At 42.0% G+C, this 72,089-nt stretch overlaps 3 protein-coding genes and 1 long non-coding RNA gene across 5 annotated transcripts; 3 read left to right on the top strand and 1 right to left on the bottom strand.

The window, feature by feature from the left end:
• The first annotated feature begins 24,427 nt into the window (after nucleotides 1-24,427).
• Nucleotides 24,428-26,163, top strand: LOC113016778 (E3 ubiquitin-protein ligase TRIM39-like). The gene has a single exon (XM_026159903.2). It carries the CDS (start codon nucleotides 24,428-24,430, stop codon nucleotides 26,087-26,089), a length of 1,662 nt encoding a protein of 553 aa, XP_026015688.2. The 3' UTR covers nucleotides 26,090-26,163.
• Nucleotides 26,164-31,282: 5,119 nt separating this feature from the next.
• LOC113016351 (E3 ubiquitin-protein ligase TRIM39-like) lies at nucleotides 31,283-37,092 on the top strand. Of its 2 annotated transcripts, XR_013905552.1 has the most exons (3): nucleotides 31,283-31,439; nucleotides 33,154-34,979; nucleotides 35,082-37,092. XR_013905552.1 is itself a non-coding variant. In XM_026159120.2 (2 exons), exon 2 carries the CDS (start codon nucleotides 33,163-33,165, stop codon nucleotides 34,816-34,818), a length of 1,656 nt encoding a protein of 551 aa, XP_026014905.2. In that variant the 5' UTR covers nucleotides 31,283-31,439; nucleotides 33,154-33,162; the 3' UTR covers nucleotides 34,819-37,092. The 2 variants fall into 2 exon arrangements, 1 of the variants encoding a protein (XP_026014905.2); XM_026159120.2 differs by having other exon boundaries at nucleotides 33,154-37,092.
• A 5,876-nt stretch (nucleotides 37,093-42,968) lies between these two features.
• Nucleotides 42,969-47,989, bottom strand: LOC113019452 (uncharacterized). The gene is made up of 2 exons (XR_013905553.1): nucleotides 47,642-47,989; nucleotides 42,969-44,745 (listed from the first exon to the last, which is right to left on the bottom strand). It is a non-coding gene; the product is annotated as an uncharacterized LOC113019452 (long non-coding RNA).
• A 1,795-nt stretch (nucleotides 47,990-49,784) lies between these two features.
• On the top strand, nucleotides 49,785-71,866 carry LOC113016445 (uncharacterized). The gene is made up of 6 exons (XM_080297207.1): nucleotides 49,785-57,383; nucleotides 57,593-57,692; nucleotides 58,090-58,205; nucleotides 58,284-59,209; nucleotides 69,483-69,572; nucleotides 69,794-71,866. The coding sequence occupies exons 3-6, from the start codon at nucleotides 58,163-58,165 to the stop codon at nucleotides 71,582-71,584; spliced, it is 2,850 nt and encodes a 949-aa protein (XP_080153333.1). The 5' UTR covers nucleotides 49,785-57,383; nucleotides 57,593-57,692; nucleotides 58,090-58,162; the 3' UTR covers nucleotides 71,585-71,866.
• Nucleotides 71,867-72,089: the final 223 nt, after the last annotated feature.

The following is a 72,089-nucleotide window of genomic DNA, read 5'->3' as shown; positions in this document are numbered from 1 at the left end:
TGGTCTGATGAATTTGTGAGACCCCCCCCCCCCCCCCCCCCAAAAAAAAACAAACAAAAACAAAAACTGCTCAACATAACTGAACTACCAAAGAAACACATAAAATCAGATCTGTAGGGAGAGGCAGAAACTCACATGCGTAAGAAAACACCTGACTTGTTCCTCGCTGATAATCACATTAAAAGTCTCTGCTTAGCCACCAGCTCTCACCTGCTGACAGAGTGTTGAAAACACGCAGTTCTTTGAATCTTTGGGCTGAAGGAAGGACAATACTCGGTGTATCAATGCTCAATCAACAATCATTTATTTGCATACAATTCAACAATAAGAGCATTAGAACGTCCGGACGGGAGAGATGCTACCAGAGGGTCAGGCACATGTCTCAAAATGGTGACGGGTTGCTCAGCTTTTTATAGTCTCTAGTGGCCCCCAGCTAGTCGTAAAAGCCAAAACATCACATTTTTTCTCTGTTACAGCGCCTAAGTTATGACCTCGGCAGTTGTTTCTCTGCTTTCTGTAAGGTGGGGGTGTGGAATGTGGTCTGTCTATCTCCCCTGTCTTTAGACACAGAGTCTCCTGCTTACAACCTTCTCTTCATGATTCAACAATTAAGCATGTCAAGAAAACAGTGTAACACATTCCCAGCAGATCAAGGATACAGAGTGATGCACATTTATCTAATGAACTAATATGTGAATATGTTCTGTTAACTCAAACGTATAATGAGAACTAAACTACATACAGATCACACACTCTATATTAAAGGGTATAATATGATCTACAGCAGTATTCTAATTCAACTACTTTGATTACATATATAAGGTAACATATAATAACAGAATAATATCACAATACCCTCTTTTGATCTCTCATTAAAGAGATCACTAATAACAAGCACTTCAGCGTTGCAAGGTCCAGGTTTTCTTGATCCTGAGGCCCTCTGTCCCCCTTTAACGGGTGGACCATATGTGGGATGACCTCTGTGTTCACGCAGTTCAGATGCAAGCAAAGTTAGATTTACAACCATAACAGCAGTTACAGATGACTCTCCCATCACTCCCCATTTTCCCACAGCTTTATTTTGGTGCTCTAGTTTTCCACTCCCATTTTAATGCCCCCTTATACCTTTCAAATGTACTTAGACTAGAACCTCTGTCTAAGGAGCTTTTAACCTTTATTTTTATTGCTGCAGCTACCCGTGTCTTCCAGTTGGGTGATTCTCAGCTTCTTTCTTCGTCCTCCGGGGTTAGACCACCCTTTAGTCATTGCACAGTTCTGGGGATTATTGCGATTTCAAACAAGGATCTGTGTGTTTTGGGGTCACCGCCGTGTCCCCCTTTTTGCCAAGAGCCTCTCGAACCTCGTTGGTCTGGTGTTCCTGGTTTTCGCCAACCCCTTCATGGTTATTGCTGTGTCCGTGGGATCCATCTTCTCCAGGAGCCCAAACGTCATGACACTTGACCCCAGTTGCTGTCTCGGCAGTCCCTACATCTGTCTCTGCTGTGAAGGGTCCTCACATCTCCGTGTCCCCGTCTGGTGTCTGTTCCTTTCTCTGCAAGAGACAGAAAGCCAAAACACCTCTCTCCCTAGCCTTGATAATCTAATATTGTTATCCATTGTTGTTCTAATGATTCAAAATTTGGTTTAAAATATTATGTTCAGGACCTATTCTAATCATAATCTATGTGTGTGTAAGCATGTTTGCATTTCGCCCTCCGCACTCAAGGCATTTCTTACACTTTATCAGTCCGGACAGTCACGCCGAACGAAGCTTCTGACCTTCAAAAGGCCGAGTGCCAACTCGTTATAAGCACATTTGCAAGGTGTGTCTGAAAATTATTGAAACCCCTCTTTTTAACAAAAGACAAAAAATTAACAAATCTTCTAAACGCTATTCAGTTCATTTCAATGAGTAATGATTAAACATGAAAGTGATAGTTTATGCTTTTTCACTGATTCTCTAAAAGGTCCGTCTTCTCGGACCGCTATTAGCTTAAGCTTTACCATTCCTAAATTATTAAAGACACAAATGAAGTTATAAAATGTTCAAATAATCCTGGTTTGATGTTAAAGCTCAACCTTCCCCCCCTTTTTTGACACATTCCAATGTGTCAAATCAACGGAGCTAGAACATTCAAAAAAAAAAAAGTTAGGCAGCTACAAAGTTTCCCAGACTCTTAAGGTGATCCGCGTGTAACGTTCTGACTCAGGTATTTAATATTTTAATAAATCTCGTTTAATTAACTGCCACTATTTAAACTAACCTTAAAGACATAATTTAAGAAAAGATCACAAAGAATAACATGATATCAGTGTTTTGTAAGCGCGTGCGGCCCTCCATGCTCGAAGCCTTTCCCCTCAATAGATCAGTCAGACATTCGCGCTGACTGTAGCTTTTAACCCTTATTAACTTGAGCACAACTCTACAATGAGCAACAAGTTGCAATATGTATAAAAACGATCATGGTTACACCTGCAATGAAAACCATCACTGGCGTCTGACAGGGTGGTGCTGCATACTCTTCCTTTAATGTCACTATTTTCACCCTGTTAATTAGAGTGTTTAAACCTGAAGTCGACTACGTCCACAACAAGTCAATACAGCTGTAAATGTGGCCAATTATCAATCTATTACCAATCAATAACAACAGATAACTTCTATTTTATGCATACTTTTAATCAACCACTCACCCAGAGGATCTCCAATCCCAGGAAATGCCTTCTCCTCCTTTAATGAGTCTGTCCTCCTTCCATGCCCTGGTAACTGGTCCATCCAGAGCCATATGATCTCAAATATACATACAACAAGCCAAACCACACCTTGGTCACACCAACCCCCTTTCCACCCCCAAGATGTCCAATGCCATCCTAGTATGGACTGTCAAAAGTGGCTTTAACGCTGACTGTTCTGACAATCCATTTTATAACGTTTCCTGGTCAGATTTGCCAATCTCTGCACCAGGGTTTTAAACTTTTCGCCATTTCCATTAGTTGTTATTTTTATTTAGTTTCGACTCCAGATTTTCAATTTTTACCAGTTGTAATTAGTTTTTACCAATTCTTTTCTAGTTTAGTGTAGTTTTTATTTTCTGAAAATCCTTAGTTTCAATTTAGTTTTATTTGTGTTTTGCAAAAATTAAGTGTAACAAAATCTCAGTTGCATCATATCAGTCATGCTCTTCTAATTATCCTTGGGTGTTGAGACTAATAACTATTAACTCTTGCCGCACCGAGTGTTTTGTTGTCTTTAATAATAATAATCTCCTCTGCACCCTTGAATAAACACCATTAACATGATCAACCTTTTGCTGCTTGTTACTTCACCATCTTATTGAATCAAATACTTCATGCTTATGTGGTTTACGACATTATATTTATCTAAATCTCCACTTTGTGTCTAAATGTTTGAAGAATTTTTGAGGGTCAAATTTTAAGAATTTGACCATAGTGAAAGTTATGGCATTATCACCCCCTTTGGGGATTACCTGTTTCCAGTTTTGATGATATTCCTCCCCGTTCTTTATTATTATTTTTTTTTCAAGTACCCCTCTTCGGTGGCGAGAAACTGTTGGTGTGATCAAGCGGGTGCTGTAAAAACAAAAGCTCAGGACAGAACAGTCACCAGTCATGTACTTCATTCAAAATTAACAAATATTAAGCTTCATATTGATCCTCTGAGTGTAATGGTACATTTTAATTTGCACTTCTAAAAACAATATTTTCTTTATTTTACTCTTGTTCTTGTGCAGCACCACATCCTATCAAATGTCCCTGTCGATTATATTCTACATTTAATAACTTACTATTTCAAGTGAGAACCTAAATCATGTGGACCAATGTTTATTATTGCATATCTCTATTCTGAATGTGGCCAGTCATTCATAGGTATTGTTCCATTTTGGCGATTTTCCTCTATAAAATTTAATTGACTTTTTTACAGTGGCCTGCTGTGGTTAATAATAACATATTCCAGTCATGAGTGATATCAATAGTTATCTCCACTGTAGCATTTGGCATTCCCAATAATATAACATGATACCTTAATCAAAACACAGCTAATATAGCACAGTTTTCTTAATGCAAACATCAGTAACTCAAAATCAGCTACCACAGTGTTAAGTCTGCAGTTCATACTTATGTGAAGCTAGAGTCTCCTCCTCCAATCTCTCTTATCCTCCTGCTCCTGAAAAAACAAAACAAAACAAAGCGAAGCATCCACCCTTCTCTTGTCGGCTGGGTGAATTGTTTATGAATTGTTTATTGGCATTTACTAATCCTAAAGTTGGTGCAGTCATTGTCTCAGTATCAAGTCAGTCAAAACTTTTAGTTGTCAGTCCATCACAGTCCATTCACATGCATACCTCCACACACATTCATACCAGATGTTGCTGATAATGGAGTCTCACGTGCAACCTATTCGAGCATCCATCACCAGCAAGATGACGTCATCATTTTAAAGGAAAACAATTCCTTGTTGTTTTTTGGGCCGGATTGACTCGGTGCAATCCTTTTAGATCAGTGTTCCCTATAAGTGAATTTCTCCCAAGCCAATTACAATCATGGAGAAGCACACTTTGCAACTGTTTACAGTAATAATATTTTATAGCGCTTTAAATTTCAATCTTTCAGGCCTTGTTTAAAGAGCTGATTGTTAAATCATGAACTCACAAAATATCAACATATCACCACCGGTGGATCACACCTCTCAGATGTTTTTTCTCCAGTGCACTGTAACAAAAACGAAAACAGACATAACCAACAAAATACTACTAAAATAACACAAACTAGGGCCCGTTGCAGACATGTCCAAGCATAAAACTATCCCTCTCTCGCTTACGAGAAAGAACACAAGCCAAAGCTCACTGATAAAATCAAGCTAGCGCTAAACAAAACCAAACAATCAACCAGAAATTCACAGGAACATTTTGCTTCCTGCCGGGACAATATTGTGTGGGAATGAGAAGCTCAGGTGCCGTAACACCTTTTGTTCCTCCTTGAATTAAAACTCAATCACAGAAAATGCCGTACTCCAACCTAAACTTACACTATTAATTCATCAATTTCACTCTGTGCCACTGTTCCTCATCAGGGCTGTGTGAAGCACAGCAAAGAATTCAGTCAAGGCCTTGAGCCATAAACAGACATCACGCACAGACATTGTTTTCATAACCAAACCGTTTTAGAGCTTATTCCTAAAATCTACATAAATGCCTTCTAGGTGACATATAACACATTCTAAGTTTTTAATGGTAATCAATGGCTCCTCATAAAAATTATGCATTGGGATGTTTGTGTGCAGCATTTTGCATATCAGCATAAGCAAAGCCTTCTTCATTGCATCAGCGTGTGCATGTGTATGTGTGTGCATCACTTCTCAGTGAATCAACATTCCCGTGTGTGTGTGTGTGTGTGTGTGTGTGTGTGTGTGTGTGTGTGTGTGTGTGTTTCTCTTCATTCTGAGTCAGTGCATGTAGGTGTGTGTGTTTGTGTGGGTGTTTGTGTTCATCACTTTCCTGTTCTGGTGTTCTGGGTAAACCACGGCCTGAAGCGTGCCCTGGGGTCCTGCCCCCCTCCTTTTTCAGTTTGTTTGCGACCATTGCTGCTGCTGCTGCTCAAAATTCAGTCCATCCTGGTTCTGACCCCAATTGGGGCAGTCCTTTCTCCAGTGTCGATGTTCACCGCAGGTGAAACCTGCATCTTCTTCTGTGTTTTTGTCCATTCTGAGGTGCCTCCTGACCTCAGTTACTCCTCCTGTCTCGGTCACGCCCTTTTTCGCCACCCGATCATCCGTGTTGGTCCATCACTGTCCTGCACAGTGTGAATGCAAAGTTATCAAGGTCAGCATTCTTTCGCTCGGCCTTACTTTTCATTCGGGCTTGGCGGGCGTCTCGTCACAGCTCTGTCAGCTGACGCAGTCTGGGAATTTTTCCCCCGTGTAGTGAAACGGGCCTTAGGTTTAGTGCTCTCCGTCTCGGCTGCATGAGATCACATTCCTGCAGGTCTGTTGACATTCTCAGGTCGTTGTTGTGGGTCCAGCTGTTGCAGCATTTGGTCAGTGTCACGTATGGGGGAGAGCAGGAGTCCAGTCAGCCTCGGCTTTCAGGGCCGGCAAAGCAGCCTGTAATTAAATATGTATAGAAAAAACAAAAACAAAACAAAACAAAAACAAAACAAAAAACAAAAACAAACGAACAGGAAAATGTTGTTGTGTTGGCTGTGTTATTCAGAGGGGAGGCAACGGGGCCAGGCCCTATGTCAGCCTTCTCTCCCCCTTTTTTGTTTTTTGTCTCCCGATATAATCAACTCCTAACCCACCAAGTTGACAGGACAACACCGGTATATATTAAAATTCTTAAGATCATGTTTAAAAGCCCAAAAAAGGAACTTTCTTTCATTCAGTAATCACTTTTATTAATCAATCAACAGAAAACATGTCACAATTTGAATCTTTTAACCACTAAATTTGTTGTGTCTTGCCTGGTTGGTTAGACCAGTGTTCCTTTTTTTTTTGTTAAATTGTTGTCCTGCAACCCAGAGGGTTTCTTTGTCAGTAATGTATAGACTTCATCATTTGAGTATGTTAATTTTTCTTTAACCTTGCTGGAAAATCTTCACGTGTTCATGAGTGTAAGCTGTTTCTTCATTGCGTGTATGTGCATTTGTATAAAAGCAGGTTAATTTTATCTTTTCTCAAACTAGGCGTTACCTTAACAGGAGCCTGTCTCTCAGATTTCTCTGCTTGTGTGTGTTTTTGTTTCACCTTTTTGTTGTGATGCTCCGGACGCCTTCCCAACCTCCACAAGTCCGTTGGCCCCAATTTTATGTGTTAAAACTTCTCTTAATTTCTCCTCTAATTCTCTCCTCGCTGCTGTCTTTTTCACAGCTGCTGATTCGTGCTGGGTGTGGTTCCCATTACCTATAATTTTGCTTCGGCCGCTGTGCTTGTGGGGGCAGTTGGTCCAGGTCCGCAGCTTCCTGTATTAACACACTAAGAGATTTATTTAATTTCATTTTCATCACTGTTAAACAGATAAGCAGGCAACACGCCTACCTTGACAGCGTAAACTGTACGCCAGTCTCCCAACACATTCCTCTCTGTACTCCTCCATAATTCTCCACTGCACACCTCTTACTATCTCTCCTTTTTATTTTTATTACACCACAGAGTAATACACCCAATTATGCCCGTCTATCTCTATGTGGCTCCAAATTCCCTCTTTATTCTAATTTCACACTCGTCAGGGGACAGGCACACAACAATTTCAACCACTGAAACGAGGAATTCAACCTTTTTATATTTCTTTACTAAATCTAGACTCAACGTTTGTTCGCAAAAATGTGTCTTGTTCTAGTCCGGAATAAATGTGAACCCGTGATTACACGGCCGTTCCAGTGTTATATCCGTAGCTATGCGGGGGCCCTCACCTCCCCAAGTCACCACCTCGGCACCCGGACGCCGCCGGTCCTGGCCAAGCGTCCCTGGACAGGAGGGTCGCCACTCCTAGGGCAAAGGTCCACAGGTACACTAGGCATCAACCTTTGATCCTAAAATGTGTCTTTGCTCTAATGTCCTCCTAATCAAACACATTAACCGTCACTGTCACTGTGTTCACGCTTCACACTCCACACAAAACACACTCAGAGCGCGCCTCAGTCACACTCTCCCTCAGTGCGCGCTTCACCCACAAGACAGCACCCAGAGCGCGCCTCGCAGCTTCACACACACTCTCACCCAGAGCGCGCTTTGACACTCACACACAACACTTTTCCTCAGCGGGAATTTTACACAGAAACCTCTGAGCTCAACTATTAGATCTTCTTAAAGCACACTGCACCATAGACCAAAATACCCTTTTCTCTGCGCTTATGACCGCCACAACGGAGCAAAGTCGCATCATAAAAGTGATGCTTGCATCCCCGAAGTTATACCAGACATCATAAACCAGGTTTTGCTCTATGTACTTCTTGGCAAGTAAAATTTTACTTTGTTTTATGACCGCAGCCCTTAAAAAAAAAAACTCGACTGACGCCACAAACCACCGTCAAACCTCTGTTCAATGTACTAAAATTAGCACCAACCACTACTGCACTTCACGGCCGCATATCACCGGAACACGCCGTATCATAAACCAAACCTACGGACGTGTTTCGCTCTCGCGTTGCCAGTGTTTAACCGCACCGTGAAGCCAGCATCTGCTTTTCCTTAAATCAACTTCTATTTCATAGCCGGCAAGAGCCAGGACGTAACCGACACCATAAACAAACTTCAAACCTCGACTTCAATGTACTGAGCTAATGGCCGCGTCTTCAGAATAAATTCTAACGTATTATTGCTACAGAAGCCAGTATTAGACAAAATTAAATGTGGAAGGTAAAGTGGCTGCACTCTAGTCCAACGTAGTATGTTATTAGTATCTCGGTAGAGGCAGATTACTGCAATCTAGACCAACGTAGTATGTTATTAGTATCTCGGTAGAAGCAGTTTATTTAACACCCTGGAATTCAGCCTCAACTTATGTTGTTAGTATCTTGCGCCAAAAACCAGACACCGACAAATTTACTGTGAAAATACATGTGACTCAGCGAACAGATTAATTTGGAAAGCCCAATATGCACATTTGGTATTTATAATACAACAGGCTGTGCTTACCTTTTTATTTTTGGACCGGTCCTCTGTTCACCTCGCCTCACGATCTCACCAAAGGTCAAATCTGCACCTCCTCAGCACACCAAAGATCCGGGTCACACGGCACCAAGTTGTTGAAAACACGCAGTTCTTTGAATCTTTGGGCTGAAGGAAGGACAATACTCGGTGTATCAATGCTCAATCAACAATCATTTATTTGCATACAATTCAACAATAAGAGCATTAGAACGTCCGGACGGGAGAGATGCTACCAGAGGGTCAGGCACATGTCTCAAAATGGTGACGGGTTGCTCAGCTTTTTATAGTCTCTAGTGGCCCCCAGCTAGTCGTAAAAGCCAAAACATCACATTTTTTCTCTGTTACAGCGCCTAAGTTATGACCTCGGCAGTTGTTTCTCTGCTTTCTGTAAGGTGGGGGTGTGGAATGTGGTCTGTCTATCTCCCCTGTCTTTAGACACAGAGTCTCCTGCTTACAACCTTCTCTTCATGATTCAACAATTAAGCATGTCAAGAAAACAGTGTAACACATTCCCAGCAGATCAAGGATACAGAGTGATGCACATTTATCTAATGAACTAATATGTGAATATGTTCTGTTAACTCAAACGTATAATGAGAACTAAACTACATACAGATCACACACTCTATTTTAAAGGGTATAATATGATCTACAGCAGTATTCTAATTCAACTACTTTGATTACATATATAAGGTAACATATAATAACAGAATAATATCACAAGAGGCAGAACGAAACCTGAAAAAAACTGAACTTTAGGGTCAGAATTCAAAAAGTGAAACTGAAAGAAATTTAAAATCTTTCTTTTAAACAAGAATCAAACTGAGCTCATCCAGCCGTTCTCAACAGCACGTCCAAATGTTCAGTTGTTGGGTATTTTTTAAATGACATATATACCTGTACACACTGGACATATACTCACATATATAATATAATCATATATACTCGTAACCATTATATATATACCTACACTGGAGAGGTTTTTTCTTTTAAATAGAATCACTGTGATAAGCAGCTAACCTACATGTTCAAAATCACAAGACCCACAAATATTATCCACAAATCTTATTCACAATTATATTAATGAAGTTTGTGCCCCTGTTGTACGAGCAGATGTTGATCAGTACTGTTTGAAATGTAATAATTAGGATCAATAAGTAACCTCTGATTGTGTTATGACCAACGGTGACAAGTCCAAACATATAGGGTTAATTCAGCTTGGCACAGCTACGTGTGCACCTGGGACTCTTTCTCTCTCTGCGCTCATTTTCATTTCCTGTCTGTCATTTTGTGTGTCTCTGCTGTGTGTGTGTTGTGCCCTTAAACAGGGGAAATAGTGAGGAGAGGTGAAAGAACGGCACAGACACGCAGCTCTCACTCTCACTCGTCTGTATTGAGTTTCAGAAGCAATACAACCAAAACAATATTCTTATGGATGCACTCAGTCTCAGGACAACTGTATCCAAACTAAGTCACTATTGTTCGCTGCATTAGCTGATGAGAATACTTTAGGTAACATGAACTGTAGCATTAGGCAAAAACATCTTTTTAACTCGCACATGTTAGCTGACACAGTCACTAACTTTCCACAGCAATGAAATAATACTTTAAGTACTGCATGTCTTCCAGTAGTTAACTTATACAGATAATAACAGAAAAATCTTCACACAATATGGCGGAGCAATAGCGAAAACTAGCATACGCAGCAACAGAGATTAACTGGAACTTCTCAGCAAAATAGTCCGCAATTCACATCTTCCGCTACAATGAACAATGATAACAATGTAATAATCAACAGTAACACACATTTATACAGATTTGTGCATGACAGTTACCTTAAACAGGGGAAATAGTGAGGAGAGGTGAAAGAACGGCACAGACACGCAGCTCTCACTCTCACTCGTCTGTATTGAGTGAAGGAGGCAGCGCGCGAACCCACCTACTGGAGCCCTGAGGCATTAACAATGGATCGACGCACAATCCACCCAGGCAAAACTTTCACTGCTTATCTCCCTCTATATTCCCACTGCATATTCTATTCGAAAACAGTCAAAGCAACAAATAAAACATTAATAAGGGCATGACATGAAATGTAAGGAACAGAGATGTACAACTTCAAAACTAATCAAATTTATGATCCACCACATACTCCCCCTCAGAATAGATGTTGTCCTCAACATCCAAATGTTTAACATTTAGCACAAACGTGGAGTTATGACCATTAATATCACCAAAACCACATACAATAAACCATTGCATACTATAACTGTTTCTTGTACCTTATATGTACTCTACAAAAATAGTTTCACAAGCTGGAACTCTTTTCATACATTCTTTAGTGTGGGTTATTACCCAAAGTCTTTCAGTGTTCTCATACAGTCTGTATGAATTACAGTGTCCATGCAGTTACATTAACACAGTCTGCTGCTGGCTTGAGAACAAAGTCATTTTAGTGCAGCTTGTCAAAGCAGTCACTCTCTCCTTTGACAAATGTCCATGAGAGTGATACAAGTGGCCGTAGCCATGTGGTGTGCTTTGGATGTGTCTGTTAAGCTGCAAGCACAATATGAATCAGTTCAACGTCCAAAAGTCACTTTGAATATGAATTCTGTGTTAAACAGTCCATTTCCTTGTGGTTGGTGTGGAGTGTAAGTACATTGTCTCTGTTCAGTAATGTGTTTCGTGTGTGATCACAATGTTTCTTTTCACTCAAGTCCATACAGTTATCAGTGGCAGTATGCCTGAACAGTCCGTGGAACCATGAAGTGTGTATGATGTGATGGTGTTCTCAGGTTATAACAAGCTGGTGAACCAAGCCGATCATATGTGAAGATCTTTGGTGGCTTGCGCTCTCTACTCGGTCGCTGATGCTCTTGCTCACAGGTCCTGCTGTGTTTGTCTGGAACAGGTGGAGGAACAGGTTCCTCCACTGATGGTTCCTCGACATAATTTTCCTCTTGGTCAGGTAGTTGTTCACATTGGTTCAGTACTTCATGTTCATTCTCTGGCCCAGATGACATGCTTTCCACTGTTTCAAGATGTTTGGCTGGTTCATCAGTGCTCATAGGATTCAGTGTCTGAGGATAAAGTGGCTCAAATGGCTGCTGAGATGACACTGGATAGTACTCATCATCGTCATCCTCTTCCTCAGCTTGTTCCACTTCCTCACTTGTCTCCACGGCTCTTTTTCTTGTTCGTGGTCGCACTTCAGTTTCAACAGGCAGATGGTCACATGGCAGAAGAAGATTGCGATGCAATATCCTTGATCTCCCTTTTGCTTTCTCAGGTCTGAGTTCATAAATTGGGATATCTCTGCTGACCTGACGAACGACTGTGTGAACCACATCCTCCCAGTGGTTCCTCAGCTTGCCTGGACCTCCTCGAGGTGTCATGTTCCTTATTAAAACACGATCGCCTGGCTGTAATACTGAGCTCTTCACCTTGCTGTCATAATGTCTTTTACTTCTTGCAGCTGCTTTATGAGCATTTTCTCTCGTGATCTCATATGCTTCTTCCATGCCTTGCTTCCATTTTACCATGTAGTCATGATGATTGTCATCTCCTTGTTCTGAGGTCAAGCTGAACAGCATGTCGATTGGCAATCGTGGGGAGCGTCCATATAACAAGTAAAAAGGGGAAAATCCAGTTACCTCGCTGCAGGTACAATTATAGGCATAAATCAGTTTGTTAAGCGAGTCCTTCCAGTTAGTTTTCTGACTCTCTGAGAGTGTTTTCAGCATCTGGAGTAGTGTCCTATTAAATCGCTCCACTTGTCCATTCCCTTGGGGATGGTAGGGAGTAGTCCTGGACCCAGCAACTCCACAGTAGTTTTTCAGTTGTGTAAACAGATGATTTTCAAATTCAGCACCTTGATCATGATGTATTCGTGCTGGAAAGCCAAATCTTAAAGCATAGTCATTAAAGATTTTGTCTGCAGCTGTTTTACCTGATTTGGAAGTTGTGGCATACGCTTGGGCGAAGCGTGTGAAATGGTCAATGACTACAAGGATGTATTCATAACCCCCTTTGCACTTGTCAAGGTGCAGGAAATCAATTGAGACAAGTTCAAATGGGTGAGTAGTGACAATATTAGTCAGTGGTGCTCTGCTCTCATGACACGGCTTCTTCTGTTTTATGCAAACACACCTTCTGGTCACATATTCCTCTACTTCCCGTTGCATATAGGGCCAGTAAAACCGGTCCCGTATCAGTGACAATGTTCTCTCTACACCTTGATGGCCCATTTCATCATGTAGCTCCTTTAGTACAGTACTTTTGTGTATTTCTGGTAGGACCAACTGTTTTCTGTTTGCTGTTTTTCTGTGCAAGATCCCATTCTCATCCATCTCCAATTTGTTCCACTCCCTCAGGAGACATATGACCTGTGGGCTGAGTTTTCTTAGCTCTGAATGTGATGGTTTTTCCTGTGTTAATTTACACTGAATTACAGGTCCAATAGTCGGATCACTTCTCTGGTCCTGTTTGATCTGGCCTTTTGTCAGTGGAATGATGGAAACATCTGTGGCCATGGCTGAACACCTGACTGAGACACCCATGGACCATGACACATTGGAGTCATCCTGCCTTTCCACTGCCTGTGTGGTTGCTCCAATTGCATCGTATGCCATTTCCTCTGTGCATTCATTCATAAACGTTTCCATGTCTACCGGCATCCTGGAGAGGCTGTCTGCATCCACATTTTCTTTACCAGGGCGATATTTAATTGTGAAGTGAAAATCTGCCAGTTCTGCTACCCATCGACATCCTGTTGCATTCAGTTTGGCAGTGGACAGTACATAGGTAAGTGGATTATTGTCGGTGTACACGGTGAAGAATGGTGCATAATATAGATAATCACGGAATTTTCCTGTGATAGCCCACTTGAGAGCAAGAAACTCTAACTTGCCTGAATGCAGATGGTAATTCTTCTCAGCTGCAGTTAAAGTGCGGGAACCATAAGCAATCACACGAAGCTTTCCATTCTGCTTTTGGTACAACACGGCACCTAATCCCTGGTTTGACGCATCAGTGTGAAGGGTGAATGGCTGTGAAAATTCTGGAAAGCCTAGAACAGGGGGCTGAGTTAGACAGTCTATCAGCTGCTCTAGTGCTAACTGGTGCATGTCGGTCCACTCAATAGGTGTACTCGAAGGGACACTACACCTGTTTCGCTTTGTTTTCCACTTTAATCTTGTGTTTCGCTGGGTTTCAGCATCTGCAGGTCCCTTGAGCAAGTCATACAGAGGATTTGCAATTCTGGCAAAATCCTTGATGTATTGTCTGTAATAACTTAGTAGGCCCAACATTGCTCTTAGTTCACCAACAGTACCTGGCCGTTTGTTTTTCAAAGCTGTTACAGCAGCAGTGTCTGCGGAGTCTATCCTGCTTCCCTCTGCTGACACAATCCTGCCAAGGTACCTCACTTCTGTCCTAAACAGGTCACACTTCCTTGGTTTGAGTTTGATTCTGTACTCCCTGAGTCGGCGCAGCACTTTCCTGACATCCTCAACATGATCCTCAAACGTTCTGCTAAAGACAAGGACATCATCGAGGTAAGGCACACATATTTCATCCCTTAACCCTTCTAAGCACTCCTCCATGCAGCGTTGAAATGCTGCCGGAGCATTCATCAGTCCAAATGGGATTCTGACCCACTCATACAGGCCCCAGGGGGTCACAAAAGCTGTTAGGTGTTTACTGTCTTTGCCCATGAACCCCTGGTGGTATGCTTTACCCTGGTCCAGTAGAGAAAAGAGAGTGTTGCCACCTAAGTTGTCCATGATGTCTTGTACTCTGGGAATGGGGTGGCGGTCTGGGTGAGTCTTCCTATTCAGCTCTCGGTAGTCAATACACAAGCGCAGTGTACCGTCTTTTTTTCTTACACAGACTACCGGAGAGGAGTAAGATGAGTTTGATTTTTCCACCCACCCCTGAGCTATTAGGTCCTGTAGGTAGTTTTTCATTTCTTGATACAAGGGTTTTGGTACAGAGAGATAAGTCCGTGTGACTGGCTCATTATCTTTCAACGAAATGTTCATTTGCAAGTTTTCAACACAGCCTATGTCATCATCAGATTTAGAGAATGACTCTGACTCTTCTCTTAGCATCTGACTAACAGCTTGTCTCTGGTGGTCATTCAGGTGAGTCAAGTCGACAGGTGGGTCCCATTGTTCACTTTTAGGTGTGTTCTCACCTGAGCTCTTAGCCTGGATGGGACGGACCGATGCAGTAGGGAGGCAGTCAGTTTTGAATACATTAGCAGGATATATTGATGCAACAGACTGCACATTTCCGATAACAGTCCTACTTGGCAGTGTGATGTCATGGCTGGTGGGATTTTGTACACTAATGACAATTTTTGGTGTCATACCAGCCTTTTTAAAACAAGGGTATCACAGAACTCGAGTCCTTCAGGCCACTGTGGGTTCTCATGAGGCTCGAAGATCAGGGTTCTATCTTCTTTGAAAGGCGGGGCTTGCACACGACACTCTATTTGGATGGAACTCTGTTTAGGCACTTCAACTCTCTCATTTGTTGTTCTTACACTGTGCTCACATGGCTGTCCCACTGTCACTGCATTAACAAAAGCTCTTGCCCTACTCTTTCTGAGGTGAGGAAAAGCTACTTTTACTGTTTTCATGAGTTTCTCTTTATTCTTATTGTTTGTCTTATCCTGTACTCTGTTTGCAACTAGGTGTGAAATCACATTGAAGCCAATTATGGGGCATGACTGTTGGTTGCCTTTTAACACTAACACAGGTATTAGCAGATCTTTATCATTAGCAGTAAGTCTGAAGCTTACCTCGAGCCAACCAATATATGGTATTTCCGTCCCATTGGCTGCTTCAAGTTGCAGTGGTTCAAGTGGGTCTACTAGTTCTGCTATATCTCTTAGTTGGACATCAGGCAAATGGGTCTGTTTCCAGGCCGCATCTACAGCACAAATTTGTGAACCTGTGTCCCAAAGTGCCTGGATTCTTTGGTTGTGCAGAAAGCACTGAATGAGACATTTCTCTCCTACAAGCTCTTTTACAGTAGGCATCTTCACTGGATTACTTCTTTTCCTACACTTTGGTTTGCAACTTGACTGTGTTTCCTGTTTCTTAATAGATGAACATGTATGTGGCTTACAGTACCTTCTGTGCACAGACCAGTGTGTCTCTTGACAGTCTTTTGAGCAGTACAATGTTATTTTACAAACAGAACAACATTTTAACTTCATACTCTCTTCCTTTCCCTCACAGTTAGCACAATATTGGGACTTTTCAATGCTGTCGGTTGCCCCATGTCCCGTGGGAGCAACCTCCCTTAGTTTAAAGGGCTCCCTTTATCTGATTTTGTCAGTCTAGGTGCTTTACAACCTGCACGGAAATGCTCACTACTCCCACACCTAAAACAATGCTGGCAATATGCCTCACCTGCCTGCACACATGCAAAACATCTGGGACGGTGACTTGGTGAGGGATAATATCGCTGTGGTGCGAATCTTTGTTGAAACTGTGCTGTCCCATACACATGCCCAGGTCCATATGCTGAGTGGTGTTCCTGTGCTGCTGCAGGAGGGTGCTGGTGGTAAAATGGCATGCAGTTTTGTTCAGCCTTAATGGGGAAAGGCTGCTGAGGTGCTGGGGTTGTCTTTTGAATGGTTTCTCTGATTTGGGAAACTTCAGCCCTCAAGTCTTTCAGCAGCACCATGTCAGCACGCATTTCCTTTATTTCTGTTAGAAGATCAGGGGGTAGAGGAGCTGGTTTCTCTTGAGCTGTGCTTCTCTTTCCCACTGGGGAATCATTAGACTGGACAGTATTTACAGCTGTTACTCGTGATGGAGCGGCATGTTTCTTTTTGTCCTGTCTTTCCTTTTCATTTGCGACTGCAATATTTACCTTCTCGAGCAACAACTCATCTGAAGTATTTGTTTGCAGGAGGTAAGGTTGCAGGTCACTTTTAATATTGTCATTCTGAAGACCAGTCAGGACAGTATGCATAAAAAGGCTCTGGACTAGTGCTGGATCATACTTTAGACTGGACTCAACTTCCTGAGAAGCAAACAGGATTTTCTGTCTCAAGTCCATTGTCCTGATCAAGAAATTTTGGGGTGTCTCTTTACTACTCTGAACCTCAGAGGTAAGTTGTTTGTATAACTCTGTGGCACCTTTCTCCTGGTAATGAGACCTGAGGATTCTCCTAAGAGCAGGTAATGTGAGGTTTTCTTTTCCTTCAAGATAACTCCTTAGCTGCAAGCCTGGCGTGATAGCACGAATTACAGCATCAGTGATTTCTGATTCTGGGTAGCCTCTATTGATCCCGCTTTCAATTTGTCTCGCCAGACTGGAGAATGTCAGCCTGTCTTTTTGCCCCGGCTCTCCTATTTGGCCTGATATCTTAAAATCTTTGCGCCACATGGAACTGTTTGGTGCTGTTGGAACAATGTTTCTCACTGGGATGCGAGGACTTAAGGCAGGATTCATGCTATTCCTCATCAAGTCATGCATTTCACCCTCTTTTTGTTGTAAGAGCAGTCTTAATGTCTCTATCTCCTCCTGGCTACTTTCCTGGTCCTGAACAGCTGGATCCACTGTTTCATTCACACCTTGTTTTTTATCCATTTGTATGTCACTTATAATGTCCTGGACATTAAGAAGTTCTGACATACCTTCGTCCTCACGGGTAGCCAGCTCTGTGCGTTCAAGGTGCTTAACTAAATGCGAGACTAGCTGACTGCGCGTTCTATTAATCACAAACTCTTTTCCTGGTCCTGAGATTTGAAGTACATCACATAATTTAGTCAGCTGCTCTAAAGTCAGTTGATACAGTGTTCCTTTAATCTCCAGCTGTAGCTTTTCTAATTCAGACTCCATGTTGTCAGAGGAGTTAGCACAAGCAGTCAGTTGAGAAATGATCAGACTTAGTTGGCTTTTACTGCCCCCTAGTGGCCACTTTTTCACTTCAGGATACAGATACCAACGTAGGTCTAGCGATGTCTCTGCTGCTTTACTATGCTCCTTTCTGATACCTGGGTCGTCTGGGGGGGATGATCAACGAGAGGATTTCTCTTACAGGTCAGGGATGGTCCTCGAATCAATCATCCCAGCGGTGCCTCCAAATGTTGTGCCCTTAAACAGGGGAAATAGTGAGGAGAGGTGAAAGAACGGCACAGACACGCAGCTCTCACTCTCACTCGTCTGTATTGAGTTTCAGAAGCAATACAACCAAAACAATATTCTTATGGATGCACTCAGTCTCAGGACAACTGTATCCAAACTAAGTCACTATTGTTCGCTGCATTAGCTGATGAGAATACTTTAGGTAACATGAACTGTAGCATTAGGCAAAAACATCTTTTTAACTCGCACATGTTAGCTGACACAGTCACTAACTTTCCACAGCAATGAAATAATACTTTAAGTACTGCATGTCTTCCAGTAGTTAACTTATACAGATAATAACAGAAAAATCTTCACACAATATGGCGGAGCAATAGCGAAAACTAGCATACGCAGCAACAGAGATTAACTGGAACTTCTCAGCAAAATAGTCCGCAATTCACATCTTCCGCTACAATGAACAATGATAACAATGTAATAATCAACAGTAACACACATTTATACAGATTTGTGCATGACAGTTACCTTAAACAGGGGAAATAGTGAGGAGAGGTGAAAGAACGGCACAGACACGCAGCTCTCACTCCCACTCGTCTGTATTGAGTGAAGGAGGCAGCGCGCGAACCCACCTACTGGAGCCCTGAGGCATTAACAATGGATCGACGCACAATCCACCCAGGCAAAACTTTCACTGCTTATCTCCCTCTATATTCCCACTGCATATTCTATTCGAAAACAGTCAAAGCAACAAATAAAACATTAATAAGGGCATGACATGAAATGTAAGGAACAGAGATGTACAACTTCAAAACTAATCAAATTTATGATCCACCACATGTGCTTAAAGTTATCTACACCCTGGGGTTACCTTTGCTTCACTTCGCTTGCTTTCTATGTGTTGTTTTATTGTAAATGCACAGGGCATGTTCATATGACACTGTTTAATCAACTCAGTTCCAAGAATTCTACTCTTTTCCAGAGAACCTTTTTCAGTGATTTAATTTTAATTGAATCTGAAAAGCTGGACTTCCACAGCGTTGGTGGGATAAGGTTATCATATTGACTTCAAAGTTCGCGACCCCACACAGTCTCATCTCTTTATGACGTGGATTACTTCTACATGAACACTGGATTACAGACTAGGAGTAAAAACAAACAAACATAAAGGCTAACCACAATTTGCTGCTTTGACAACTGTGACTCTTCTAATTAAAAAAAAAAAAGAATTAAGATTTAATAAAAAAATAAGAGTTTCTTATTTTTTCTGGAGCTTTGATTGGGAGAAAAAACATCTTCTGTTCTTTGGCTGTTGAACCCTTTAAGACATGATGCAGTGCATGCTAAATGTTGGACTGAAGTTCTGAATCTCTTATTTTAACTTTTGCATTAAAATAAAACTCCAACTGTTTCTGAGAAGGAATCCAACCTGACAACAAAGAAGCAGAACAAAAGTCTGGATGGATCGCATTCCAGCATTTATCAGATGAAACTTTTTGTTTCACAGCTGATTCAGTGGGGAAAAAATCAGTCTGTCCTCAAAGGAACCTTAAACTGAGCTCATCCAGCCTTTTTCAACAGCACAGCAGAGCTTCTATCCAACACTGGTGAGTTCAAAGCATCACAGTCACTCTGTTTTAAATTTAAACTCTCTCTGTGTCAGGAAACATAATTATAACACTGCTGAAGCTGGTGTGTTTTCCTATCACCACTCTCTCCCACTGGGGACACTCTCTGCTATTTCATCCAAGTTACTCCAGACTTCCTCTTTCTCTTCTAACTGACATCCAACCTGTGAGGCATTCACACTGACAACATTCAACATCACTCCTTTGATTTCTAGTTTCAAACTCATGATGCCGTCTAACACAAGATGGCTGGTATTGTCATCATACTTGGAGTAAATAACCTGTGAAACAGTGTTCAGAGCACACTGAAATGTGAACTTTGGGCTCACAAGGACTACTTTCACATACACTGACCTACTTATGAGTATGAATGTGTATGAATATTAGATAGAAAGCACTTAAACAGAAAGAGCATCGAAAAAATACTTGTATGAATGGGGGAATGAGGCAAGTTGTGTAGTGCTTTAATTACTATATGAGTACTATCTGGTTGTTAAGTGATGACGTGATTATCTCAGTTGTTCTCCTGATTGAAGTTTGGTCTGTTTACAGCGTCCTGCAATGCAGTTGCATTTGTCCCTAACCACTGGGAACCCTTGCGTTAACTTTTATTGAGTGGAAAAACGTTTGCGTTCATCCTTCTTCTTCATGTGTTTACATTATGCTTGTCACGGTCAGTGGGAGCTGACTGTATGTAGAGTGAATAGTGGGACCCAATTGCAGACATGGAAGGAGACGTAACTTATGTTAAACACAAGGCGAGCCATTTATTGAGGCTGAAAAACATGAAACAGAAAACAAGGCTCAACCAGGGGAAAACTAAACTGAAACCTAGACAGGGAGAAACTATGGTTAACTATGACACGGTGACATGAACACGAGTATGCGAGAAACTATGAGGAGGTAACAAGAACAAGAAACATGAAACCTGAGCTGAGTCGTGAAAGACTTAATCCTGACATGACGTGGTGGGAGGTAACACAGACGACCAGACAAAGACTGAACAAAAACATGTAGACTAAATACACACAGGAGGTGATTAGGGGAAGTGGAAACACAACCATTCCCAACCATTTGGAGCCACGGCACATATTTCACATTAGAAAAATTACAGGGCACACCACCAAACAAAAATGTCACAAAAAGGCTATTGATAATTTCCCCCCACGCACCAGATATAGTGGGATTGGCTCAGTTTGTCCCCAGTATACCGTTTTTTGCTTTCTTCTGACCACTACTCATGCTAGGGCCTTCATCTGGATTGGAATTTTCATAATCATAATCTTAATTCTAACCAATATAGAAATTATCTATTAGATTACATTAGTCTTGATACAGCCTCTGCCACCACATCAGATCAATTGCTCTGGGCTACTTTGATCAGCTCCATCACCTAGTGGGGGTGGGGGGTCATAGTTTGGTCCCGCCTTCACTGTTGTGATTGGTGTGGGGGTAGGGACAGGCTTAGGGCGTCGGGGGGTTCCCCGGAGGCATTTTCCTTGGGGGGCTCAACCCGGGGTAGCGGTCATGTCCGGTTAGGGGCTCTGTTGGCTCTCAGGTGACTGTTTCCTCGCGGCTGCGTGCAGCGGGACTAGGGGAGGGTCTGTGCTGACGGACGTGGGTTACTGACCTGGTAACCTGGCTGCCCCTGGGTGGGTCCGGGATGGGCGTGAGGTTCTGGGGGCGCTCTGTCTCTGGGCTGGGGCCCGGGCCGGGCCTCGGGGGCTTGGGTCCTGGTTGGTGTGTTGCTGGGGTTGTGGGCGGGTGGGTGCATGGGGGCCCAGCCCTGGAGCAGGGTGCCGCCGGTGCATCGAGCCACCTGGGGGGCTCTTCAACTGGTGGGGAAGATTGTCACATCTTGCAGGAGCTTTCCTCTCCTCAGGGGCTCTCTCTACAGGAGGGGGAGATACAGGAGAGGTGGAGGAAGATCTCAGCCTGGGTGTTTATTGTCTTATGTAGTCTGGAAGAAGAGTGGATGGTGGGGTGGGTGCAGTTTTCTCTGTGGTGGGGTTGGGTGGACTGTCCTGGGCTCTGTGGGGCCGGGAGGCGCTGCTGCGCTGGGCCCCGGTCTGGATGGGCCTGGGCCCCCTTTCCCTGGTGGGTCGCGGGGTATGGGGGTGCCTGCTGGGGTCAGCGGGGGAGCTGGCCCCAGGGAGGGGTCACTTGCCCCTCCCTTCCTTCCCTCCCCATCTCCAGCTGCCTCCCTCTTCCCGCTCCACCACAACCACCCACACATGCAGGACCTTGGAGTAGGGGTATGTCACCAGGGTGCAGAGGAGGCCACCCCCCCGTCCCCGTCCCCTTCTGGCTGCCTCTGCCTCAATTTTATCCCACAACTTAGACATTCACATTACTCACACTCTCATTACACATACATATAGGATCTTGGGGGTGGGCACGATACACGGAATCCAAAGTACCATCAGGGTGTACACCCCACCCCTGGCGTCGTTGCCCACCTCTCAATGTTAAATACACGTAGACATTGAGGGCCAGCAGGAGGGACCATGCGCTTACCTGCTGCTCTCTGGCAGGTAGCTCCATGCCCTCCTGGATTTTAAATGCACCTTAGAACACACATGCATCAACACTACAATGAGCGGGTGGAGGGAGGTTTGGAGTCTTCTCTCACCCCCATTCTCTGCGACCTGCTGGAGCGGGGGGGCTAGGACTAGGAGGAGGAGTTGGCCGCCCTCATCTGGGACTCTCCTCAGCTCTTTCTGGGACAGTGGCGCGGCTGCCCCTCTGTTGGTCTTCCTTGGTCTCTTGTGTTCTGGGGGCCTCTGGATGTCTGGAGTTTTGATCCCCTACACACCTGCTGTGGCCCCCCCACACCCTCTAGCAGATCATTACATGAAGGAACCTTTTAAAAAACAAAAAACAAACGCGTCCATGCTCACAGGTGTACACACGGGTGATCACACCCACAAACTACACCCTTTTTGGCTCCTACCTCAAAGCACACTGTGTTCTGTTGATCTTATGTGCTGCACAATAATGTTTAATATTTAGTATTTACTGTCATATTCCCATATATCATTGTGATGTTGTTTATTCTATTACTCTTGTTCTCTTCTGCTTGTTTTCTGTTTTCTTTCTCAGCAGGTGACCCAGGTGATTGATATATGCATTTTCTTTCTTCTTTTTTTTCTTTTTCTGCTCATTCTGTTGGTTTTTGTCTTTTGCCCTTCTCCCCCGTCCCTCTTCTCAGCTGTTTCTCTTTCCCTCTTTCTTTCTCCCCTTCTTTCCCCCAGTCAAGTCTGTCCCATATTCAGTAAGTGAAAATAAAATAAACAATAAAAGGTGAATCAAATGGACCATTATGGCAAGGCTGGGATGGTCAATTTGGTAAAGTAAATCCGTTGGGCATCTTTCTTTGCCTTTAGACAACAATTCTGATGGCAAAAGAGCCAAACGGGACAGGCAAAAAAATAAAAAATAAAATAAAAAATGGATTGGAATTTTCTCCAGGACCCCGGTCAGGATGGCTACTTTTTCTTTTCAAATATTTATCTATTGCTATTACACGCTGTGTTGTCTGACTCGAAGAAAGACTATTATGTAATTTCTTCTTCATCTTCTTCTGTTTCACTGGCAGGTGGCAGCTCATTTAATTAGAGCAGGTAGTTACTGCCCCCTAGTGGAGAATGTAATTGTTTTCCCAGTTACTCATGCCTGTCACTTAGAGCAGCGGTCCCCAACCCCTGGGCCTCGGACTGGTACTGGTCCGTGAGTCGTTTGGTACCGGGCCACGAGAGTTGAGGTTCAGGTGTGAAATTTATGGTTTTCAGGGTTTTTATCGGTTTTCAGCGTTATTTTGTTATCGTTTTTATCGTTAACTCGGTTTTCCTGGGTCTTTTCACATGTGTTATGAATAAATCTTCTTTTTTTCAGTACCGGTACTAGTTTTATTTTGTTGTATTTATCCGTGACACCTTAAAGGCCGGTCCGTGAAAATATTGTCGGGCATAAACTGGTCCATGGCGCAAAAAAGGTTGGGGACCGCTGACTTAGAGTGCTAATCAAACGGAACCAGATAATCTTCCAAGACACAGCTGATCATTTCTTACAGCACACCAGGTCGCAGTGGTTGGAAAACACTGACAAAGGGAAACAGCTGACACAAATGAACCTCATGATACCACAGAGAAAAGTAACAGGAAACATGGAAAGACGTAGACATAACATCACTGGCTTGACAACATGAAACACACAGACAAGAAATACCTGACATACTGACACAGGAGACAAGAACAGATTTACACATGAAAACCTAAACTGCAATAAAAATTCAACTAAATCCTAACCAATAATACCAACACAAGAACTTTTCATACTTTCAATATAATATAAGAAATTAGAAATACAAAATGAACTCAAAATGCTCAGTCATAGACCCAGCCCATGACAATACTAACCATAGCTGTGTAGCTAGCCACATTTCTATATACCAGCTAGCCCAACTTCAGTAACCCTACAAACGTCACTACTGTTTAGTTTTCTGTCTTCATTTATGTCGGAAGTGGTAGCAGAGCTGTACGTTTTAATTTTTCAGAAATCCCTCAGTCAGAACATGCTATATTATGTTTAGGTGTAAGCTAGCGAGCAAACTCTCTACTGACTTTGAAGTCCATTAAACTTCATAAATTCTGTTTTCATGGATGCCTGGATGTTAAACTTATTAGTTACACCTGGTAGAGCAGCCACACTAATCACTTTATTTAAGATGAAAGAATTTAGACAGTTCATAGCTCTCAGTGATGTTGCAGTGTTCTTTTGACTTTGGGACCTGAAGTGGAGTTTGAACCCGGAAACAGCTAACGACATCAGACTTAAAGACCGGATATATAGCTGTATAAAAACAGGTACATTTACAATTATTTGAAACTCTGGTCATTTTTAGCGCGAAAATCCACCACTGGAAAGGGAGATATGTGACAGAAGAGAAAGAAAAGCAAAATAGGTTCATTTTAAATGTGACTGCGATTTAAAATAAAATCATTTTCTTTTCTTTCTCACTCAGGGTGCAGACATGTCTGCTGCCAGCTATCTTCTATCGAAAGATCGGTTTCTGTGCTTCATCTGTCTGAATGTCTTCACTGATCCAGTCTCCACACCATGTGGACACAACTTCTGCAAAAACTGCATCAGTCAACACTGGGATATCAGTGAGAGGTGTCAGTGTCCTTTGTGTAAAAAGGCATTTGAAGTCAGACCTGAGCTGCACATCAACACTTTCATCTCTGAGATGGTTTCTCAGTTCAGACATGAAGCTCAGCAGAAAGTCAGCAGCAGCAGCTCAGAGCAACAAGCTGCCAAACCAGGAGAAGTTCCCTGTGACATCTGCACTGGAACCAAACTGAAGGCCCTGAAGTCCTGCCTGGTGTGTCTGGCCTCCTACTGTCAGACTCACCTGGAGCCTCATCTGACAGCTTCACGGCTGAAAAGACATCAGCTGATTGATCCTGAGGAGAACCTGGAAAGCAGGATGTGTATGAAGCATGATAAACCTCTGGAGCTGTTCTGTAAGACCGATCAGACATGTGTCTGCATGCTCTGCTGTGTTTTTGACCACAATACTCATGAGTTTGTTCCTCTGAGAGAAGAATATGAAGGAAAGAAGGCAGAACTGGGGAAGACTGAGGCTGAAATTGAACAGATGATCCAGAAGAGACGACTGAAGATTCAGGAGATCAAAGAGTCAGTGAAGATGAGTAAAGATGCTGCAGACAGAGAGAAAGCAGAAGGTGTTCAGGTCTTCACTGCTCTGAGGAAGACTCTCAGGAGATGTTTGAAAAAGTTCATAAAGGAGATTGCAGATAAACAGGAAACAACAGAGAAACAGGCTGAAGGTTTCATCACAGATCTGGAACAGGAAATCTCTGAGCTGATGAAGAGAAGCTCTGAGGTGGAGCAGCTCTCACGCTCTAAAGATCACCTCCACCTCCTCCAAAGCTTCTCATCCCTGAAAGCTGCTCCAACCACCAAGCACTGGACAGAGGTCAGTATCCATCCACCATCATATGAGGGGACTGTGGTGAGAGCTGTGGGTCGGCTGAAGGAGACTCTCAGTAAAGACATGAAGAAGCTGTTTGAGGCTGAGCTGAAGAGGGTCCAGCAGTATGCAGTGGATATGACTCTCGATCCTGATACAGCACATCCTTATCTCATCCTGTCTGATGATGGAAAACAAGTACACTGTGGTGAAGAGGAGAATGATCTTCCAGACAACCCAGAGAGATTTTCTGTGGAGCGTCTTGTTTTAGGAAAGCAGAGTTTCTCTTCAGGCAGATTTTACTTTGAGGTTCAGGTTAAAGAAAAGCCTGACTGGGTTTTAGGAGTGGTCAGAGAGTCAGTCAACAGGAAGGAAGTCATCACACCGAGTCCTGCGAATGGTCTCTGGACAGTAGGAGCATATGAAAACATTTGTGGAGCTCTTGAAGATCCCACAGTCCCACTCTCTCTTCAGCGTGGTTCTGAGAAGGTGGGGGTGTTTGTGGATTATGAGGAGGGTCTGGTCTCCTTTTATGATGTAGATGATGTAGATGTGATCTACTCCTTTACTGGCTGGTCCTTCACTGAGAAACTCTACCCATTGTTCTGTCCCAAAGTTAATGTTGATAATGATGATGATAACAGTTGTGGTAAAAAAATTAAACCTCTGATCATCTGTCCTGTCAATCAGTCAGTCTGATAGTTTACCATGTGGAAACTGGACCATATACAGAATCATCTCAACCTTTCAGCTGACACAGAAAAGAAGTCATAAAAAACATAACTGAGAAAACTGCAGCTGCTGATCATGATCATGATATACAGTTAGAAGCTGCAGATTCGAGTCAGTTGAGTTTTTGTTAAACTGTTTTCAAGTTGAAAAAAAGATTACAACATAACAAAATAGAAACTCTCCTTTTCTTTTGCTTTCAGTGTTCAAAGGCACAGACATTAAAGCATATACTGTACACACGTTTGAGGAAACATGTTAATATTTTATTATTTTCATTCACCTTTTCTTAAATATCAAAATCAGGGTTTCTGAAAATATTTTTTTAATATGTACACCATGCTTTTTCAGAATACAATAAATACAATTCTAAACTTTTATTTCTTCTTTGATGATTGTTAAGGTTCACATATTGAGGAAGGAGAGTACAAACAACTATGGTCCAGAGCTTGGTCAAACAATTGATTTTAATGAATGCACGCGTGGGAAAACCAGTCTGTACGCAGACAGGGATTGATCTTCGACTTAATCAAAGCATACACAGATTTTTATAGCATCAGGGTTTGAATTAATGACGCCCATTCATACGTCACAGACAGAATATATACATACGTCCAATTAAAACCACAATGCCTTTTAACACGGTTTAAAAGAACATCGTCTGGAACATGAGCCCCACATCCTGCCAGACGCTGTTCCTCTTTCCAGAGACAAACATGACCAACTTCTCACCTATAAATGAGTCTAACTAATGTATGTGTGTGTATGTGTTGACCTTACATGCTCTCTCATCTCACCCGTTGCACTTCTGACCTTTCACCAGAACAGAGGCTCATCCTTATGTGTAACAACCTAACTGAAACTATATGTACTATATTGAATAAATGTTTTAATCAAGAACCTCTACTAAAAGCTTAATAAAAGAATATAAACGTATAACAGACAGTTTGAATAACCCAGTAATTCAAATAGCCTCGTCTAACCTGCTCCTCAGAATAACTTAGACTCTGCTTTCACTTCTGCAAACTCTCTGCAACTTCCTGTCAACTCCTGCCTGCAACTTAGTCTTTCTGAAAGACACACACTGTTCAAACCTCTGAATGCAATATCAATGAAAGACATCATTTTACAAACTATAGACCAGTGTCAATACTCTCCCAGTTCTCTAAGATACTGGAAAAACTCTTCATAAAAAGATTTGACAGTTTTGTGGAAAAATATGAATTAATGACAGATAGTCAGTATGGGTTCAGAAACAACAGATCAACAGCTTTGGCACTGATAGATTTAATGGAAAAGATAACGGAATGTATGGATAATAAGAGGTATGCGCTCGGAGTTTTCTTAGATCTAAAGAAGGCGTTTGATACTGTTAATCATGAAATTCTATTAAAAAAACTGGAAAAGTACGGGTTTAGGGGAGTGGTTTTGGAATGGTTAAAAAGCTATGTAGGGAATAGGCAACAATATGTACAAATAAATGAATATAAATCTAATTTGATGGATATAGCTTGTGGAGTACCTCAAGGTTCAGTACTGGGTCCAAAAATGTTTATTATGTACTTAAATGATATCTGCAGAGTATCGGAGATTTTAAAGTTTGTAATATTTGCAGATGACACAAATATACTGTGTTCAGGTGTGGAGTTGCCACAGGTTTTGGAAATGATCACACAGGAATTAACGATATTAAAGAAGTGGTTTGATATAAATAAATTATCATTGAATCTAGATAAAACCAAATTTATGTTGTTTGGAAACCAAAAGAAAAATATCGAAGTAGAAATATGTGTTGACAATGTATATTTAGAAAGAGTAAATGAAATAAAATTTCTTGGGGTGATCATTGACCACAAGCTCTGTTGGAAGCCACACATTACTTATGTTCGGGGGAAATTGGCACGGGGCATTGCCGTCCTGGGGAAAGCAAAGCATATGTTGGATCAGAAAGCACTGCACATTTTATACTGTGCTTTACTACTGCCATATATGAGCTACTGTGTAGAGGTCTGGGGAAACACATACAAAAGTAACACACAAACAATAACTATAATACAGAAAAGGGCCATTAGATTAATAAATAATGTAGGGTACAGGGACCATACAAATGCACTCTTTGTCAAAATGCAAGCTATCAAATTCCAAGACTTGGTGAAGCTTAAAACAGCGCAGATAATGTATAAAGTAAGAAATAAACTGCTTCCCAAAGAAATCTGTAAATTGTTCATAGAAAGAGAAGGTGGGTATAACTTAAGAGGGACATGGAATTTAAAAATACAAAGTGCTAGAACAACTTTAAGAACTATGTCAATCTCAATTGCAGGAGTTAAATTATGGAACAGTCTAACAGAAGAAATAAAAGACAGTCAAAACATAAAACAGTTTAAAGTAAAATATAAAAACCTCATTTTAAATAAGTATAAGAATGAAGAAAACGGGGTTAACCCAGGACGGTAATGTTGCTGGAAATGGTGTTGCGGTTCTTTTTTGTTTTTTTTTTTGTTTTGTTTTGGTTTGTTGTTTTTCCATAACTTGTGTATCTGCAAATATACACATTCTGTATTTTTTATATGAAAGAAACTATACTGTGGTGGGGCTTGCTAATTTCTTGTTTTGATTTATGTATGTTATGTTTTGTTTTACTTCATATGTTTCATATGTTTCATATGTTGTTTGTTTAATTTAAGACAAAAAAAAATTAAATGAATGAGAGGTAAAACTTGAGGGGGTAGGGACAAATAAGTAAATACTTCAGCCTACTCCTTTTCAAACAAATAATGGAATGATATTTTGTAATGATTGTGAAGGCACATGTTTGAAATGTTTGAAATAAAAATGAACTGAACTGAACTGAACTGAATGCTGCAGATTATATTATTAATACAATAGTAATGATGATGATTATTTACCAATAGCAGTAAAATAATTTCCCTGATCCACATGATAATCAGCCGGTGAACTTCAGCCTTTTTACCTCTGAAGTGACAGCAAGACCAGTTCTTTTAGAAAGACCCACATTTACGCCAGTAGCATGAAATCTATCATACATGTCATAAATAAATTTGGAAAATGCAATTCTTTAGTTGCATCTAGTCAGCTAAGTTTTCATTATTTTTTCTCTCTGATGTTCAGCCCGGATTAAGATGACAAAAATGCAGCACTTTAAGTGAAAATGCAGCAGAGGGCGCTCTTAGCCAGGCCCAGTTCTTTATTTAAAACATTTAAATCATTGTGTGTGTTTGATTAGTGATGATTCAGCTCATCAGAGCTGCTTCAGTGTTTCACTCTGTTTTTTCTTTATTCCAGCTTCACTGTGCAGCACATGTTGGCTTTATTTTGGAATTATTTTCTCTTCTCCTCTAAGACATCTTTGAACTAATTTTTGTGTTTGTCATGGTTTATGTCCTAGTTCTATATTAGTTTTTCTTCAGCTCAGTTTTCCACAGTATAGTCTCTGTCTTTCAGCCTTCCCGGTCACAAACCCATGACTGTCTGTTTTCTCCCTAGTCCCAGTGTCAATCCCACGTGTCTTAGTCATGCTCTCAGTGTTTGTACTTCCTGCTTTGTTAATCTTCTATCTCATGTGTATCCGGTTGTTCAGTGATGATGCGACGAATCCTACTTCCGGGTCTAAAGTAGTCTGCGTCTAATATGGCTTTTGTGTTGTTAACATGTTTAATGTTATGTATTTTCTTCTATTTGATCTCAAAAAGCTCCTAAAACAGTCAGTGATCCCTGTTGACCTCCCTCTGCGTTTATTACCACTAATCATTTATTTAAGCCTAGTTTTTAAAACCTTAGGATGTAACTACAGCCCAGCCCATGCAGCAGTATATGAATGACTAACCTAGTATTGTGGATGGATTATCTCAGTTGTTCTCCTGGCTGAAGTTTGGTCCTTTTACAGCATCCTGCCATTTGTTCCTGACCACCGAGAACACTCACGTTAACTTTTATTGAGTGGGAAAAAAAGTTCGCTTGTTTATATTATGCTAACATAGCTGTGTCGCTAGCGGTCACGTAGCACATCATTATATACCAGCTAGCCCAACTTCAGTAACCCTACAAACGTCACTGCTGTTTAGTTTTCTGTCTTCATTTATGCTGGAAGTGATAACAGAGCTGTACGTTTGAATTTGTTTCCAAAACCCTGCAGTCAGGACATGCTATATTGTATTTAGATAGAAGCTAGCGAGCTAACTTCCTGCTAACTTCTAACTCCGTTAAATGTCATAAATTCCGTTTTCATGGATGCCTGGATGTTAAACTCAATTATTACACCTGGTAGAGCAGAACGCTGATCATTTTATTAAAGATGAAAGACTTTAGACAGTTTTTCAACTCTCAGTAATGCCATAGTGATCGTTTGATATATGGACCTGCAGCGGAGTTTAGACCCAGACACGGCCAGTGACGTCAGCCTGAACAATCGGATTCTGTTCAGTTTTGCTTCCCCTGCGCCATCATTCAGTTTAGTGTCAGCTGTGTTCCCACCTGTGGCCTGTTCCCTTGTAGTCCTCTTTGTGTGTATATTGTCTGCATTTCTCTCTGTTGTGTTCTCACTCATGCATGTGTCCTCTCTTTCAGTATGTGTCTCATGATATCACAAAAACATGACTGGTTAACCTACAGGTTGATGTAAGAGAACAACCACAAGTGAGATTGTTCGGCAATCAGCTGAGCCAGCTTCATATTTTGCTGGACCAACTGGACCTGAGAATTAAATAAGTTACTAACTTAAATATTTGAGTCATCAAAATTTCTGTCAGCTGAATATTTTGAATCGTGAACATGGTACAAAAAAATAAATTTAAAGTTCCATTAATGTAATCGTTTTGCACCCCCCACCAACCCCTGTTTTTTCCCTTTTACTTTCACTTCCACCAATCCTGATCTGTGACAGCAGAGATAAGGCTGGTTGGGGGGAAGGTCTGAAACCGCTCAATTGCAGCTGTTTCACAGTAGCAAGTGTCGTTAAGTAAATAAACGAGAAATAGACTTCAAGAATCAAGAGACTCAGAAAAAAAAGACAACAAAATAGAAACAATCCTACTGTGTGTCAAACACTTCCTTAGCTTCTTCATTCAACGTGTAGAATTGCAGCTCTGCACCTAGGCTGCCACAATCTGTAGAATGAAGAAAGTGCATGCATGGTTCGCTGGCTTTGCAGCTGCTGTGACGGGCTGATAGAGAGCAGCCAGACTTCTGTGTCTAAAGATTAATCATCAGCTGTGTTGTTCAGTGTCAGAGCCTAGAACACGGTCCTGAGCTGAGACATTGTCACATATTTATTCGCTCTTAAAGCTGAAACTAAGTACAGGTAAGTTTCCTTCTTTGCTGTTCAGGTACAAGAAAAAACAGAGAGCAACACAGGGGACTTTCAGTCTGTGGCACAAAAGCTGTGAAACTTCCAGCTGACCCTGTGGACTCATTTAATGAGCAGTTGAAAACTTCTCTGTTTAACCAGGCTTTTATTATTGCTTTAAAGCCTGTTTTTATACCTAATTTTAACACATTTGTATTGCTATTAACTGTGTTTTAAGTTTTGATTTTATTTTATTGTGATTATTTCTAGTTTTTACTTACATTAAGAAATGTTTTAAAGGGCTGCAGAGGATAGAGATATTATGGTCCTGGGTCTCTTACCCAGCGTTCTGTGTTTTTTGAGCTTTGAAGTTTTATTTAGATATCTTTAGATATTAGTAATATTCCTAAGCTTTATTCAGCTTTACGTTTCTTATTTATCACCTTGTATATTTAACAGTAAAATACTGGCAGCAGGCTGAATATTGTACTCAACACTAAAACTCTTAGAAATATGGTATCTAACCACATATTTTGTTTGCATGGCAATACTGTGGCCTCCAGTAACATTGTGAGGAATCTTGGAGTCCTTTTTGACCAGGATGTGTCCTCTAGTGTGCATGTTTATCACTTATGTATGGCTGCTTTCTTGCATTTGCATAATATCTCAAAAATGACAAGGCCGACCCAAAAAACTTTCTAAAACTGGAATAAAAACTGAAATCTACAATTGTGTAATTACATTCAACTTTCATTTAACAGGCGAGTGAAAAAAAGAAAGGATTTTCAGTTTTTCCCATTAACTCAGTGAGCTTTTACCCAGAAAACACTGATGTTTCTGCACAAAATTGTTATATTGGTTCCTCTTTGCACATTTCAGCTTTAGGCTGCATTTCTTAATAAAGCTGCGGATTGTGATATTGTACAATGACTTCTGAAGTACATCTAAGGCCATGAGGCTCTGTCAGTCACAATAGCGTGATGGTTTTGAACGCAATACCTCCTAAGTACTTAAAGGTCACGCACATTCAGCAGTGGTTTCCTTGCTTGACCTTTATGCACAGTGATTTCTCCCTGAATCTCTTCACAATGTTATGTACCATAGATGATGAGAGAAACAATGTTTTTATATTGAAAGATAATTTTCTCATGAAGTTCCACAAACAGTGGTGAGCTACAACCCCTTTTGCAAAGACTGAACCTTTGGGTATAAAAGGATCATCCACTAATCTTGAAAACCTGCACCTGATATCAGTTAACCTGCTAATTGAGAGCTTTACAGATTGTTACTTGTCACTACATTTACAGGGTTATTTTGAATCTGTGTTGAGGGCATCATTGTCTAAATTTGTTTATGTTTAAGAAATAAAACACACTCAAGTGCATTATGTGCACTGAGAGTAAATACATTTTGTATACCAGAATCTGCTGACTCAGCAGCCATACTGGTTGATCCTGACATAAAAACAAAACATGCAAAAAGCAACAGAGACAGTGGTACCAAAATTTCAAAGAAACTAACATGGTGAATGTAAAAACCACTGTATGAAATTCTTTGTTAGAGTTCTTGATAGGACAGGAACACAACTTGTGTTCCTTGGTATAAAACAGACGTACAGACTAAAGCAGATTACGGTCTGGAAGGATCAGAATCAGAAACTAAATAAAATCCATAGATTTAATTAAAACTCAATTTAAAATAAAAACATTTTCTTTTCTTTCTCACTCAGGGTGCAGACATGTCTGCTGCCAGCTGTCTTCTATCTGAAGATCGGTTTCTGTGCTCCATCTGTCTGAATGTCTTCACTGATCCAGTCTCCACACCATGTGGACACAACTTCTGCAAAAGCTGCATCTGTCAACACTGGGATATCAGTGAGAGGTGTCAGTGCCCCATGTGTAAAAAGGTGTTTGAGACCAGACCTGAGCTGCACATCAACACTTTTATCTCTGACATGGTTTCTCAGTTCAGACATGAAGCTCAGCAGAAAGTCAGCAGCAGCAGCTCAGAGCAACAAGCTGCCAAACCAGGAGAAGTTCCCTGTGACATCTGCACTGGAACCAAACTGAAGGCTCTGAAGTCCTGCCTGGTGTGTCTGGCCTCCTTCTGCCAGACTCACCTGGAGCCTCACCTGACAATGAAAGGTCTGAAAAGACATCAGCTGATTGATCCTGAGGAGAACCTGGAAGGCAGGATGTGTATGAAGCATGATAAACCTCTGGAGCTGTTCTGTAAGACCGATCAGACATGTGTCTGCATGCTCTGCTCTGTTATAGACCACAATACTCATGAGTTTGTTCCTCTGAGAGAAGAATATGAAGGAAAGAAGGCAGAACTGGGGGAGACTGAGGCTGAAACTCAACAGATGATCCAGAAGAGACGACTGAAGATTCAGGAGATCAAAGAGTCAGTAAAGATGAGTAAAGATGCTGCAGACAGAAAGAAAGCAGAAGGTGTTCAGGTCTTCACTGCTCTGAAGGAGTCTGTTGACAGAAGCCTGAACGAGCTCATAAAGGAGATTGAAGATAAACAGGAAACAACAGAGAAACAGGCTGAAGGTTTCATCACAGATCTGGAACAGGAAATCTCTGAGCTGATGAAGAGAAGCTCTGAGGTGGAGCAGCTCTCACGCTCTAAAGATCACCTCCACCTCCTCCAAGGCTTCTCATCCCTGAAAGCTGCTCCAACCACCAAGGACTGGACAGAGGTCAGTATCCATCCACCATCATATGAGGGGACTGTGGTGAGAGCTGTGGGTCGGCTGAAGGAGACTCTCAGTAAAGACATGAAGAAGCTGTTTGAGGCTGAGCTGAAGAGGGTCCAGCAGTATGCAGTGGATGTGACTCTTGATCCTGATACAGCACATCCTAAACTCATCCTGTCTGATAATGGAAAACAAGTACACGTTGATCAAGAGGAGAATGATCTTCCAGACAACCCAAAGAGATTTTCTGAATTTCCCATTGTTTTAGGAAAGCAGAGTTTCTCATCAGGCAGATTTTACATTGAGGTTCAAGTTAAAGCGAAAACCTTTTGGATGTTAGGAGTGGTCAGAGAGTCAGTCAACAGGAAGGAAGAATTCACATTTGAGTGGACTCCCAAGAAAGGTTACTGGTGTGTTTTTAAGGCAAATGAAAATCTTTGTGTAGCTCTTAAGGACCCTCCAATCCGTGTTTCTTTTCAGTCTTATCCTGAGAAGCTGGGGGTGTTTGTGGATTATGAAGAGGGTCTGGTCTCATTTCATGATGTAGAGGATGCAACACGTATCTACTCCTTTACTGGCTGTTCCTTCACTGAGAAACTCTACCCATTGTTCTGTCCCGGTGTTAATGATGATGGTAAAATCTGTCCACCTCTGATCATCTGTCCTGTGATGGGTGATGGTGACAACTGATCTATCAGTCAATCTCTCTTTTCCAAGGGGAAATTGAATCAATTACAGGTTAATTTCAGCATTTAAACCAACACAGAGAAGAAGTCCTAACAATAGAACTGACCAAACCGCACCTGTTGATCAAAATCACGTGACATAGTTAGAAGCTACAGAAAAAGCTAGTAAGCGGAACTTTAGTTGATTGTTTTTTGAAATTGTTATAAATATATAATCAATCTGAGGAATTTCCTATTAAAAAGAACCTTTCTTTAATTTTCTTTTAGAGTTAGGGTCTGGTTTCCTTTCATGATGTAGATGATGCAGTTCTTATCTACTCCTTTACTGGCTGCTCCTTTACTGAGAAACTCTACCCATTCTTCTTTTCCGGTGTCGATGATGATGATGATGATGGTGGTGGTGGTAGCTGTTTCTCTGATCATCTTTTCTGTCAGTCAACCAGTCTGATTAATCTGTAATTGGATCAATTACAGATTAATCTCAACGTGTAAACCAACACAGAGGAGAAGTGACCAAACTACACCAGTCTATGTGGTTAGAAGCTGCAGAACAAGGCAGTAATCTGAAATTTAGTTGATTTATTTTATTAGACTGTTTTCAAGTTGAAATGTTTTTTTTTCCTGAAGTCCAGCCTGAGGAGGTAGACACTCTACAGGGTGGTCCATTTATATGGATACACCGTAATAACATGGGAATGGTTGGTGATATTAAAGACCTGTTTGTGGCACATTAGTATATGTGAGGGGGCAAACTCCTCAAGATGGGTGGTGACCATGGTGGCCATTTAGAAGTCGGCCATCTTGGATACAACTTTTGTTTTTTTATTAGGAAGAGGGCCATGTGACACATCAAACTTATTGGTAATGTCACAAGAAAAACAATGGTGTGCTTGGTTTCAACGTAACTTTATTCTTTCATGAGTTATTTACAAGTTTTTTTCAAATTGGTGATATGTTGTGGGGAACAAAGACCAAACGGCTTAATTTATTAAAACAAGGAGAAAACGATCACCTCTTCACTGGGGTGAAGAATTGGGCCGCTACGGCGTTGATGTACAAGAATAAATGAATTTACACATCATATTCATATGAGTACGGTCCTATTAACCCTCATGCTGTACAGCAGCGGTCCCCAACCTTTTTTGCGCCACAGAGCGGTTCATGTCAGACACGGAGCTGCCTTTAAGGTGTCGCGAATAAATACAACCCCATAAAATGATCCGACCCAGACAAAAACTGTGGTATTTTGTAAATATAATAATAAATGTCAATGTACTATGTAATTTTGTAACTTTATTAGCAGCATAGTCCTGTGGACAAATGATTTCAATGTTACTTATTATCTGTATTATCATTGTATTAATTAACCTTGTATTAAGTCATTATCATTGCATTAGAACCACATAACAAGCATTGCATTAAAGCATTTATTGAAGCTGTTGATATTACATTAAAGTCTGTATTTCAGGTGTTAGCATAATCACATAATAATCTTTCATTGCAGGTGCAACTGTAATCATTTTATACACATCGCATTTTGGTGCTTTTAAAGAGTTGAAGCGCGGTGAGTTAATTGATGGTCAGAAGCTTCGTCCGGCGCGAATTCCGGCCGATCTATTGAGTAAAGTGACTTAGAGCTATGGAAAGGTTGCTTACACGCTTACAAAACACTTATACCATATTATTCAGTATGATCCTTTGTTCATTTATGTTTTTATTAAGCTTTAAGTAGGGCCATTTGATTAAAACATTTATTCAATATATTACATATATACTTTCAGTTAGGTTAGTACACATATGAGAGTGGCCTCTGTCTGGTTGGGAGCTTTAGTAGGCGAGGTGAGAGGTGAAACAGAGTGCAATTGAGGTCGGGACACACATACACACACATCGTAGGTAGATTCATTTCTAGGTAAGAGTTCAGACATATTTTGCAAGCTTGCAACTGCATTTTGTGCCTGCATAAGTGATAGTTTGTTGTAGGACGTGCTCTGAGGTTTCGGAGATAAGCGAGGGTAAGATGAGCTACCGGATGCGCCTGGCGTGGAGACGGAGAGAATGTTCTTTTCAAATGTGTCAAAAGTCGTTACCAGAACATTTGTGGTTTTGAAGCTTATGCATGTATTGTATCTGCTTGACGCATGAGGGGGCGTCATAAATATTACCCTGATGTTATAAAAACAACTGCTTGTGTATTATTGGGCGGAGATCTACAGCTGATGTTTTGCAGTGTACATCTCCCCACACGTGTGTTCATTAAAATCATCATTTGACCTAACCCTCCTGGACCAGTGTTGTGATTTGGATTCCTCCTGTATCCCTCCTCGATATTTGAATCCGTAACACATCCTCCTCTCTGCCGCTTAATGCTCCCTGGTCGCTATGGTAACGTGTAAATATTTCTTTCAAAATAAGACACATCTACAACAAGGGAAAGACCCAGGGAAACCAAATTAACGATAAAAACCCTGAAAACCATAAATTTCACACCGGAGCCTCAACTCTCGTGGCCTTGTACCAAACAACTCACGGACCACTGCTGTACAGAACTTCTGATGTCCAGACGGTGTTCCTCTGGCGTCCTGCTGTGAAAAGTTTTGGGTCTAGGGATTAACATAGTTGCCATGGTTTCCTTTATTCTCTTATTTGCTGTGTGTGATCAGGACAATTCTGGAGAAGATGGGCCGTTTCTTCCCGGAGTAAACGCCCCTGTTTTATTCAAAAAACATCGGTTTTACGTGGCCTATCAACACAATTTAAAAACTGGTATATAGTGTGAGATTATTATATTATCTTATGCCACGTTAGACCCCTAATTAAAGATTGTGAAATCATTATGTAGTTTTAGTTTGCATTATTATCCTGACTTAGAAGAGGTGATAACTATTAGATTTATTAAACTGATTTGTATTACATTAGACTGCTGATTTATTGTGAATGAATGATATTGTTTTATGGTGCATGATACTGCTGAGTTATAAGAAATACTGTTTTCAGAGAATCATGGCCTTATTTGTCTGATTAGAAAAGAACAGAACATACTGCACAGGAAGCCAAGGTCATAACTTAGGCTGACTGAGAGAGAGAAAGAATGTGGATGTTTAGGTTTTATGACTTTGGAGGGGGACTGAAGCTATAAGAATGTGAGGAATGCTCAGACACTTCGAGATCAGGCGGACACCCTCCCGCGCTCATCTCCCCTCCGGATGGTTTGTGTTGAATTGTATGAAATAAAAGATTGTTGATTGAGCATTTATACACAGAGTATTGTCCGTCCTTCAGCCCAAAGATCAAAAGAATTGGGAGGATTTAACAATAGTTTGAAGTCCGCACGTTCGACCCAAGTTGAAATGGAGACTCGGGGTCCGTCGACCCCAGAGGGTTAATCAGAAAGCTTTAATTTGGCTAGTTATGTATCGAGTGTCATGTATTTAATATATAATCTTAATACTTATTTGCTGATTAGATTGTTTTATGAGACAAGGGGATGAGAGGCCCAGTGTTTGCCTTTAATGTATGTAATGGAATTGCCTCTGGAAAACGAGTGGCAGCGCACATTACCGTTAACATGTACTGGTGGCCTGATTTTGTTTTTGGCAACGGGCCCACACAATCCAACAGAACTCTCTCAAACGGCTCACCCAGCGCTGGAATCGGATGAAGAGGAGCTGGCGGAATCGGTTTATTTGGCTTTCCCACTACCTGGCATGTATGACATGAGCGACAATTTTGATTTTGATTTTAGTCCAGGCCAAAAGAAGTTACGTAGTATATGGTGATAAGTTTTTTTGACCCCAAGATGTCCAGCTAAGCTGGCATCATGTGCGAGACTGAGAATCTGGAGTCTATATTCCTTTGGCACCAGAACCTGACTTACCCTATGTAAATCAGTTGAGTCAGGAGACCAAGATCGCAACAGCACACCGTTCTCAAGGAAATATTTCACTGGAGCCTTAGATCCCTCTCTGTCCACAACAGAGGTAAAACAAGGCACCAGTGAATGATCACCCTGCTGTGCTTTGATCAACATTTCTCTGGTCATATTCAAGGTCTTATTAATGTCCTCAGGAATCATTTCAGGAACGTCACATGTGGAGACTTTTACAGAATCAATGGGTGACACGAAAGAGTCGTCTTCATCAAGCGTAGCCATAAACGACCCCGACAAAACCACAATCTCACCCATTTTACGAGCCTGAGCACGAGTAATTGCGCACGCAGGAAACACCTCTGAAGCAGTGGAGTCTGAGTCAGCAGCAAGGGCGGGAACATCAACAACTTCTGGCGGGGGAAAAACATGCCCACCAGCTAGATCATTACCAAGAATGAAGGAAACTCCTTCGATTGGTAATCGCTGGCGCACGGTGACTTTAACGTAGCCCGACACTAACGGTGAATGCAGGTGTACCATATGCAGAGGGGTTTTGGTGACACTCATTTTTATTCCCCACACTAGTATGTCGGAACCACAGGATGTTGTTTCAGACAAAGGCAGCACAGACTCTAGTAAGAATGAGTGGTACGCACCCGTATCTCTAAGAATCGTGACTGGCACTTTATCATTTTCTTCACCAATCCCGGGTTCAAATCCTGGACGAGCCCCCAATTATGTTATGGCCCATCTAGGCGCGGCCAGACCACAACATAAAGGGTGATCCATCCCCGTCCAACCCCAAGCAGCACATCACACACTTAATATTTTGTGACAGTGATTTATTTACAATAAGTGCAGTTAAACAAAGGAAGGGAGCATATCATAACTTCAGGGTGAACCCAAGGCCAAAACAACAAACAAAAGATAACCTATCTCAGGAATAAACACAACTTACCTACTCAAAAGAACTAAACCAAACGACAATCACTTTCCTCCCTGCCTAACAAAAAACAGGAGAAGACTGATCAAACAAAAAGGCGGTCCACCCCTACATGCTCTTACATTAACATAATGACACAGTGACAGTCTGCCGGTTGGGTTGGGCCAAGGATGAATGAAGTGGCAGTCCCCGGCGGTCTCTTCTTATCCGCTGCCTCCTGGTTCTCAGCCAATCGGTGCGAGCCATCCACCCTGGATGCACCAATCCCGGAGGAGCACCTGGACACTCAAATTCACATATGATTACAATCACAGTCGTAACACCCCCTTTTCCAAGAATTAACATTACCCCCAAAATGTTTAATTCAAGGAGAAAGTGCTCTAGACAGAGTATCAGCCAACACATTCTCTTTCCCTTTCTTGTAATTGATCTCCAAGTTAAAATCTTGCAATAACAAGGACCAGCGCATAAGTCTTTGATTGGAGTTGCGTGTTTGGGAAAGAAACACCAGTGGGTTGTGATCGGTAAACACCTGCACAGACAACACACTTGACCCAACACAGACCTCAAAATGCTTTAACGCAAGGAGTAAGGCAAGAGCCTCTTTTTCAATGGTGCTATAATGGGTCTGGTGTCTGTTAAACTTTTTCGAAAAGTAGCAGACGGGATGATCTACGCCATGACCATCTTCCTGTAACTGAACAGCGCCTGCGCCACACGAGCTGGCATCAACTTCTAGTTTAAAAGGGCGCTCAAAATTCGGTGCAGCTAGCACTGGTGCACTGCACAACAATGCTTTGGCAGATTCGAATGCCACCTGACACGCTGGAGACCAAATAAAAGGCTTTAAGGGGCTAACAAGATCGGTTAGGGGACTAACCACATCAGAAAAGTTTCTGCAAAACCCTCGATAAAAACCGACCATTCCTAAAAAATGACGCAGAGCTCTTTTTGTCTGCGGCACAGGAAAATCAACAATGGCCTGTACTTTCGCAGCCACAGGGCGCACTTGCCCCTGTCCAACCTGTTTCCCCAAATAAGTAATGGTGGCTTTACCAAACTCACACTTAGAGAGGTTTAATGTGAGAGAAGATTCACAAAAACGTCTGAACACCTCAGAGAGCGTTTCGAGATGTTCTGACCATGTTGGAGAGTAAATGACAATGTCATCCAAGTATGCCTCACAGTTTTTCACTCCAAACAATGCCTTCTGCATCAGACGTTGAAATGTTGCAGGTGCGTTTCGCAACCCGAAGGGCATTACAGTGTATTGGAGGAAATGATCTGGAGTTACAAATGCGGAGACTTCAGAAGCTCTGGGGGTTAACGGGACTTGCCAATACCCTTTTAACAGGTCTAATTTAGTGACGTATGTAGCTGAGCCGACACGATCAATGCAGTCCTCCATTCTGGGGAGAGGAAAAGAATCAGGTTTTGTGACTGCATTAACCTTTCTGAAATCGGTACAGAAACGTGGGGTGTTATCTGGTTTAGGCACCAAAATACAGGGTGAACTCCACGCACTGTTACTGGGCTCAGCTAACCCATGTTCAACCAGGTATTCGACTTCCTGTTGCATTAAAATCCGCTTGGTTGGATTTACTCTATAAGCATTTTGTTTTATTGGCTTATCAACTTCCACAACGATATCATGAAACAGCACAGACGTCTGCCGAGGATGGTCAGAGAAAAGCAGCAAATTAGCTTCAATCAGATCAAGGATATCTTTGCGGGCGGAATCTGACAGATGCGACAGAAAGGATTCTAAGTTCTAAGAACCGGCAGACCGTCACTGTGTCATTATGTTAATGTAAGAGCATGTAGGGGTTCGATCAGTTTTCTCCTGTTTTTTGTTCGGCCTCCATGTGCACCTTTGGCGAGCAAGCGGTTTTAATCAAACCCACCCCTGCAGGGAATTTAGTGCCCCTCGCTTCTTTTCTTTTTAATACTGGACATGCAGCAATCAAATGTCCTGAGTCGTGACAATAAAAACATTCTCGACCGTTTGATCTAGCAATGAACGCTGATACATTTTTACGCACTGCTTGTGGTGACTTTTTTCGTTCAGAGAAATTTTCCTGAAACGAATTCTGTGCACAGAACACACTTTTGTGCGTTAAAACAAACTCGTCAGCCAGGAGTACCGTGTTAGTGAGAGACGACACCTTTTGTTCGTTTAAATAAGTCACGATGCGTTCCGGCAAACACTTTTTAAACTCCTCCAGCAAAATAAGAGTTTTCAACTCTTCCACGGTTTTAACTTTACATGAACAGCACCATTTCTCAAACAACACATTCTTTTCTCGCGCAAACTCAACAAAAGTCTGGTTAGCAGTTTTATTAAGATTCCTAAATTTCCGCCGATATGCTTCAGGGACCAGTTCATATGCCTGCAGCACAGTTTTCTTAAGAATTTCATAATCTAAACTCTGCTCAATAGACAGGCTTGAACACACTTCTTGGGCTTTTCCCACAAGCTTACATTGGAGCAAGAGGGACCAAAACTCTTTCGGCCACTTCAAAGCAGCGGCTATGCGCTCAAATGCACTAACACCCAGACTTGACTAGGTCACAGGCTGACAGGAATCTGCATGTTTTTGCAGAGTATGAGCAGCAGACAGAGTGAAACTAAGTTCAGACGAGGGGTGACAGGTTGCCCTGGCAACAGACCTCAGAAAGGGGAAGTTATTTCAAAGTGCACAGGAAGTTTTAGTGCACAGGCATATTAATAAATCAGACACAGAAAAGAGGAACTGAGTAGAAGGAGTTTGTTTGTAATGAAACTGTGTGTGTCACGTATGACGTGTGTGACGTCTGAAGTACCAAAATAACACCATATAAGACACATGTTGAGCTTGTAATGTTAGAGATCCTGCAACTGCCTTTGGGGTGTGCAGGGCTCTCTCTTCCGGAAGATGATTGAATAAATATATATAAATGTCATGGAGATCAAAGAATCGGGTTTAATATTTGGTGTTTCCGCCCGGTTCCCTTTGCAACAGAGAGAACAAATGTGGCCAAAGGTTGGATCTGATATGAGGCGAACAGAAGACTGGTCTAAAAAGATTTAAAGGTAGGCACAAACCTGTTCAAAGAAAAAGCAAATTTGTGCACATTGGATGAATTCTAAATTATCTGTTCGCTGAGTTGACGATCTTAACTATTAAATTGGATCAGTAGTGGTAAAACTAAATTCTTGAGAATGAGAAGCTTTGAAGTAATGATAATGAAACTTCGAGAATGACAGTACTGACTGATAGGTTTGTAGCTTGAACCTATTCGCTGGAACGTTAAGACAATATAATTACACTGCTAAGCAAGACACAAGTAGGCAAAGTTCTTCATGTTACTCGTGCACGGGAGAGAACCGGACAGGCACCGTTCCTTCGCTTGACCCCAGTAGCTCTCGTCCGTCCTCCCATACACTATCCTTTTATTGAGGTTACATGAATATGCATAGGTTCATTAACATACGACGTCTACATACACAAAGAGTACCTTGCCTCTGTGTGTGTGTGTGTGTGTGTGTGTGTGTGTGTGTGTGTGTGTGTGTGTGTGTGTGTGTGGACTGCTGATCAAAGGGTCAAACATCCTTGGTCAGGAAGAGGGTAGCCTCCCCCTCACCCTAGATGGTTCATCCTAGATAACACGGTGAGGAAGTCCTGCAGTTCATCTAAACAAAGAGCACTTAGACTAGAACAGACGCAACTACGTTAATCCTACCATAAAATAATAAGACACGGTATGACCTCTCATGCTCCCAAAGTGCTGTCTAATACACACAAAGTTTGCAGACTATCAAGGATCAAAACCTCTACCAATCTACAACTAATTACAAAACTCTAAGCATATATAAGTAAATATTTCTAAGCATAAATGACAATCAACAATACAAATCTAACATTTCCTCCCTTTTTGACCTTTATGCCTGAAAAGTTCCCAGGTATGAATACCTCATGTCTGACAGTTTCAATGCAAACATTTTTATACTCAGCATATGTCAAATCACCCTAAATTACTGAAAAGGTACACAGTTCAACAAATGTATTAGCAGTTATCCCATTCATTGAGCTCATCTCATGGCAAACTGCATCTTACGAGCAAACAAAGAAATTGTTAATTTAATAGTGAAAATAAAAAAGTAACATTTTCAAAAACATCTCAGCTTGGTAATGCTTCCTCCAGGTGTGCACATCACATGTCTCTCTGCAGAGTGGTTTGAGTTCTGCAGGGCGTCATGAATGTCTCTTCCAGTTGTTTCCATCGTTGTCCATAGGACCAGAGTCCAAATGTATGTAGAATAAACATTCAAACATACCAGTTGGTTTTGTTGTTTGTCAACATGGTTCTCAGCTATTTCCAAAGCTGCAGACCTCTCAGCACTCTAGTTTTATGGCCTCCCATTACCTCACTTCAGGCCTTCGTCCTGCGAGGGGGATATTTATGACTCCTTCATTGTCCACGCTCTGCAGAGAAACACCTCTGTGGAAAGGGTGCAGGGTTCAGTTGTCTTACTGCTGCTATGATCCCAGCAGCCTTCAGAGTGTCATCGTATGCACAGTACAGTGGCACAGCGTTAGGTGATGTTCATAGGAAACTGCTGTCATCACCACCATAGCTTCTGGTTCCTGTGCTTTCACAGAATCATGATGTCATCCTCGAACTCCTTCTGCGCTGTCGATGGAGCTTGGCACGCTCCTCATCCCACGAGTTTTCATGTTCCAACGCTGCTGAAGGTTTAAGGCAGAGCACGTCGTACACCTTAGTTGTCTTCCTCAGCGTCAATATTGAATCTTTCATTTTATTTAAAATCTCCTGGAAGCTCAGTAGCACAGCTCTCTGTGTGATGTCTGCTGTGCTGAAGATGATCTCTGATCCTCCTGAAGCCTCTCTCCTGGCCTCAGCTCCCATCTTGTGGACGATCCTCTCCTCTATTTTGCAGGCAGTTTCATGGTCCTTGCTGTGGCTCCAAGGTCTGATCTCATGATGGGCCCCAACCAGCTTGACCTTTGACCTCAACCACTGCCTGGCTGTCAGCTATGCCTGGAATGGTTCACGCTTCTCACTGGGCCTCTGAAGATTTCTCAGGAGATTACTGCTGCACCTGTATTTCCTTGCTAAGAAGAAAAACTTCTATTTGGAGAGCATGTCAACAATCATCAAACCACATTCTTTAGTTCAGTGAACTTCACTTATAGGCCATCAAAGCCTCATCTGAACATGGGTGCACCACTTGCATAGGTTTAATATTTGTAAATAAAACGGCTAATCACACAAATCACTGCAACAATAATAAAAAACATTGTTTAATGTTAATCCTTGCACTCCACCTCTTGACGCATGGACACACCCATGCGTCAACTCACCAAACCTGGATCCCTGTCTTAAAGAAAAAGATTAGCTAGATCATGTCCCAGGCAACATCAGGGCATCTCCTCTGGAGTAGCTCCGTAACCCTGCAATAAAAGATGTTAGCGTGTGTTGCATATTAAGTTTGCTTAACACCTGGCTCTCCCAGGAGCCTGCATACACACCATCACGGCCTGGAAAGCAAAATCTGGAAGTGAAATCAAACTTCATACCTGTAAACAATTGTATCATAAGAGTAATAAGCATTCAACATCAGCAAGACAAGTGTCATGTGCAGGTTTTCTCAAATCAGTAAACTACAATTATTTTCATAAGTCGCCTCAGACATGGATCATCCCATGTACTCAGGCAACATTAATGTAATCGGTGACTGCTCTTAAGCAAAGTCACTCCACTTATATATTACTATGGGCTCAAAAGTGGCCAGCTAATGAGCCCATATCAAACTATCCCAGAAACACTGTATCTCTTATTAGTTTTACTCATGTCACTTGTCCGTTTCAGCTGAATCTTCCACAGCATTCTCAAAGAAATTAACATTAGCAAAACACATTGACTGCAGTCAGACAGAGGTCAGACACAGGTCAACAGGTTCCAGAGGTGCCATAAAAACACCATAAAGTCAACCCTAGCTGTGGAAAGAAGTAACACCAGTTCTCAACACAGGAAATTTCACACATGTTATTCACATTATCAAAGTAACCTTCACATTTTCCCATCAACACAATGCAACAGCATCACCACTCACAACCTGTAAACACAGTTTTCCTCACACATAAACCCAGAAATCCTGTAGTAGGAAAAAACATCAACCAGTTGTCCTGGTATAAATCGCATCATCAATTCACATGAAGAACTGGCATGCTGTAAGAAAAGAAAATGCAAATATTAGCGCTTGCGCAGGCGTATGCATACTTTGTCACAGTTATCTCTGTGAGCAACACAAGCCTATGAATAACACACCTGATAAATGCACAGACACAGAAAATGGCATTTAAAAGGTTAAATCATCATGCAACCTCGAGTGTTGCTGTCATCTTTCTGCTCCTGTAAAAGGAAACACATGGGTTCATCTGCACCTTTGTCAGGTGGGGGTTAGCTTCACACAATCATGTTCAGTCAGTCAGTCAGTTATTTTAAAATTCTTACTCATTCACTCAGTGGTTCCTTCTTTTGCTAATTGTGGAAATTATCATCGCATTCGTTTCCACGCTCAGCAAAACGACGTTATTTCAAAAAGAAAAATAATTTAGACTGGATTTCCTCGTTGAATCCTTTTTGGGGGGGACTCTCATTTCCTAATTGTCCCAAATAAGTGGCTTTCTCCTGAACCCATTTTAAATGTGGAGAAACTCACTTGCAACAATTTTCTTGACGACGTGTAACGCTTTTAATTCCCGACTCGCAGATCTGCTCAAAGAACAGAGATTATCGAACAAAACTTTCAGTGCACTGTGAAAGTATCAAAATAAAAAGGCCTTGTTAAGTCATGACACAAGCTCCTCATCTCAGGAGGGTAAATCATACCATTAGCATGGTTCATCATACCATCATACTAATCGGCAGGCTCAACTTCACAACAAAAGAAAAATCATCAGCTAGATTCACTCCAAACCAACCATCAGCTGCACAACACACAACATAACCCTAATGTCATATTAGCTATGAGTTTAATCACCCGGTCTGTGCTCTTCACTCATTTAAGCCACAGATCTATTTTATTCAATTTTTCCTTTTTCCCTTCATCATAAAACATGTGACATGCTGTCATGCACTTCACAAAAGAAGTTTGTTCTGACGTATTCAGAGTTGTGTATCTAAATACAGGATTCACTCGCACATCAAAACAGGAAACTCAGTGTTTTAGAGTCTCCACTCAACACACAACAACTCCAACACATCTCATTCACTCATACTAGAATTCAGTCACCTTTCATTAATCTAAAACCGATCAACTAATTTGCATATCAGCTATTAACCCACTAAGTTGACAGGACGACAGAAAAGCATGTTCAAAATAGTATCACAAAAGACAATTTCCCTCATACAGTAAATTACATGTGCTGCCTCAATCAAGCAGGAAGCTTCTCCCAATTTACCATTTTAACACTAAATTTATTGTCTGATCACTGATTTATCAAACCAGGATTTTTTTTTTTTTTCCCACAAAAGTTAAATTGTTGTCCTGCAACTTGTAGAGTCAATTTTTTTTCTTTAGGATAAATTCAGTATTTGATAACAAGTGTCTGCTAAATTGACACTATTGTAACACTGATGAAAGATAACAAGCTAATTTTCATTGCATGGGTTTGTGTTATTAGGCAGGTCTAATGCATGTCTGTGGAGCTGCATCTCCAGCAGAGCATGTTCTTAAAGCTGCCTTTCCTACACACTTCTCTGCTATTATTTAATCATTTCTTAACTAATGTGCTATGAGTCTTCATGAGTCATTTTGTGTTTGGAATTGTTAGTAGGGTTAATGCATGTTCTGCTTGTGTGTGTGTGATTTTGTATATGTTTCTATTTTCGCAATTTTTCAGACTCCGTCTCAATTTTCCAACTTAAGCAGTCAGTTTTCTTTTCCCCAGGTTTGCTAACCCAAATTTTGATTTCCCACATTAAATAATTCCTATGTGTTCTCACCTAGTCTTCTCACTCTGTTGTCCTCTCACTCTTTTGTCCTCTCCCACTTCAACAGTCCCGGCAGTTCTCCTTCAGCTTTGTCCTGTCTAGTAGCTGAAGTGCTGCTGCTGCCTTCTTGGGCGACTTCTTAGCAGCTGCTGCCGGTTTCTTGGCTTTGGCCGCGGCGAGCTTCTTGGCTTTGCTCTCAGTAGCCTTGTTCATCTTGAAGGATCCGGAGGTCCTGGTGCCCTTGGTCTGCACCAGAGTGCCCTTCGCCACCAGGCTCTTGATGGCGGTCTTGACACGGGCCTTGTTCTTGTCCACATCGTAGCCTCCGGCAGCCAGAGCCTTCTTGAGGGCGGCCACAGACAGGCCGTTGCGCTCCTTGGAAGCGGCCACGGCTTTCACAATCAGCTCGCCCACGCTGAGGCTGACCTTCTTGGGCTTGGAAGTCATCGTCTTCTTCTTCTTGGCCTGAACCTCGGTGCAGGGCGTGTTTATGATGGAGCCTTTCCCACCACAGCGCTGGCACGTTGAACGCATCATGAAGGGTCCATTTCTTTCATGTCGCTAGCCAGCATGCTAGCTGCATGTGGCTTGCCCGAGTCACTCAGTCCTTTTTGAGCATTTCAACATGCTGCCACCGCCATCTTGCTCGCCCCTCCGTGGAATTCATCCAATCAGACAGGAAGATGGGTTTGCTTTCTTCTTCTGCTGCTGTTTGTCCACATTGCTGCTGCTTTGCTGGGACTTTTTGTGCTCAGGACTTGCTGCTGTCTCTTTATCATGTTATTGCTTTGGAGCTGCATTCCTTATCTTCAGGGAGGAGTGAGCTCGCTTGTGAGGTTGAGAAACACATGGCACTGTAAATAAGTCAGCCAGAAACTTGGCCTGCATGTTTCCAATGATGTTGAAATATAACTTTCTTCCGACTGCTGCATGTGGAAAATTGATTCAGGTCTGCTTTTCACCTGAAAGTGACAAACTAAAACATGTTCATTATCATCATCACTGTTTAATCAACACACATCTCTCTCTCTCTCTCTGTTTTTGTGAACAATCCTTTCTTAAAAGCAGAAAATGAAATTATAGTTGTTTTTTTGGTTGATCAACACAAAACCTTTTTCCTATGATTATTTTTTTTCTACAATATAAATTCTCCCTCTTATTCACTCTTTTTTTTTTTTTATTTACAATAGCTGGTGACCTGCAAAATCACCGCTGTCACTCACAATCAAAGGCAATTACTCTTGCACAGTGCACAAAAACACTGTGATGTCAGACACATTCACACTCACTTTGTCATCTGCATAAATAAATCATATGGCTGGAGATATGTGCCATGGTGATCCATAGGCATGATCACACGTTTATTTAATTATTTCCAACCCAACAAAACAAATAAACAAAAACATGATGCTGATGCTATGAACACTCCACACACAAGAGTCAAAATTCAGGAAAACTGCTCATGGAAACGCTGCACACTCCAGTTATCACAGTTAACATAGTGCTGTTTCCCTCTCTTAGAGTAGTTCTCAGACAGCTCTCGATCTGATAATGTGTAGCTTGCTCATCAGCTCAGAAGAAAAAAAAAAAAAAAAACTGCAACGCAACATCACACAGTAGTTGCTCTGCCCACAGTGGCAAAGTCTTACACTTTCATATTCAACTCAGCTTCTCCATCATGTACTTTTAGATGTTTCATACAGGGTTCAGCATATTAGTTGTTTTCACAGGTGTGCTCCATATCTCAACAATGGCTCATAACAAGACGACAGTCTTTCACACAGGTCAAGTGCCTCTATGCACTTCATTAGTTTAAATATTTACCTATATCACTTCACCTCACATGTCATTGTTCTGAATTTAAGCAACCACAAGTTTAATGTAGGTTACTTTTAACAACTATCCACCTCAATTACGTCTATGGTCTGGCACACAGGCTGAAGAGTTAACGTTTTGTGTCAGCAAGGGGTGGGGGGACAGCCACCCACCAGAGCATAGCTGCTGATGTGGGCTGGCCTTCTCCACACGCTCTTCAAGGCTGGTGTGTTTTCTGAAAACTTCTTAACATCTTAATCTCTTCCATTTATAAGCCTGCGATTAACCGCACGGCTCAGGTCCGCGTGAAACCCGCGTGACCGCGCTCGTCGCTCTCTCTCTTTTTTACATAAATACTTTGTGCTGCCAGGAGCAAAGTCCAGCACAAACGTCTGTCTCCCTCCGACTCACTCTTGGTTGCATAGAAACCCATGATAACAACAACAGTCGGTGTCACAGACCACATGTTCTGCTCCGCACACACCCACACAACAACAACAACGACGACGACGACGACAACAAAAACAACACAAAATAGGCCTACTGTCCAGCACAATCTGGACCCCGCGGAACTTCTCAACACCCCACTGAGCGGTGGAGAACTCACTACAGTACCCCACACAGCGGTCTGTATTTCGCCCCACTAAGACGGCGAACCAAAAAAAGTTCGAACTGCGCAACTCTGCGACTTAATGCTTCTGTACAAAAAACCCCACTGAGCGGCTTTGTACATCGCCCCACTTAGACGGCGAATTTTAGCCCCACTGAGCGGCCACGGACAACGCCCCACTGAGCGGCGAAGACGTAATTTTAGCCCCACTAAGCGGCCACGGACAACGCCCCACTGAGCGGCGAAGACGTACAGTTATAGAGTTGGACTCTAAACTTACTCGGTGTTGCTTAGCGTGTAATATCAGCCTCGAATCCCGCCAATCGCCATTCATCGAGGAGAAAAGACATACAGCGAATCCACAGGAACTTCCTGGCTGACGTCAGTCTTTCAGCGTGTCCCTCCTCCCCTCGGTGAATGCGATTCCAGGGCTCCGGCATCGAAGGACCAATTAATGATAGGTTTGTAGCTTGAACCTATTCGCTGGAACGTTAAGACAATATAATTACGCTGCTAAGCAAGACACAAGTAGGCAAAGTTCTTCATGTTACTCGTGCACGGGAGAGAACCGGACAGGCACCGTTCCTTCGCTTGACCCCAGTAGCTCTCGTCCGTCCTCCCATACACTATCCTTTTATTGAGGTTACATGAATATGCATAGGTTCATTAACATACGACGTCTACATACACAAAGAGTACCTTGCCTCTGTGTGTGTGTGTGTGTGTGTGTGTGTGTGTGTGTGTGTGGACTGCTGATCAAAGGGTCAAACATCCTTGGTCAGGAAGAGGGTAGCCTCCCCCTCACCCTAGATGGTTCATCCTAGATAACACGGTGAGGAAGTCCTGCAGTTCATCTAAACAAAGAGCACTTAGACTAGAACAGACGCAACTACGTTAATCCTACCATAAAATAATAAGACACGGTATGACCTCTCATGCTCCCAAAGTGCTGTCTAATACACACAAAGTTTGCAGACTATCAAGGATCAAAACCTCTACCAATCTACAACTAATTACAAAACTCTAAGCATATATAAGTAAATATTTCTAAGCATAAATGACAATCAACAATACAAATCTAACACTGACTTAAAGGTAATATGGTATTTCATGGTAAAAGAGAAAAGAGACCAATGTATGTTTAAAGTAACAAAGGATAAATAGGTAATTGGTCATTTTATGGGTTTAATAAGTGTCAAACTTATTAAATTGCCTCCCATTTAGAGACGTCTAAAAGGGGCCTCGGGAGTGAGGATTATTCCAGGTAGCACCTGCCAAGACTTGGGACCTTGGTTAAAAATAGCTAATGATCAAAGGATCATTTTTTATGCACTTATTTGGTCAGTAGAAAAGCTGATTTTGGACGTGGAGGTCCGAGAAATAAACCTTGGGTTGGGCAAGGTTTTCTTAAGTGACTTAGAATAGAAAACTGTTGATTTAATGTTGATGAATATTACGGGACCCGCCGTAGTCTATGTGATAGAATCTTTCTGATTCCAAACAGCATGTTTGATGAAAATAGTCTATCACAAGCATGTTTTGGGTGATTCTAAGTGTGTGAACATTGTGGGTACTGCATCTGAGTGATTCTGTGGGATTTGTACAAAATAATAAATAAGTAATAATAACACTACTGGGGTAAGAATCGTGGGTTCATAGCAGAGTGCGTGAAAAGATGAAGTCTGAGAGAAGAGAGTGTGTGTGTGTCTGGCAGGAAGTGAACAATTTTGCATGTCCATAAAAGGAACTGGCTGATGTGTGTGAAAATGATATTAAATAAGTGTTTTAGTGTGTTAATACAGGTGCCCATGGACTTACTCAACCTCAAAACATGAGTACAGCGGCAAAATGATAGATTAACAGAATTGGGACGACAAACAGGCCAGCCTTCGGCTTAAAATTTTTACAGCTTGACCTCTCATTCTGTCCTCATCTGGAGAAGAAGCTTAAAGGACAGTCAATCTCCTGATGAAGACAGAAGACAGACAGAACGCCGTGGACTTGAAGAATTAACAGCAGGCAAAAGACAGTGCAACTGACCTATAACACTGAAGACTCCAGCAGCAGCATGTAAGAAAACATTTGATGGAAGATGAACTCTGAATTACATGCTGGGAAGAACAGTGGGATAAATAATTGCGTGAAAGCACTGGACAGCACTGGAAACTGAGTTTCATATTTGCCATGCTGGGAGTAAACCTGAAATAAAGAAAAGACTGAAAAGATCAAGAGAGAAGCAATGGAGAGAAGAAATGCCTGATTTGGGCCTGTGTTGACCTGCGAGGCCACACAGGAAACTGTGAGAAGAGGGACAAGGACCAGTGAGAGGTCATGCCCGGACGAGTTCGAGTGAGAGCGTATGGGGAATTGGATTGAAAATTGAGTCCAGAGCATCATAACAGAAAGGTAAAAAAAAAGAAAAAAAAAAGGGAGAGAGTAAGAAATACATAAGCTACTAATTACATGAATGAATAGAAAACACACATGCACAAATTGTTACATGTGAAATTATTTTTGGAGAGAATCAGAAGTGAGATAGTTTGAATCCAGAGCTCAGTGCAAAGATGCACGAATTAAACCTGATTATAAAAAACACATCGAGGCAATGAAGATCAGCTTACACTCAATCTTAATATGAATACAAATACCGGTACATAGACGCAACAAAGACACGCTTACACTTGTGAATGTGAATACATGACATAAATTGGTGTTTCTGCCCAGAGAGAGAGATGCGTGTTGTTTAAGCAGTGATGATAATAATGAAATGTCTTAGTTTTGTCACTTTTAGGTGCAAAGCAGACCTGGATCAATTTTCCACATCCAGCAGTCGGAAGAAAGTTATAGGTTAACATAACTGGAAACATTCAGGCCAAGTTTCTGGTTGAATTGTTTACAGCGCCATGTGTCACTAAACCTGACAAGCGAGCTCTCACTCCTGGCTGAAGACAAGGAATGCAGTTCCAAAGAGCAATAACATGGCAGTTAAAGAGAGACAGTGGAGAATGCAGGACAAAGCGGAAAGAGAACTGCCTGGCTTTGGACTGTTGAAGTGGGAGAGGACAACGGAGTGAGAGGAGTACGTGATAACACAGTGGAATGCTGTTATTTAATATGGGAAATCAAAATGTGGGTTAGCAAACCTGGAAAAAAGAAAACTGACTGCTTAAGTGGGAAAATTGTGAAGGAGTCTGAAACACTGCAAAAAGAAACATATACAAAATCACACACACGAACAGAAAATATATTAACCTTACCAACACTTCCAAAAACAAGAGAGCCCATGAAGATTAGACAGCATCTTGAGCATGTGAGTCTGTTTATCATCTTGTCCAAGTCGCTTAGTGTGATGAAAAATTGATACAAAGACCATCGGACTAATAGCTAAGTAGTTAAAAAATGATCCAATTTTAGCAGAGAAATGTGTAGGAAAGGCAGCTTTGAGAACATGCCCTGGTGGATCTGCAGCTCCACTGCACAGACATCGATTTAACCTGACTAATAACACACACACATGCAATGAAAATAAGCTTACTATCTTTCATCAGTGTTAAAATAGTGTGAATTTAACACACTTAAACCCTGAACTTGAGGAATAACTCAGGGAAGTTCCATGACAATAGAGTGATTTTTGTGAAAAGGAAAAAGTGATTAAAGCTTAAAGTAGTTTTTAGAATAGTGAATTAGAAGTGTTCTTGTACAGATTGATCAAAACAAGTGATTACTGAAAGAAAATAAAAATAATTCAATAATGTGGTAATGTTTAAATATGCATTTCTCTTGTCACGGCAACTTCTTGAGATATGACTCAGTATGCAAATTCGTTGAATGACTGGGGACAGGAAAAGAAAAGAACAACTTGGGTTTCCTGTCTGACTGTATGAGTGAAGCTTGCACTGAAAGAGACACTGTGACTGGGTGAGAACAAAGGCTTGGTAACATACAGGATAATTAAATAAAATGGTCAGTGCAGTAGTCTAAGTGCAGGAGTCCAGATTTGGAAAATAAATTTAGAATTTAGTGATGATAGATTGTTATAACGTCTTTAGAGAGGGCTTAATGAGAATATCAATGGTGTGCAAAACTGTGTGGCTTTTAACAAGATTTTCTGTGTATTTAGCAGGTGAAATTATGTCAGTTGACCTCAGACTGTCAGTCGCTGAAGAACCTGAGGAAAAACTTTTCTGTGATTACGATTTTTGGGGTTGTTGTTTTAGTGATGGGTTGATTCTGACAGTTAGGTTTGGGTTGTTTTCTTATTTTAATAGAGGGAGTTTTATTGATCCTGGACGTGGGTAGAACTGGGCCCTTGTAACAGTGCACTTAAGAGAAAATCTGTCAGGTGATTATGTTTTGTGCTTTGATGAGCTACTAATCAGCTCTCTTTTTCTCATTTTTGTGCTAAGCAGGCCTGCAGGAGTGAATTAACAGCGCTGTAAAAACTTTTCAGGAGAACAAACATAAGGTGAGCTTTTCCAGATTACAATGGGCTGAGGAAAAGGCTACCTGTGGGGACCTGATCAGGTTGTAAGTCCCTGTCTAAAAGGATTGCAGTGAGTCAATCCAGTCCAAGAGCATAAAGAACTCTTTTCCTAAAAAACAAAACAAAATAAAACAAATGAATGAGCTCATGTTGCTGAGGGCGGAGAATGGGATTATCTCCACTATTAGCAATATCTGGTGTGAATGCGTGTGAGCGAATGTGTGTGACTGTGATGGACTGACGATGTGGACTAAAGGTTGGACTGACTGGACACTGAGATAAAGACTGGACCAAGGGTAGGATGAATAAATGCTGACAAACAATTCACCACACTGGCAAGAGAAGGGGGTGTTTTGCTTTGTTTTGCTTTGCTTTGCTTTTGCCATGAGCAGGAGGAGCGGAAGACTTAATTCTGGAGCTGCTACTTTTGGGTTGTTGATGTTTGCTTGAAGAAAATTCTGTTTTGTTGACTGGGTTTAGATTATGGTATCACATTATATTGTTGGGAGAATGTCAAATGCTAAAGGGGAGGAAATTTTTGATATTACTCATGTTACCATTAACCAAAGCAGGCCACTGTAGAAGACAATTAAATTTTATAGAGGAAAATAGTCAGAACAAAGCAAAATTTACGAGTTACATAGGGGAATGGTAGACTTCTTACATTAAAACAAAAACAAAAACAGTTATGGAATAACAAACACTGGTCCAAGAGACTGAGGTTTTCTTCCTTTAAAACAGTAAATTATTAAAAGAGCACAATCGGTAAGGGTATGTGATACTAGCTGGTACTGGAGGAAAACGGGAGCAAAGTAAAGAGAGAAAACATATTTTGGTTAGCTCTGATAAAGTCAAAATTAAAAGAAGTACCATTACATTCAGAGGAGCAACATGAAATTAAAATGTGAAATTTTGTATGAAGAACATGACTGATAACTGCTCTGTCTTAAGTTTTGTTTCTTATGGCACAGATTGGATCATAAGTGGGGAAAACTGAGTTTCAAAGGTAAAGTTCATGTTAACACACAGGTTTTGTTTCTAGGCAGTTCCGAGGATGCAGGCTCTGGGTGGAGCCAGGAGTTAAAAAGGTTTAACATGATAATTAAACTGATTTTATTACTTAACACAGGTTTGCAAGTGGACTTGCAACGCGATATCATAGCGTGGCTCAAGCACGTTCATCACAGTTTAAACACCTTGTTTTGCACAACGGAATATGACCTCCCGTCTGCAGCTAAACACCCCAATAGCTTTAGCTTTAGCCCGGTCGGACTGGGCAGCAAAGGGCTGCTTAAATGCCGAAAACTCCTCTGCTCCTCCACCTGGACCGCTAGCACTGACCATACCGCTTGACAGACTGACCACGCGCACCATACACATACTTTTTTTTCTTTTTTGAATCTTCGGATCACGTGCGTGCCGAACCGTGGAGTGGGATCGGTTCGGATTTCGGATCAACCGTGATCCGTTGCACCTCTAATATCTGAGGTGCTTCTGCGCTACCACAGGGACACGACTTCATCAAACCTCTTTAGCAGTTTTTAAAGGCTCTGACTTTTTAAATAAAGGCTGAAATATCTCCATCATTGAATCCTGCTATTGCACAGAACAGAAATTTATAATTTAATACATCTAGCAGTAACATATGGTCAACTTATGCTATGCAGGTAGTGCTGCTTCTCTGTGAGGATGCGTCTGTGTGCGTTTGGTCTTCTTACATTTGAGGAAATAGTGACACAAACATTTGAAAAATTATGGCTTTAAGTGAGCAGAAAGGATGTTATGTGTAGTTTTATACATTTGTACGCAGAGAAAGTTTAATGAAAGACAAAATTATCAGATTTGTGAAGATGAACTTAATAAATTGTGTGTAACTGATCAGTGTTTATTTGGGTTTGGATGTATACATTTGTAAAATAAGTTTTGCATGTGCTCAAATTGCTTTGCATTTATGTGTGGATTTAAGCATGTTTGAGAATCCTCTAAAATTAAACACACATCACTGCAGTCATTTGTCTTAGTTTACACTCATACTTATTTGTAACACTGTTGAGACAAATTTTGCTATAAAAAAAATCCAGGTTTAGTGTTTCTAAGGTCTTTTTGCTCTCCGACATCTCGTGTAAAGATTTGAGGAAATGATTAGTTGCACAAATCATGAGAGAATCTGTTTGGTTTCTTGACATGATGGTGCAGCTTTAGAGCTGAACAACATTTGAGAAGTCAAAACAAACAGAAAATGTGACAGTAAAAAATTTCCCTTCACGTTTGAAAAACAACCCAAACAAAGCTGCTCAACATGACTGAAATATCAAAGGAACACATGAAGTCAGATCTGTGTGAGAGGCAGAAACTCACATGCGTAAGAAAACATCTGAATGTTTCTGGCTGATAATCACATTAAAAGTCTCTGCTTAGCCACCAGCTCTCACCTGCTGACAGAGGCAGAACAAAACCTGAAAAACCAGAACTTCAGGATCAGAATTCGAAAAGTGAAACTGAAAGAACTTTAAAATCTGTTTCTTTTAAACAAGAATCAAACTGAGCTCATCCAGCCGTTCTCAACAGCACAGTAGAGATTCTGTCCAACACTGGTGAGTACAGACGATCACACTGTTTTAAAATCCAGATGTTCAGTCTCATCTCTTTATGACTTAGAATACTTCTGCATCAACACAGGATTACGGACTAGGAGTAAAAACAAACAAATATAAAGACAGTAAGTGAAAGTAAATTTTTGTTTCACAGCAGTTTCACTGCGGAAAATCTGTTTCTCCTCAAAGGAACCTTAAACTGAGCTCATCCAGCCTTTCTGAGCAGCACAGCAGAGCTTCTGTCCAACACTGGTGAGTACAGATGATCACGATCACACTGTTTTAAATTTAAACTCTCTCTGTGTCAGGAAAAATAACTGTAACACTGCTGCAGCTGGTGTGTTTCACATTTTTTCTAAATGATGACATAGGAGCTGATTTAATAGCAGCACTGAACAGATTACATTTGTTGTACAGAGAAAAAGAAGTTTACATTTAAAACCTTTCATCTCTAATGTCAGGGTCTGAAGAGCTCACTGCTTTGTGCCTGACACACCTGCAGGGAGAGGCGGAGATTCAACTGAGTCTATCAGGTTTTCCTCAACAACACAACAAACAACAGTGAGTGCAGCTGATCACGTTCATGATTCAATGCTCTGTTCATGTCATTCTGACTCTTTTTGTTAGAGCCATCGTCTCCAAGCTTCTTCTTGTACATGGTCACCACAGCCATTTCCATCCTTTTGGCAAAATGCTTCACCATCTGTCCTTCCTCGTTTCTCTCATTAACACCATACCTGCCCAACACCTGATAACCTCTGCCTCCTTCACCTACATGTCAATTAAAGTCTGCTCTAAACACCACTCTCCTCCCCACTGAGGACACTCTCTGCCACTTTATCCAAGTTACTCCAGAATGTCTCTAACTGACATCGAACCTGTGGGGCACTCACGCTGACAACATTCAACATCACCCATTTGATTTCTTGTTTCAAACTAATGATCCTGTCTAACACAGATGGCTGGTATTGTCCTCATATGGATCTAAGAATAAAAAAAACCCGTGAAACTGAGTGTTGGTCGTGTTTAACATGACCATCCACCACCGGAAGAGGAGACATGAGACAGAAGGAAGTAAAAGCAGAACAAGTCCACTTTAAATATGAGTAAAACTGAATTGTGCATAAAATAATTTCATTTTCTTTCTTTCAGACATGTCTGCTGCCTGCTGTCTTCAATCTGAAGATCGGTTTCTGTGCTCCATCTGTCTGGATCTCTTCACTGATCCAGTCTCCACACCATGTGGACACAACTTCTGCAAAAACTGCATCAGTCAACACTGGGATATCAGTGAGAGGTGTCAGTGTCCTGTGTGTAAAATGGTGTTTGAGATCAGACATGAGCTGGGGGAAATCTCTGAGCTGATGAAGAGAAGCTCTGAGGTGGAGCAGCTCTCACTCTCTAAAGATCACCTCCACCTCATTGAAAGCTTCTCATGCCTACAAGTTGCTCCAACCAGCAATGACTGGACAGAGGTCAGTATCCATCCACTATCATATGAGCTGTTTGAGGCTGAGCTGAAGAGGATCCAGCAGTATGCAGTGGATATGACTCTTGATCCTGATACAGCACATCCGAAACTCATCCTGTCTGATGATGGAAAACAAGTACACTGTGGTGATAGAAGGAAGCAACATCCAGACAACCCAGAGACATTTTTTAAAGGTGTTTGTGTTTTAGCAAAGCAGAGTCTCTCTTCAGGCAGATTATACTTTGAAATTCAGGTTAAAGAAAAGACCAAATGGTTTTTAGGGGTGGTCAGAGAGTCAATCAACAGGAAGGAAGACCCCAATCCGAGTCCTGCGAATGGTTACTGGACAGTAATTTTAGGTAAAAATAGTTTTATAGCTCTTGACAACCTTCCAGTCCATCTTCCTCTTCACCGTCCTGAGAAGGTGGGAGTGTTTGTGGATTATGAGGAGGGTCTGGTCTCCTTTTATGACGTAGATCACGCAGCTCTTATCTACTCCTTTACTGGCTGCTCCTTTACCGAGAAACTCTACCCATTCTTCTGTCCCGGTAATAATGATGATGGTAACAACTCTGCGCCGCTGATCATCTGTCCTGTCAATCAGCCAGTCTGATCTTTTTACATGAGGAAATTGGATCAATTATAGGTTAAGCTCATTATTTTAACTAACACAAAGAAGAAGTCCTATAAACAGAACTTGGCAAACTGCACCTTCTGAAGATTATGAGATTCACTCAGAAGCTGCAGAAGTTCAACGTTAGTTGATTTCTATTTATTTTTTAATCTGTTTACAAGTTGAAGAAAATGATCCATTTGAGGAAATCCAGTGTGAGTAAATAGAAACTCTCCTTTTCTTTTTCTTTTTTCAATGTTTAAAGGCACACGTATGAGTACAAATGTTAACATTGTATTATTTTAATTGACCTGGTGTTATATCAATATCAAAGTCAGGATGGAGACACTGTTCCTCTGTTCTACTACAACACACTTGTTCATAATCACATAAATATAAATCTGAACTTTTATCGTCTCCTTTGATGATCATCAGCTGCTGAACTTTAGTCATCTTACCTCTGAAGTAACAGGACTATGAGCTGCTGTTTTGAATCAGTAATATTATTTTAACTATCATACACGTCATAAATGCATTTGTACCATCATTTTTATGTTTAGTTTCAAGACTGCGATACTTGATCAGCACACAATGACACCCACGGCCCACTCGTCCTTTTTCCTTCTCAACCCTGTCCTTCGTTCATGATGCTAATGTAAAGTTGTGGTATTGGTACTTAAACATTTAGCTAGCTAAGTCTTAAATCATTACTCTTTCTCTCTGGTGTTCAGCCTAAATGTAAATGTTAATGCAGCAGTTGGAGTAAAAATCCAGCAGAGGGCGCTCTGAGCCAGGGCAGCACTGTCACTGCTGCTGTGCATTATTTAAACCATTAAACTCATGCGTGTATTTGATTAATGATTATTCAGGTCATCAGAGCTGTTGCTGTGTTTCACTCTGAATAAGATGATGCCCTCTAAATTAAAAGCATAATAAAGTTTAAAATGCAGAGGGAAGCCCGACCTGCTCTCTGTTTTCAGACATTAGTTTTGTTTCAGTGGAGAATAATGAAATAGTTGCTGTAGTTCTTTTCTGCTGTTGCTGTTAGCGCTCTCATTTCTCACTGAGGCCCTGACTGTTAAATACACTGAATGAAACAGCACCTCAGTAAATACTGTGTGTATAATAAGTGGTGAAACGCAGTACTGTCTGAGAGTCGATGCTGAGTTTGTCTCAAAGCTGTTTCAGCTCATTTTAAATGCTGTCATCGATGTTCTGACACCCCGAAAGATGAAAACCAAACCAATAACTCTGTTAATCTCTTATTGTGTAAAACTTAATTAATAAAATATTTCCACGTGATCTAATTCAGTTTCTCTTGTTTAATACTAACAATTATATTGGTGTTTTGTGGGGGAAAAAGAAAAATTAAAAGAAGAAATTCATGGTCTTTGGTTAGATTAAAAGTCTTTGACAGTCAAAATTATCATACACTTACAAGAGACAGTTTGTAGTAGATGTATCTATCTGATAGATACATCAGAGAGAAGAACCAGAGAATCTTCCTCGTCTTCCTCACTTTTCTCATGGTCAAGTTTGATTTGGCTCCACCATTATAATGCCCCAAACCGAGAGCTCTCTGCACAGTACACTACCATTTCATGTTTTTGTTACAGAGCACAGTGGTGTTTTTGTGTAGCTCATCTGTGTAGCCAATTAAAACAAACAAACAAACATAGATAACGTTTTATTTCATAGTGTAATCTTCAAGGCTTTTTCTGTAGCACAGTCTCCTTTGATTCATCTGCTAATTATATTCACAACATTCATTCATTTTGTCTATAGGATTCACTAGCAGTATGGCTTCTTCACCTGTCCCTCTTGTACTTTCCTGCTCAGTGTGTCAGATGCTTTGCTACTCCTTGACTTCCTTTAGTAATAACAATACTTGTGATAAATATAACCTGTTTGCAGCGCTGCAGGCCAGGATCACTGATTTGGAGTCCTGGCTTCACAGCCTTGAAATACCTGTAGCTCGCCAGGCTCCTGTAGTCTGTGCAGTTGAAGGTAGCATAGCAACCATTAGATCTCCCACAGCAGGGTGACAGTGAGGAGGAAGCATGGTCTAAACAGAAACCACCGGAACACCACCATCCCGTCTATTGCTCTACACTGCTACACACCCACAAACAGCCAAAATAGGCTACACTGAGGGCAACCTAACACTACTGGCTAAGGGTAAACATAACTTCCATAAAATTAAAATTCACATCAGCAGTAATGACACCTGGTTACAACAATCACTAAAAATTAATATTGAATCCTGTGTAATTTTGCCAAAACAATGTTGGACTTGGTTGGTTTTCCTGGTCCCCTTCCCAGAGTGACATGCTTGGCCGCATGGTCTCCTTAAATTGCTGGCTGTCTGAGTGGTGTCCAGAAAACAATGTGGGCTTTATAGATAATTGGCAAACTTTCTGGAGGAAACGTGGTCTTGTGAGGAGAGACAGTATCCGTCCCACTCTGGGTGCAGCAGCTCTCTAAAACAGTGAAATGGGATTATCAAACATTAGGTCTCCCTCTTCTAAGTGTCTGTTAGTACATGAATTAATAAGTAATTAACAAAGTGATTTACTCTGCCTGACAGAAACCTGGGTACAGCAGGATAATTATGTTAGCTTAAATGAATCAATACCCCTGAGTCATACTAATTCTCAGAATCCTCGAAGTGCAGGCCGAGGAGGGGGTGTGGCAGCAATCTTCCACTCTAAGATATTAATCAACCACGAGACCCAGACAGAGTTTAAATTTATTTGAAAGCCTGACACCCAGCCTTGACCACTCTATCTGGAAAACTCAAAAGTCTGATTTCTTCTTTGGAACCAGCTTCCAGTTTGAAATCAGGAGACAGACACCATCTCTACTTTTAAGATTAGGCTCAAAACCTTCCTTTTTGATAAAGCATATAGTTAGGGCTGGATCAGGTGACCCTGAATCCTCCCTTAATTACGCTGTAATAGGTCTATGCTGCTGGGGGATTCCCATGATGTGTGAAATGTTTCTTCTTCAGTCACCTTTTTCACTCAGTATGTGTTTATACACCTCTGCATTTAATTATTAGTTATTATAAATCTCTGGCTCTCTTCCTCAGCATGTCTTTGTCCCAGTCTTCCTCCCCTCACCCCCAACTGGTCACGGCACATGACCGCGCCTCCCTGAGCCTGGTTCTGCTGGAGGTTTCTTCCTGTTAAAAGGGAGTTTTTCCTTCCTCCTGTCACCAAAACACTTGCTCACATTGGGGTCATATGATTGTTGGGGTTTTCTCTGTTTTCTTTGACTTATTGTAGGGTCTTTATATTGTGATATAAAACATGTTGAGGCAACGTTTGTTGTGATTTGGCACTGTACATTTGAAACTGAATTGAAAAGTAATATTTTCTAGTGTTTGTTTGTTTTTCTAAGTTGGAAAAAGGGACACAGTTCAAATCACATTTTTTAGAGATGTAGAGGAAACTGATTAGTGTAACATTCCTGATGTACACCAATACAGCCCATAACACAAAAATAAAAACACATTACACAATATAACCTGTTCCTGTACAATTACAGTGTATTTACAACATAAGAGGGAGAATTTCTGTTTGTTGTTGTTGTTGTTTCCACTGAAACCTGCAATTAATTAATAAATTATTTAAACACTACTTAAAAATTACTCAGTCCCTACATAAAATGACTAATAGTATCATTTCTGTTTGCTTTCCTGTAAAATACTCAGAAGTTACGTACTACTTCATTCATTTTTTCATTCATTTATTTGTTCATTTCCAGGCACAACAAATACCTATATTGAACATAAAATGCACAAAACAAAAAACAAAAATTGCCTGAAAAAGGAGTGGGACGAAGAAAACTTATTAAATCCCACCCCTATACTCACTCACTTAAAATTGCTTATTCACTCCTTCTAATGGACAGAACACAGAGAGTCAGCATTATGCAGTATAAGTAATTATTAGCCCCTATTTTCAGTGTATAAACCACTAAGTTTTTCTAGGTACAAACAAGTACATTGTAGTTTCAAGTAAAATACATGGAAATTCCACTTGATTCTAGGGAAATTAAACCCTTTGTCATTGAGCGTATTATAAAGTGTTACCTTACCCACCACCTGTCAGAGGTGGAGCAACACCTGAAAGACGAGGGCTTCAGTGTCAGAGGCGAGACCTGAAACTTAAAGCGAGAGCTGCTGCTCAGCAAATCTGTTTCTCCTCAAAGGAACCTTAAACTGAGCTCATCCAGCCTTTCTGAGCAGCACAGCAGAGCTTCTGTCCAGCACTGGTGAGTACAGATATCATGATCACGCTGTTTAAAACTTAAACTCTCTCTGTGTCAGGAACAATAACTGTAACACTGCTGCAGCTGGTGTGTTTCACATTTTTTCTAAATGATGAAATAAGACTTGATTTAATAGCAGCACTGATCAGATTACATTTGTTGGACAGAGAAAAGACGTTTACAGTTAAAATCTCTAATTTCAGGGTCTGATAAGCTCCCCACTTTGTGTGCCTGACACACCTGCAGGGAGAGGCAGAGATTCAACTGAGTCTATCAGATTTTCCTCAACAACACAGCAGAGTCTCTACAAACAGCAGTGAGTATAGCTGATCACATTCAACACTCTATTCATTTCATGCTGACTCGTCACAGTCACACTGGTTCCAATAGAAACGTGATCATTCATCTACGGATCGACTGTGCAAACATTTAGCTCTGTCACTTCTTTGGACTTTGGAAGTGAATTGCATTTGGACTTCAGTCTGCCTGCTTTATTACTGCTTACTCATCACTTCCTGTACTCATTGTTTCTATTTGCTTTAGCTGTTTTGCAATAAAAGCAAAGCAGCGGATTCATTTTATTGTGAAGAAGTGAGAGGAAGTACAGTGTGTACAGTAGCTCTGCATGACTCACAGTTTAAAATGATCCTTTATTTGATCTGGGCTTAAATTTGTAATGTCATATTTTTGAGATGTGGAAACGGCATCACACCACATGCCAAACCCTAACGATGATCAGATTATAGTCCCCAAACACTAACCTGACCCTAACCTTAAAGTCCCCCCAAAAAAGGCTTTTTATTTAACCCCGAAACAAATGTGGTTAAATTGAGGGCGTAGATTTGGTTTTGGCATTGGTGGGGACGGATGATTCAACCACCGAACCCTGCCCTGTTTCTATTTTTTTTTCCTTTTTGTCTTTGCTTCTTGATAAAAAAGGAGAAATATACTTCCCTGCATATGCTATTCTACATGCTTTTCAACCATTTAAACTTAAAATTCATAGTTTTGTTAAATTAGTTAAATTACTATTAAACAAATGACTGACTAAGTATTTTAGACTTATGTTTACTTCAGCCATATTCCATATAAATCAGGTATCATACAAAAATAAAAATAGCTTCAAATACATCCATCCATCCATCCATCCATCTTCATCCGCTTTGTCCGGGGCCGGGTCGCGGGGGCAGCAGCCTAAGCAAAGAGGCCCAGACTTCCCTCTCCCCAGCCACCGTTCCCAGGCCAGCCGAGAGATATAATCTCTCCAGCGTGTCCTGGGTCTGCCCCGGGGCCTCCTCCCGGTGGGACATGCCTGGAACACCTCACCCAGGAGGCGCCCAGGGGGCATCCTTGTCAGATGCCCGAACCACCTCAGCTGGCTCCTTTCGATGTGGAGCAGCAGCTGCTCTACTCTGAGCCCCTCCCGGATGGCCAAACTTCTCACCCTATCTCTAAGGGAGAGGCCAGCCACCCTTCGGAGGAAGCTGCAGCCCCAATCCGTCTGTCGATCTCCGGCTCCCTTCTCCCATCACTCGCGAACAAGATACTTGAACTCCTCCACTTGGGGCAGGAACTCATCCCCGACCCGGAGTGGGCACTCCACCCTTTTCCGGCTGAGAACCATGGCCTCAGATTTGGAGGTGCTGATCCTCATTCCCGCTGCTTCACACTCGGCTGCGAACCGTTCCAGTGCGAGCTGGAGGCCCTCACCCGATGAAGCCAACAGAACCACATCATCTGCAAAAATCAGAGATGAGATTCTGAGGCCACCAAAGCGAAAGCCCTCCGCCACTTGGCTGCGCCTAGAAATCCTGTCCATAAAAATTATGAACAGAACCGGAGACAAAGGGCAGCCCTGGCGGAGCCCATCACCCACCGGGAACGAGTCCGACTTATTGCCGGCAATGCGAACCAAGCTCTTGCAACGGTTGTATAGGGATCGAATGGCCCGTAGCAATGGGCCAGACACCCCATATTCCCGCAACACCTCCCACAGGACACCCCGAGGGACACGGTCGAATGCCTTCTCCAAGTCCACAAAACACATGTAGACTGGTTGGGCAAACTCCCATGCACCCTCAAGTATCCTGGAGAGGATAAAGAGCTGGTCCAGTGTTCCGCGACCAGGACGAAAACCGCATTGTTCCTCCTGTATCCGAGGTTCGACTAGCGGACGAACTCTCCTTTCCAGCACCCTGGCATAGACTTTCCCAGGGAGGCTGAGGAGTGTGATCCCCCTGTAGTTGGAACACACCCTCCGGTCCCCTTTCTTAAAGATGGGGACCACCACCCCGGTCTGCCAGTCCACAGGTACTGCCCCTGATCTCCACGCAACATTGCAGAGGCGTGTCAACCAGGACAGCCCTACAACGTCCAGAGCCTTCAGGAACTCGGGGCGGACCTCATCAACACCAGGGGCTCTGCCACCAAGGAGTTGTTTAACTGCCTCAGTGACCTCGCCCCCGGAAATTGGCGGGTCATTCCCCTCATCCCCAGACTCGGCTTCCTCCTCGGAAGACGTGTCAGTGGGATTAAGGAGGTCCTCGAAGTATTCCTTCCACCGCCTGACAATTTTCTCAGTCGACGTCAGCAGCGCTCCGCCAGCACTATACACAGTGCAGGTAGAGCACCGCTTTCCCCTCCTGAGACGTCTGACGGTTTGCCAGAATCTCTTCGAGGCAGTCCGAAAGTCTTTTTCCATGCCTCTCCGAACTCCTCCCACACCCGAGTTTTTGCTTCAGCCACTGCCCGAGCCGCATTCCGCTTGGCCTGTCGATACCTGTCGGCTGCCTCCGGAGTCCCACAGGCTAACCAAGCCCGATAGGACTCCTTCTTCAGCCTGGTGGCTCCCTTCACCTCTGGTGTCCACCATTTGGTTCGGGGATTACCACCACGGCAGCCACCAACCACCTTGTGGCCGCAGCTCAATGCAGCAGCTTCGGCAATGGAGACGCTGAACATGGTCCATTCGGACTCAATGTCCCCAGTCTCCCTCGGAATGCTGTTGAAGCTCTGCCGGAGGTGTGCGTTGAAGATCTCGCGGACTGGGGCCTCTGCTAGACGTTCCCAGCACACCCTCACTACACGTTTAGGTGCACCAGGTCTGTCCAGCGTCCTCCCCCGCCACCTGATCCAACTCACCACCAGGTGGTGATCAGTTGACAGCTCAGCCCCTCTCTTTACCCGAGTGTCCAGAACATATGGTCGCAGGTCTGCTGATACGATTACAAAATCGATCATCGACCTACGGCCTAGAGCGTCCTGGTGCCACGTGCACTTATGGACACTCTTATGTTCGAACAGGGTGTTCGTTATGGCCAAACTGTGATTAGCACAGAAGTCCAATAACAGAGCACCGCTCGGGTTCAGATCAGGGAGGCCGTTCCTCCCAATCACGCCCCTCCAGGTCTCGCTGTTGTTACCTACGTGAGCATTGAAGTCTCCCAGCAGGACAACAGAGTCTCCAGGTGGAGCACCCTCCAGCACACCCCCCCCCCCCCCCCCCCAGGGACTCTAAGAAGGCTGGGTACTCTGAACTGCCACTCGGCGCACATAGCGCAGATGACAGTCAGGACCCGTTCCCCGACCCTAAGGCGCAGGGAACAAACCCTCTCGTCCACCGGGAAAAACCCCAACGTACCGGCAGCAAGCCGAGGGGATATTAGGATACCCACCCCAGCCCGCCGCCTCCCACCAGGGGCAACTCCAGACTGAGACAGAGTCCAGCCCCTCTCCAGGAGACTGGTTCCAGAGCCCAAGCCATGTGTAGAGGTGAGCCCGACTATATCTAGCCGGTACCTCTCAACCTCACGCACTAACTCAGGCTCCTTCCCCACCAGAGAGGTGACATTCCATGTCCCTATTGCCAGTCTTGGCAGCCGGGGGTCAGTCCGCCAGGGCCTCCGCTCCTGGCCGCCACCCGGCACACAATGCACCCGACCCCTATGGCGCCTCCTGCGGGTGGTGGGCCTGCGGGAGGATGGGCCCATGTCTCCTCTTCGGGCTGTGCCCGGCCGGGCCCCATGGACTAAGGCCCGGCCACCAGACGCTCGCCCTCGGGCACCCTCCCCGGGCCTGGCTCCAGGGCGGGGCCCCGGTAACCCTATCCCGGGCAGGGTAAACTGTTCCCTCGGTGTCCTTTTCATAAGGGTCTTATGAATCGCTCTTTGTCTGGTCCCTCACCCAGCTTCAAATACAATCATGATAATAAAAGAATATGACTTTAAGGACTTAACAGCATTACTTCAGTTATAGTACACCAACATCTCTTATATACATTAGCACTAAGGGAACACTGACTGACCTGGTGGGTTTTGTCCATCTAAGATGACCACAGAGTAAAGGATCTCTCGGCAAAATTATGCAACATTTTAGGCACTATTGCCCCGATCAAGTCAGTGAGCTGGGATGTTTTATTCTAAACATGAACTACTGTTACAGCAACAGACATGGACTACATGTCCCACACAACAACTCAATGTCCACAGGAGCCAAACACATGCCTTCTCCTCTCGTTAACTGAGATAAACTGCTGGCATATTGGTTTTACATCTATACTGTCCAGTCTCTGGTGGACATAGAGCAGCATTGTTTAATCTCATTTGAGTCATTGTTAACCTTAGCCATCTTTTTAGTCTTCTGAGAGCACTGAAGCTTCTTTCAGCCTCAGCCGAGGATACTGGGATGATGGGATGATGATAATAAATACTAGTTAATCTATAGCACCAAATCATCAGTCAGTCACCTGTGACCTCGCCTCTTCACCTCTGTCCGAGCTACAACATGGCAGAGCTGCCTCTGTCACCTGATAAATAACAGTGAGTCATTCCAAATACATGCAGTCACACATGTGCTTCAAATACAGTCATGAACCAACAAGTCATCATCCAATTTCACCTGTGATCTTGTGTCACCATTGCTCTCTGAGCTTTGTGTTGGTTCTTCTGTCACCTGACAAATAGGACATACACGACAATAAGAATAAAATGAGTAGCTGCTTCAGTGTTTCTGTCAATTTGTGCAGATCTTGACTCATCAGTAATGTTTGTAGGCTGAGTGCATTTTTAAAACAATTTGTGCAAACTGCACTACAAGGTGGAATATTTGCACAATCATGACTACCTCATGATATTTTGTCTCAAAAATTAACCCTATGAATATGTCAGTACCATTAGGATGAAATTATTGTGTCACCAACATTTTAACGTTAGACATATAATTTTAACAGCCTCTGTAAACTAATATCCTGGCTTACTCAAGGCTGCCGTTTTCTGACAGTTTCAATCAAAATTAGAAATGCTGCTCTGGGAGACTGAGATAACTAACAGTGCTGCCTGTTGTGCAGTTAGTTTTCAAAACACGTTATTCATGGTTACATAAAATTTTAGACTGATGTGGGCCAAAGCCTAGCATAGCCTGTAACGTTATTATGACGGACACATTTTATGAGTTAACTTGGCTTTAAGTGACTTACAGGTTTCTTTCTTATATCCAGGATCTTCCTCTTTGCTGCCATCATCCTCTACTCCTTGCAGCGCAGGCTTGCCGCTGCTAAAACTAAACAGAGCTCCCTGAAAGGCACAGCCAATCACATTGGCCATATTTGTCACATGAGGTAGGACTCCAGTAGAGAACGTAATTTAACTCTTTCTGCACCGCTGGGTGAATGAGACGGTGACAGATCTTTTTTTTTCTTCTTTCTGTCGGGTTTGTTTTTCTTTACTCGAAGAGATCAAATTATTGGTGGGGACAATTCAATAATCGCTGGACATGTCCCTTCCGTCCATGCCAAATCTACGCCCTTGGGTTAAATTATACAGCAAAATCTAAATCTTGGGCCAAAGTAACAGAACACTATTCAAAAGCTGACAACAAACAATTCTACTAACTCAATACCTAAACAAAACTTAAATAGTGCACACACAAAAAGAGGTAGAACACACAAAACCTTATTGAAACTAACATAACAAATTGATCCAGAGTTGTGGTATGACCCAATTTGCAGGTCTCCATATATGCTTGCTCCGCCCCTATTCCACCTCTTAGCTCATCAACCAAGGGTCTTGGAGCAACTGCCACTAAGGTAACTCAGAAAACACAGAAAGATTAAATCATAAATATAACAGGAAAAACTAAAATGTGCAAAATTATTTTAGAATACAGTATTATGTGATTGTATGAGTTAATTAATTCTAAACCAAGAGCCTGTAAATCCTATATTTAAAGAAAGAAAAATATAAGTGTAGTGTTATGTGAATTAATAAATTTAAAAATGAACAAATTTTCTTTTTTTTTCTTGTTCAGGGTGCAGACATGTCTGCTGCCAGCTGTCTTCTATCTGAAGATCAGTTTCTGTGCTCCATCTGTCTGAATGTCTTCACTGATCCAGTCTCCACACCATGTGGACACAACTTCTGCAAAAACTGCATCAGTCAACACTGGGATATCAGTGAGAGGTGTCAGTGCCCTGTGTGTAAAAAGGTCTTTCAGACCAGACCTGAGCTGCACATCAACACATTTGTCTCTGAGATGGTTTCTCAGTTCAGACATGAAACTCAGCAGAAAGTCAGCAGCAGCAGGTCAGAGCAACAAGCTGCCAAACCAGGAGAAGTTCCCTGTGACATCTGCACTGGAACCAAACTGAAGGCCCTGAAGTCCTGTCTGGTGTGTCTGGCCTCCTACTGTCAGACTCACCTGGAGCCTCACCTGACAGCTTCACGGCTGAAAAGACATCAGCTGATCGATCCTGAGGAGAACCTGGAACGCAGGATGTGTATGAAGCATGATAAACCTCTGGAGCTGTTCTGTAAGAACGATCAGACATGTGTCTGCATGCTCTGCTGTGTTTTTGACCACAAGACTCATGAGTTTGTTCCTCTGAGAGAAGAATATGAAGGAAAGAAGGCAGAGCTGGGGGAGACTGAGGCTGAAATTGAACAGATGATCCAGAAGAGACGACTGAAGATTCAGGAGATCAAAGAGTCAGTGAAGATGAGTAAAGATGCTGCAGACAGAGAGAAAGCAGAAGGTGTTCAGGTCTTCACTGCTCTGAAGGAGTCTGTTGACAGACGTCTGAACGAGCTCATCAAGGAGATTGAAGAGAAACAGGAAAGAAAAGAGAAACAGGCTGAAGGTTTCATCACAGATCTGGAACAGGAAATCTCTGAGCTGATGAAGAGAAGCTCTGAGTTGGAGCAGCTCTCACGCTCTAAAGATCACCTCCACCTCCTCCAAAGCTTCTCATCCCTGAAAGCTGCTCCAACCACCAAGGACTGGACAGAGGTCAGTATCCATCCACCATCATATGAGGGGACTGTGGTGAGAGCTGTGGATCAGCTGAAGGAGATATTCAGTAAAGACATGAAGAAGCTGTTTGAGGCTGAACTGAAGAGGGTCCAGCAGTATGCAGTGGATATGACTCTTGATCCTGATACAGCACATCCTTATCTCATCCTGTCTGATGATGGAAAAAAAGTACACTGTGGTCAAGAGGAGAATGATCATCCAGACAACCCAGAGAGATTTTCTGAAGAGCTTGTTGTTTTAGGAAAGAAGAGTTTCTCTTCAGGCAGATTTTATTTTGAAGTTCAGGTTAAAGAAAAGACTGAATGGGCTTTAGGAGTAGTCAGAGAGTCAGTCAACAGGAAACAAGAAATCATATCGAGTCCTGAGAAAGGTTACTGGACTGTAGGAGTATATGAAAACATTTGTGTAGCTCTTGAGGATCCTGAAGTCCATCTCCTGCTTCAGTCTTATCCTGAGAAGGTGGGGGTGTTTGTGGATTATGAGGAGGGTCTGGTCTCCTTTTATGATATAGATCGTGCAGTTCTTGTCTACTCCTTTCCTGGCTGCTCCTTCACCGGGAAACTCTACCCATTCTTCTGTCCCGGGGTCAATGATGATGATAATGATAACTCTGCACCTCTGATCATATGTCCTGTCAATCAGTCAGTCAAATCGTTTTCCATGGGGAATGTGGATCAATCAAAGTTTAAGCCAAGCCAGAGAAGAAGTCCTATAAACAGAACCCAGCAAAATGCACCTGATGAAGACCACAAGATTCGGTCAGAAGCTGCAGAACAAGCTGAGCTTTAGTTGATTCCTGCTTTTAAACTGTTCCGAAGTTTAAGAAAATTATCCATTTGAGGATAAATCCAGTCTGTATAAATAGAAACTCACCTCTTCTTTCCTTTTAATGTTTAAAGGCACAGATATTAAAGCATATACTGTCCATGGACATGAATACAAATGTTAGAATTACATTATTTTCATTCACCTGGTGTGAAATATCAAAAACAGGATGGAGAAACTGTTCTATTGTTTTAACAAGTACAACACACTTGTTCACAATGAAATGAATAAATATCAGAACTTCTATCATCTTGTTTGATGGTTTCTTTGATGATGATCAGCTCCAGAGCTTCAGTCTTCACTTCACTTCAGGTTTACAATGGCTCACTTCAGAATTAGCCATTGTAAACCTTCAGAGAGATGCAAGTCATAAATACATTTGTAAGAAGTTCTTTTTTTGTTTGTTTGTTTTGGTTTTTTGGAGCAGATTGAGATAATTGATCAGAAGATAATGACATCCTACTAACAC

Source organism: Astatotilapia calliptera, chromosome 23 (assembly GCF_964374335.1).
Source record: "Astatotilapia calliptera chromosome 23, fAstCal68.1, whole genome shotgun sequence".
NCBI classification, from domain to species: Eukaryota; Metazoa; Chordata; class Actinopteri; order Cichliformes; family Cichlidae; genus Astatotilapia; species Astatotilapia calliptera.
This window is presented reverse-complemented; position numbering and strand designations above follow the sequence as displayed.

What these genes read in the sequence shown, in the direction of transcription:
- LOC113016445 (XM_080297207.1), top strand. Translation starts at nt 58,163, where the DNA reads ATGACCATCCACCACCGGAAGAGGAGACATGAGACAGAAGGAA. An exon ending in GAGACATGAGACAGAAGGAA is followed by an intron (nt 58,206 to 58,283) that starts GTAAAAGCAGAA and finishes TCTTTCTTTCAG; the next exon opens with ACATGTCTGCTGCCTGCTGT. An exon ending in TTGGAGCAACTGCCACTAAG is followed by an intron (nt 69,573 to 69,793) that starts GTAACTCAGAAA and finishes TTTCTTGTTCAG; the next exon opens with GGTGCAGACATGTCTGCTGC.
- LOC113016778 (XM_026159903.2), top strand. Translation starts at nt 24,428, where the DNA reads ATGTCTGCTGCCAGCTATCTTCTATCGAAAGATCGGTTTCTGTGCTTC.
- LOC113016351 (XM_026159120.2), top strand. Translation starts at nt 33,163, where the DNA reads ATGTCTGCTGCCAGCTGTCTTCTATCTGAAGATCGGTTTCTGTGCTCC.